Genomic DNA, 72,089 nt, shown 5'->3' on the forward strand with positions numbered 1-72,089 from the left:
TATTGCCCCTTTTCACTCTATTTTTATTGTCTCTTCTCACTCTATTTCTCTTTTCTATTGCCCCTTTTCACTCTATTTTTATTATCTCTTCTCACTTTATTTCTCTTTTCTATTGCCCCTTTTCACTCTATTTTTATTCTCTTCTCACTCTATTTCTTTTGCCCCTTTTCACTCTATTTCTTTTGCCCCTTTTCACTCTATTTCTTTTGCCCTTTTCACTCTATTTTTATTCTCTTCTCACTCTATTTCTCTTGCCCCTTTTCACTCTATTTCTCTTGCCCCTTTTCACTCTATTTCTCTTGCCCCTTTTCACTCTATTTCTCTTGCCCCTTCTCACTCTATTTCTCTTGCCCCTTCTCACTCTATTTCTCTTGCCCCTTTTCACTCTGTTTCTCTTGCCCCTTCTCACTCTATTTCTCTTGCCCCTTTTCACTCTATTTCTTTTGCCCCTTTTCACTCTATTTCTATTGTCTCTTCTCACTCTATTTCTCTTTTCTATTGCCCCTTTTCACTCTATTTTTATTGTCTCTTCTCACTCTATTTCTCTTTTCTATTGCCCCTTTTCACTCTATTTTTATTGTCTCTTCTCACTCTATTTCTCTTGCCCCTTTTAACTCTATTTCTCTTGCCCATTTTTTAACTCTATTTCTCTTGCCCCCTTCTCACTCTATTTCTATTGCCCCTTTTCACTCTATTTCTCTTGCCTCTTCTCACACTATTTCTTTTGCCCCTTTTCACTCTATTTCTCTTGCCCCTTTTTCACTCTATTTTTATTGTCTCTTCTCAGTCTATTTCTATTGCCCCTTTTCACTCTATTTCTCTTGCCTCTTCTCACACTATTTCTTTTGCCCCTTTTCACTCTATTTCTTTTGCCCTTTTTTACTCTATTTTTATTCTCTTCTCACTCTATTTCTTTTGCCCCTTTTCACTCTATTTCTTTTGCCCTTTTCACTCTATTTTTATTCTCTTCTCACTCTATTTCTCTTGCCCCTTTTCATTCTATTTCTTTTGCCCTTTTCACTCTATTTTTATTCTCTTCTCACTCTATTTCTCTTGCCCCTTTTCACTCTATTTCTCTTGCCCCTTCTCACTCTATTTCTCTTGCCCCTTCTCACTCTATTTCTCTTGCCCCTTTTCACTCTATTTCTCTTGCCCCTTTTCACTCTATTTCTCTTGCCCCTTTTCACTCTATTTCTCTTGCCCCTTCTCACTCTATTTCTCTTGCCCCTTCTCACTCTATTTCTCTTGCCCCTTTTCACTCTATTTCTCTTGCCCCTTCTCACTCTATTTCTCTTGCCCCTTTTCACTCTATTTCTCTTGCCCCTTTTCACTCTATTTCTATTGCCTCTTCTCACTCTATTTCTATTGCCCCTTTTCACTCGATTTCTATTGCCCTTTTTCACTCTATTTTTATTGTCTCTTCTCACTCTATTTCTCTTTTCTATTGCCCTTTTTCACTCTATTTTTATTGTCTCTTCTCACTCTATTTCTCTTGCCCCTTTTAACTCTTTCTTTTGCCCTTTTTCACTCTATTTTTATTCTCTTCTCACTCTATTTCTATTGCCCCTTTTCACTCTATTTCTATTGCCCCTTTTCACTCTATTTTTATTGTCTCTTCTCACTCTCTCTTTTCTATTGCCTTTTTCCATTTTTCACTCTATTTCTATTGCCCCTTTTCACTCTATTTTTATTGTCTCTTCTCACTCTCTCTTTTCTATTGCCCTTTTTCACTCTATTTTTATTGTCTCTTCTCACTCTATTTCTCTTGCCCCTTTTAACTCTATTTCTCTTGCCCATTTTTAAACTCTATTTCTCTTACCCCCTTCTCACTCTATTTCTATTGCCCCTTTTCACTCTATTTCTCTTGCCTCTTCTCACACTATTTCTTTTGCCCCTTTTCACTCTATTTCTCTTGCCCTTTTTTCACTCTATTTTTATTGTCTCTTCTCACTCTATTTCTATTGCCCCTTTTCACTCGATTTCTATTGCCCTTTTTCACTCGATTTCTCTTGCCTCTTCTCACACTATTTCTTTTGCCCCTTTTCACTCTATTTCTCTTGCCCCTTTTTCACTCTATTTTATTGTCTCTTCTCACTCTATTTCTTTTGCCCTTTTTCACTCTATTTTTTATTCTCTTCTCACTCTATTTCTCTTGCCCCCTTCTCACTCTATTTCTATTGCCCCTTTTCACTTGATTTCTCTTGCCTCTTCTCACACTATTTCTTTTCCCCCTTTTCACTCTATTTCTTTTGCCCTTTTTCACTCTATTTTTATTCTCTTCTCACTCTATTTCTTTTGCCCCTTTTCACTATTTCTTTTGCCCTTTTTCACTCTATTTTTATTCTCTTCTCACTCTATTTCTCTTGCCCCTTTTCACTCTATTTCTCTTGCCCCTTCTCACTCTATTTCTCTTGCCCCTTCTCACACTATTTCTTTTGCCCCTTTTCACTCTATTTCTCTTGCCCCTTTTTCACTCTATTTTATTGTCTCTTCTCACTCTATTTCTTTTGCCCTTTTTCACTCTATTTTATTGTCTCTTCTCACTCTATTTCTTTTGCCCCTTTTCACTCTTTCTTTTGCCCTTTTTCACTCTATTTTTATTCTCTTCTCACTCTATTTCTATTGCCCCTTTTCACTCTATTTCTATTGCCCCCTTTCACTCTATTTCTCTTGCCCCTTTTCACTCTATTTTTATTGTCTCTTCTCACTCTATTTCTCTTTCTATTGTCTCTTCTCACTCTATTTCTCTTGCCCCTTTTAACTCTATTTCTCTTGCCCATTTTTTAACTCTATTTCTCTTGCCCATTTTTTAACTCTATTTCTCTTGCCCCCTTCTCACTCTATTTCTATTGCCCCTTCTCACTCTATTTCTCTTGCCCCTTTTCACTCTATTTCTCTGGTCACTTCTCACTCTTATTTCTTTTGCCCCTTTTTTCACTCTATTTCTCTGGTCACTTCTCACTCTAATTTCTCTTGCCCCCTTTTTTTTTTTTTAACTATTTCTATTGCCCTTTTCCAATCTATTTCTATTGCCCCTTCTCACTATATTTCTTTTGCCCCTTCTGTTTTTCTGTTGCCCTTATCCGTCTCAATCTATGCCTTGCTCTTGACATTCTCTCAGTCTTACCCACTGTATCACCCCTACTCTTTGTCTCTCTCACTATGTGTAGTGAGTTTATGTATCTCTCACAGATCTAAATAAGATGTTTCTCTTTATTTGAAATAATTTCATTAAACCTGCCATAAAGACATTTGCTAAATTTACAAAAAGCTTTTGTCTGTACAAGAGAAATTGTACTAACACTAAATTAAAAGAAAATGTGTGCATGTATGGCATACATCAGAAAGTAACCCATGCATTGCCAACAATCTGTATTCATTTACAGAACTTTGATATTGCAAAGCAACCTATTGTCATAGACAGTCTCAAGATGCACTCTAAATTTGCTGTCTCTCGGCTTGGCTTAGCATTGACCTAGGCGCAGACATGACAAGGATAGGATAGCTATGTTATAACCTGGTGGGGAGATGTAATACCACAGTTTATTTGGAAAATTACAGGAATAAATATCGACTGCACACTGCATTGTTTTTAACAATACTTAAAAGGACATGAAACCCATTTTTTTTTATTTCATGATTCAGATAGAGAATACAATTTTAAAAAAACTTTCTAATTTACTTCTATTATTTCATTTGCTTCCTTCTCTTGTTATCTTTTCCTGAAAAGTTTATCTAGGTAAACTCAGGAGCAACAAAGATCCTAGGTTCTAGCTGCTGATTGGTGGCTGCATATATATATATATATAACGACTGTCATTGGCTCACCCAAGTGTTCAGTTAGAAACCAGTAGTAAGTTGCTGCTCATTCAACAAATGATACCAAAAGAATGAAACAAATTAGATAATAGAAGTAAATTAGAAAGTTGTTTAAAATTGTATTCTTTATCTGAATCATGAAATAAATATTTGGGGTTTCATGTCCCTTTAACTAAAAACTTTATGCAGTGTGTGTTTTTATGTCCCTTAAAGGGACATGGAACCCAATATTATTTTTTATATAATTCAGATAGAGAATACCATTTTAAACTCTTGGTATTCTTTGTTGAAGAAGCAACAATGCACTACTGGGAGCTAGCTAATTACATTGGGTGAGCCAATAACAGGGGACATATATGTGAAGCTACCAATTAGCAGCATATTTGCCTATCTAGGTATCCTTTTCCACAACATATACCAATTAAACAAAACAAATTAGATCATAGAAGTAAATTGGAAAGTTGTTTAAAATCACAAGCTTTTTAGAGTGCATGTTGTGTGTTTAAATAATTATTAAAAGGGATAGTCTAGTGTAAATTAAACTTTTATGATTCAGATAGAGCATGTCATTTTAAGCAACTTACTAATTTACTCTTATCAATTTTTCTTTGTTCTCTTGGTATCTTATTTTGAAAAAACAAGAATGTAAACTTAGGAGCCAGCCCATTTTTGTTTCAGCACCTGGGTAGCATTTGCTGATTAGTGTCTAAATGTAGCCATCAATCAGCAAGTGCTACCTAGGGTTCTCAACCAAAAAATGGTCCGGCTCCTCAGCTTACATTCTGGCTTTTTCAAATAAAGATACCAAGAGAACGAAGACAAATTTATAATAGGAGTAAATTAGAAAGTTGCTCTATCTGAATCATGAAAGTTTAATTTTGACTAGACCATCCCTTTAAAAGACAATTATTTATGCAGACTTTTACTGGTTCCTTCTATTAAACCTTTAAAAGTAAATGCTTGTGAGGATATAGCTGTATTTCTCAACCTGTTAAAGTGAAGATAGAACTTTGCATGTGTCTTCCCAGTCTCTCCCAAGCTCAGGTGATACAGGTTCTGATTTTTTTTTTTTTTAATGTAGGTGTGAAGGGTTTGTAGTCTGCAGAAAGTAAATATTACATTAATGCAACCACAAAATATGCACGTTTCCTTTATAAAGGCAGCTTTGTGATAAAGGTTTGGAAGTAAAGGATTACAATTATCGTACACAGCAGTGTTAAAGTATTCGCCTGCTGCTTAACGTGATACTTTTAAACATACTGTATATTGCATTTTACTTGATTATGAATAAAATAAAAATGTTTTTCTATGCATTCATGTGTGTTTTATTTTTCCATATTTATTTTTGAAACTGTGATAACCTTGGTAAGTAAAAAAGGAGCACACTTTAAACACAAAATCCTCACTCTGACATACAAAGCCCTCAAATGCACTGCTCCCCCCTACATTTCAGACCTTGTCTCCAGATACTCTCCCTCCTGTCCCCTTCGCTCCATTCATGACCTCCTACTCTCCTCCTCTCTTGTCACCTCCTCACATTCCCGTTTACAGGACTTCTCCAGACTGGCTCCCATCTTGTGGTACTCCCTACCTCGCTCCACAAGACTCTCCCCTAGTTTTAACAGCTTCAAGCACTCCCTAAAGACTCTACTTTTCAAGGATGCATACAACCTACACTAACCTTTCATAACTCCATTGCTTTCCCCTTGAACCCCTTAGAATGTAAGCCTATGAGCCCAGCTGTTTGCAGATCGCCTTCATAAGAGCCGACTAAAACAGTGCAACTCTCGGCAGGGCCCTCTACCCACTTGATCCCTGCAAAAGCTATCCTGTATATTGACTATGTTTACAGCGCTGCGGAATCTGTTGGTGCTCTACAAATACCTGATAATAACTTTTGGTAATCTGGGTTTAGAGCAGATGTTTTCAAAGTCTTGGGGGGTGATTCAATTTACAACGCCCCCATAATAGATGTTACTTTATTTTTTTCTCTTTAAAGAACATAGTAATATTTAATTTAATTTGGGGGATTTACATCTGTACCAGGGTTCACACACTGCTGTCAAGAACTGATTTTGCTCAATCAAAGTATTTCACTCACGATTCTATTTGCACTGTGTTAAACGCAACGCAATTTCGGCCTTGATGCCTTTCTTCCACCTACATCCTGCCCTTTCCTTTATTCCACCACTGCATGGCAAGTGTCATTGTCGTTCTATGTTTTGCCAAAGTCAGCTGCTGCTTGTAGTTTCCATAGAATAGTGCAAAGTGTCACTGCTCCTGCGCCTCCCCTTATATGCTCTAGCGCCCTCTGGGGAGTCCCGCCTCACGCTTTGAAAACCACTGGTTTAAAACCAATACAGTTTTTCATTTTAGATCAATGAGAAACCTTTTATATCCATAGTACAATAAAGAAAAGATGGAGCATAAAATAATCTATAAAAATTCTTATACAGTAAAAGTCTTTATATTGCCAGAGGGGATAATAAACAGTTATACTCTGACCCTTGACCCTGTCAGTAATGAATATTAATCTCTTCTACAACCCATATACATAGATTATCTCAAGCCCTCTGCTCTGTATGATTGGTTCTTTGGGGGGTTGTATAGGAAAGGTGGGAAGGAAAAGGGTTAAAGAAAAAAAATGTGTGAGTGGAAGAAATTTCAATATGAAATACTAGAGACTCAACATGCAGAAGCCATCTTACCTATTAAACTATATACATAGTTATTTACATTTATATATGTAGAGGAAAAGTTACATGTTAAAGGGACATTGTGTTGTAAAATGTTCTCCCCTTTAAAGGAACATTATAGTACAAAATGTACATGCTCTAATTTGCTAGAGCAAGTAATCTTAGCACTAGTGACCTGCTAGTCGATTTGTTTAACCCCTGCAAATAGTTTAAACACAAAGTAAAATCACTTGAATGGAGCTGCAGAAAAAAAAGCTGATATTGAGTGGACATGGCTAATGAGATAATAAGCAGTGGCAATCATGCACAATTTAATTTCAAAATACAAAGTAAAAATCATACTACAATGTATCAAATTATATGCCTACTTTCTAATGTAACAAGTAGTATCTACCAGCAACAATGTAGCAAATGTGCCGATGTAGACAGAGGTTTTCTGCTATACCTCAAATCACAAGCGCATATACTAAGTGTCCACAGCACCTTAAAATCACTCCTTTACTGGAACAGATCAAAATACATGCAATGTTTCGGGCCTTTCATGTATGCGGGGGTTAAACAAACAGGGTCCATAACATTACATACATCTGATTACAGCATGTCGTTTTTTTTATAGTGTGGCCCTTTAATTGTTTAGGTTCTATCCATATACAGGATCTGACTACTTGGGAGCAAAAATACCACTAGAATTATGGGATCTAGATTTGTCACTGTGTGTACTGTAAATCATTGTTTCTCAACCGTAGTTCTCAAATACCCCCAACAGGCCAGGTTTTCATTATAGCGGAATTAGCGCACAGGTGAAATAATCAGCTGATGGATGAGAGCAGGTTAGTAACCATGGTTACTGATCAGCTGATTATTTCACCTGTGAACTGATTCAGCTATAATAAAAACCTGGCCTTTTTTGGGTATTTGAGGACCACGGTTGAGAAACAAACACTGTTCTAAATCATATCTCTATACAGGACCTGACCACTAGGAGCAACACTGTGAAAGGTCTGGTTCCTGTTCCTACACAGGGTTTGATTACTAGGGGCCCATTTTAAAAGGCAAGGTACCTTCCCTACCTCATGCACTCTTTTTTTTTCCCCCCAAACCAATATTGCCTTAAAGATTAACCAGTCAACTGGTTTAAACGGACATGGTCAGCTTCTAACAAATATAACAGATGCTTACATTAAAGGGATATGAAACCCATAAATGTTTATTTCATGATTCAGATTGAGCAATCGATTTTAAACAACTTTCTAATTTGCTTTTATCATCAATGTTTTCTTTGTTCTTTTGGTATCTTTTGTTGAAAAACAGGGACATAAGCTCAGGAGCCTGCCCATATCCGGAGCACTATATGGCAGCAGTTTTGTAAAAATGTTATCTATTTGCAAGTGCCCAGAGACTTTCCTAGGAATCTCTTCTACAAACAATAACACGGGAATTAACCCTTTGATGCGCTACATCGGAAGCAAAGTTGGCTTTAGGACAGCCAACGGTTATGAAGTTCTATTTCGTCATAACAGCACTAAAGCCCAGTGTAATTATGACGGAATAGAACGGCATAAAAAGGTTAAACAAATTTGATAATAGAAGTAAATTAGAACCTTTTTTTTTTAAAATTGTATACTCTGATTTACAAAAGCACATTTTTGAGTTTATATATCTTTAAGGAAAACAAAACACACATGGTAAATATGTGCTAACATTTGCACTGACAGAGCTACCACAATGAGAGAAAACGTCAAGGGAATTCTCTCCAAAGAGGAAGAACACAGCTCATATTAGAACATCTCAAAACATTGCAAGTGAAGTTTGGGAGCTATATCCTCAGTGAATTAGGTACCTCTGTGTCAATCTTCAAGTTTCTCCCTGACTGATAAGTTACAGTTTTATTTATTGCCTTTTGTATTTTGCACTGTTGCTTAAATGTTAATGTTTGTTATGTTAACATTGTTTAATAAAACATATGTAAGAAATAATTTTCTTATTAAAAGTAACATTCAAAAACTGGAAATAACATTCGATTACCAGAATTTTTGTTGTTTAAAAAGATAGATGATTCCTTTATTACCCATTCCCCAGTTTTGCATAACCAACACAGTTATAATAATACACTTTTTACTGCTGTGATTACCTTGTATCTAAGCCTCTGCAAACTGCCCCCTTATTTCAGTTCTTTTGCCAGACTTGCATTTTAACCAATCAGTGCTCACTCCTAGGTAACTTAACGTGCGTGAGCTCAATGTTATCTATATGAAACACATGAACTAACGCTCTCTAGTGGTGAAAATCTGTCAAAATGCAGTCAGATTAGAGGCAGTCTGCAAGGTATAAGAAATTAGCATATAAACCTTCTAGGTTTAGCTTTTAACTAAGAATACTAAGAGAAAACAGCAAAATTGGTGATAAAAGTTAATTGGAAAGTTGTTTAAAATTACATTCCCTATTTGAACCATGAACGTTTTTTTGGGACTTGACTGTTCCTTTAATGAATTTTCATTCTTATCAACATTCGATTATCCAAAACCAATGTCCCCGAGGACTATAAATTCTACCAAACGAATTACACTTACAGCACATTCGCCCATCCCTAGTGCTAGCTATTCTACAGCACACTTATTTGGCAATTCTGTTCTACTGTTGTAGCGCAGCTTCAATGCATATATGGTGTAATGGTAGCGAATTGTTAGGAAAATATACAACTATGTTAAAATACAAATGTAACAAACAACATTTTTTAATCTGGATTAAGGCTGTAAACTGTAGATTTATTCACAAAAAAAAAATCCTTGAAAAAAAGTGCTTTTTATTTTAACAGCTTAATACTTCATTATCCATTTTATTTGTGTACAAATGACATCAGTTTATCAAATTAAAAACTGACGGTGAAACAGCTCAAGTGGTAAAGGAATTTATTTCTTATCATCTGACCATGTCACCTCGTAGCCAGTGAACACTTTCTTTAGTTTTTCAGCTGTAACTGAATGGTCTGCCTTGCCATATCCCTAAGAGAGAAAAAAAAATTGTTCAAATTTACAGAAAATACTAGTGATTTGGATAATTGGTGCCTCCCCTACTGAATGTGACATCAATAAATAAGAAATCTTACATGACAACAGAGCCAAATACAAGCATTTCCCTGCAGAATTTATATTTCCTGAATTCAAGTCACTATTTGTAATAGAACCAATTATGATTTGAATAAAACCACTATTTTACGAATCCTGCTTACTGTGATTTCCATACCTTGTGTAAGTACCCAAGGAGCTCTCACCGTAGTAGTTCTTATTTATAGGGTCGGTCAAAAACCCACCCTTTTTAGCTGGAGTAGGATTTTCTTGCCCGATACTATTCTTATGCAAAAAAATCAACAATCAGATTCTTATCTACCGTCAAATTCTATGTTTCTATGTAACCTACGTTACATCATGGCAGCTCCCATTGTGTTATAGACACTAAAACTTTACATTAAATAGCTAATGAAACATTAAAAAAATCCATCTACATGTTATTCTCAGACTAATCTTTTCTTTGAATGCATAACTCTATCTAGCATTTAGTGTTTAATGTCCCTTTAAAGCATTGTATATACTAATCCATAAGCGGATACTCTTAATTACAGTATAAGTATTTTTTCCTTAAGTAGCATATCAAAGAGAAACAGGCTCTAGTTGAAAGATTTACATATGAATCATGTAAAACTATTAGCAGGTTCCCAAACAAATTAGATGACCTGGCGGACTTCTCCAGAAGCAACGACATCTTTTCAAGAAAGGTTTTTGAATCTGTTTTTAATGCAAACGTACCATCATAAAAATATTTTGGTGCTCTTGTAGGGAAAGGAAACACTAATTGACGAGAGATCTTTCGTCCAACACAGAAACTCAGAGATGCGATTCTTTGAGTACATTAATTAATAATTCAATCCTTTGTTGAAGATTATACTTAAGAAGGCTCAGAAGCAACAATGCACTACTGGAAGCTTGCAGGTGACTACACACATTTGTGATGACTCACCAGATGTGTTCAGCTATGTCCCAGTAATGCATTGCTGCTCTAGAGCTGACTAACTGTGCGTGTGTGTGTGTAACCCTTTTGCAGGGGATGAACAAATAATTACATGCAAGCAATAGTGCAACAATAAAATATGCTCTTACATGCAAGATCATTTTCTTTTTGTATATTTATATCCCTTTAAAAAAATTATTTAGAAGGTCAAGCAAAGAAGTTCTCTGATAAATTTCAGGACCTCAAAATATTACCAGAGAGATCCCAGCTGAAAGCCATACATTTTTAGAGTTGTAGTGTTGATTCAGGACACTAAGCAGACCTCCCAACTGTCCCTATATGAGAGGGACAGTCCCCGATTCTGAGCTTCTTCCTTCTGAGACAGTCATATGTCCCTCTTTATAAAATGTTCCTTAGCCCCACCCAGAAACACTCACAAACTGCCCTGACACACCCACAGACCACCCAGAAACACCCACAATCCCGCCCACTAACCACTCATGGTCCCTTCCACCACGGCTCCACCTACAAAATAGTGACGGGCTCCAATCAACCTCTTGTATCCCTCATTCTCAGCCACAAATGTTGGTAAGGTACGACTCAGACAATCAAGAGACACTTAAAGTCCCATTTAGCCTACTAAAGTGGGATAGGACTACCTTGGGCTCCTTAGGAGGTAGTTCTGCCTTGGGAGAGTTCTAGATCAAAAAAAGTATTTATAGGAGGGCATGTTTGGGCTGCGATTCAATATAATAAAACATGGTGTATAATTGGAGATCTAGTTAATATTTGCTTTTACGCTCCTAGATGGTTTAAGAGATTTGTAGCATTTTGAAAACCTAGGTTACAGATTTTTCTTTTGGGCCTCTCTAGGGAGTGTGCAAACAAAATATAATTTTTACACAAAAGTAAAAGGCGTTTCAATTTACATATTAAAAAAAGTGTTTTGTTTTTATTTCTTTTTTCAATATAGCAATAGCAGGTACATTTTTGCCAAGCTATTGAGTCTTTTTCCTTATTAGCCAATGAGAAGATAGCATTCTGATAACACATTATACATGGTGGAATTTTTTAAATCTATTTTAACATTAACAGTGTTCTCCACCGAAAATTGTGCCAGCCCGGTGGCATTATTTAGTAGCTGGATGGGGACACAAATGAATTGAATAATTTTACATAAATGTATTTAATAATTTGTGCAGTACAAATTTAGCATTTTTAATACTAGCTAATTTTAGATTAATATTGGCTAAAAATTTTAGCCAGGTGGTCAGTTAAATCAGCCAGTTGCTGCACCCGCTAAAAAGGTCCTAGGAAAACACTGCATTAAAGGGACATGAAACCCAAAATTTTTCTTTAATGATTTAGGTAGAACATACAATTTTAAACTACTTTACTTCTATTATCTAATTTCCTTCATTGTCTTTGTATCATTTGTTGAAGGAGCAGCAATGCACTACTGGTTTCTAACTGTACATATGTGTGAGCCAATGACAATCTGTATATATATGCAGCCACCAATCCACAGCTAGAACCTAGGTTCTTTGCTGCTCCTGAGCTTTCCTAGATACATCTTTTAGCAAAGCAAATTAAATAATAGAAGTAAATTGGAAAGTTGTTAAAAATTGTATTGTCTAAATCATGAATGTCTAATTATGAATTTGCTGTCCCTTTAAATTAGGTTTATATTTTAAAGCAAAACTTCTTACAGTTGATTCACCAAATACTCTGATCTTCTGGTCTTTGCAGTTGTGGTCGATCTTTCCTCCACCAAGGCACTTGCATTCAAAGCCCAGTGCTTGCATTGCTGGGTTTACCTTTTCAAATATGTGGTCTAGATGGGGGGGAAAAAATATATAAGAATATTATAATAATAATAATAAATATATATAAAAAAAAAAAAACATACCCACATTTAATTTTTCAGGAGCAAAAAACAACAAAAAAAAACACACCAGTTGTGCCTACAAGTCCCCCCCCCCCCACACACACACACTTTTCTCCAACATTGGTGTGTCCGGTCCACGGCGTCATCCTTACTTGTGGGAATATCTCTTCCCCAACAGGAAATGGCAAAGAGTCCCAGCAAAGCTGGCCATATAGTCCCTCCTAGGCTCCGCCCACCCCAGTCATTCTCTTTGCCGTTGCACAGGCAACATCTCCACGGAGATGGTTAAGAGTTTTTTGGTGTTTAAATGTAGTTTTTTATTCTTCTATCAAGTGTTTGTTATTTTAAAATAGTGCTGGTATGTACTATTTACTCTGAAACAGAAAAGGATGAAGATTTCTGTTTGTGAGAGGAAGATGATTTTAGCAGACAGTAACTAAAATCGATTGCTGTTTCCACATAGGACTGTTGAGATGAAGTAACTTCAGTTGGGGGAAACAGTTAGCAGACTTTTCTGCTTAAGGTATGACTAGCCATATTTCTAACAAGACCATGTAATGCTGGAAGGCTGTCATTTCCCCTCATGTGGACCGGTAAGCCATTTTCTTAGTCTAGCAAACAGAATAAAGGGCTTAATATGGGCTATAAAACTGGTAGACACTTTTATGGGCTAAATCGATTGCTTTATTTGGGCATTTTATACATGTTTATGCTGATAATTGACATTTATAAACTCCGGGAACGTTTTTTAACGGCAGGCACTATGTTAGACACCTTTTCCAGTCAGGGAGGGCCTTCCCAGTTGTAGGCTGAGCCTCATTTTCGCGCCATTACTGCGCAGTTGTTTTTTGAGAGCAAGACATGCAGATGCATGTGTGAGGATCTGAAAGTAGCTGGAAAAGTTTCTAGAAGGCGTCACTTGGTATCGTATTCCCCTCTGGGCTTGGTTAGGTCACAGCAAAGGCTATAGCTGGGACTGTATAGGGGTTAAATTTGTAGACGGCTCCGGTTCCGTTATTTTAAGGGTTAAAGCTCTGAAAATTGGTGTGCAATACTCTTAATGCTTTAAGACACTGTGGTGAAATTTTGGTAATTTTTGAACAATTCCTTCATACTTTTTCACATATTCAGTAATAAAGTGTTTTCTGTTTAAAATTTAAAGAGACAGTAACGGTTTTGTTTTAAAACGTTTTTTGTGCTTTATTGACAAGTTTAAGCCTGTTTAACATGTCTGTGCCTTCGGATAAGCTATGTTCTATATGTATGAAAGCCAATGTGTCTCCCCATTTAAATTTGTGTGATAATTGTGCCATAGCGTCCAAACAAAGTAAGGACAGTACTGCCACAGATAATGAAATTGCCCAAGATGATTCCTCAGATGAAGGGAGTAAACATGATACTACATCATCTCCTACTGTGTCTACACCAGTTTTGCCCACGCAGGAGGCCCCTAGTACATCTAGCGCGCCAATGCTTATTACCATGCACGGACATAGTGAATAAGGAGTGGGAAAAGCCCAGCATACCTTTTGTCCCCCCCCCTATATTTAAGAAATTATTTCCTATGGTCGACCCCAGAAAGGACTTATGGCAGACAGTCCCTAAGGTCGAGGGGGCAGTTTCTACTCTAAACAAGCGCACTACTATTCCTATCGAGGATAGCTGTGCTTTCAAAGATCCTATGGATAAAAAATTGGAGGGTTTGCTTAAAAAGATTTTTGTACAGCAAGGTTACCTTCTACAACCCATTTCGTGCATTGTTCCTGTCACTACAGCAGCGTGGTTCTGGTTCGAGGAACTAGAAAAGTCGCTCAGTAGAGAGACTCCATATGAGGAGGTTATGGACAGAGTTCACGCACTTAAGTTGGCTAACTCTTTTATTTTAGATGCCACTTTGCAATTAGCTAGATTAGCGGCGAAAAATTCAGGGTTTGCAATCGTGGCGCGCAGAGCGCTTTGGCTAAAGTCTTGGTCAGCGGATGTGTCATCAAAGACAAAATTGCTTAACATCCCTTTCAAAGGTAAAACTCTATTTGGACCAGAATTGAAAGAGATTATCTCAGACATCACTGGGGGAAAGGGCCACGCCCTTCCACAAGATAGGCCTTTCAAGGCCAAGAATAAGTCTAATTTTCGTTCCTTTCGCAATTTCAGGAACGGACCGGCCTCTAATTCTGCATCCTCTAAGCAAGAGGGTAATGCCTCACAACCCAAACCAGCCTGGAAACCGATGCAAGGCTGGAACAAGGGTAAGCAGGCCAAGAAGCCTGCTGCTGCTAACAAAACAGCATGAAGGAGTAGCCCCCGATCCGGGACCGGATCTAGTAGGGGGCAGACTCTCTCTCTTTGCTCAGGCTTGGGCAAGAGATGTTCAGGATACCTGGGCACTAGAAATAGTTTCTCAGGGTTATCTTCTGGAATTCAGGGAACTACCCCCAAGGGGAAGGTTCCACATGTATCACTTATCCTTAAACCAAATAAAGAGACAGGCTTCTTACATTGTGTAGAACACCTGTTAAAAAATGGGAGTGATACACCCAGTTCCAATAAAGGAACAAGGAATGGGATTTTATTCAAATCTGTTCGTAGTTCCCAAAAAAGAGGGAACTTTCAGACCAATTTTGGATTTGAAGATCCTAAACAAATTTCTCAGGGTACCATCGTTCAAGATGGAAACCATTCGAACGATTGTACCCACTATCCAGGAAGGTCAATTTATGACTACCGTGGATCTAAAGGATTCGTACCTACATATTCCTATCCACAAAGAACATCATCAGTTCCTAAGGTTCGCCTTTCTGGACAAACATTACCAGTTTGTGGCCCTCCCATTCGGGTTAGCCACTGCTCCAAGGATTTTCACAAAGGTACTAGGGTCCCTTCTAGCGGTTCTAAGACCGAGGGGCATTGCAGTAGTACCTTACTTGGACGACATTCTAATACAAGCGTCGTCCCTGTCAAAAGCAAAGGCTCATACAGACATTGTTCTGGCCTTTCTCAGATCACACGGATGGAAGGTGAACATAGAAAAAAGTTCTCTGTCTCCGTCATCAAGAGTTCCCTTCTTGGGAACAATAATAGATTCCTTAGAAATGAGGATTTTTCTGACAGAGGTCAGAAAGTCAAAACTTCTAAGCACTTGTCAAGTTCTTCATTCTGTTCCACGTCCTTCCATAGCGCAGTGCATGGAAGTAGTAGGGTTGATGGTTGCAGCAATGGACATAGTTCCTTTTGCACAAATTCTTCTAAGACCATTACAACTGTGCATGCTCAAACAGTGGAATGGGGACTATACAGACTTGTCTCCAATGATTCAAGTAGATCAGAAGACCAGAGATTCACTCCGTTGGTGGCTGACCCTGGACCATCTATCCCAGGGAATGAGCTTCCGCAGACCAGAGTGGGTCATTGTCACGACCGACGCCAGTCTAGTGGGCTGGGGCGCGGTCTGGGAATCCCTGAAAGCTCAGGGACTATGGTCTCGGGAAGAGTCTCTTCTCCCGATAAACATTCTGGAACTAAGAGCGATCTTCAATGCTCTCAGGGCTTGGCCTCAGCTAGCAAAGGCCAGATTCATAAGATTCCAATCAGACAACATGACGACCGTTGCATATATCAATCATCAGGGGGGAACAAGGAGTTCCCTGGCGATGAAAGAAGTGACCAAAATAATTCAATGGGCGGAGGATCACTCCTGCCACCTATCTGCGATCCACATCCCAGGTGTGGAAAACTGGGAAGCGGATTATCTGAGTCGTCAGACATTCCATCCAAGGGAGTGGGAACTCCACCCGGAGATCTTTGCCTAACTAACTCAATTATGGGGCATTCCAGACATGGATCTGATGGCGTCTCGACAGAACTTCAAGGTTCCTTGCTACGGGTCCAGATCCAGGGATCCCAAGGCGACTCTAGTAGATGCACTAGTAGCACCTTGGACCTTCAACCTAGCTTATGTCTTTCCACCGTTTCCTCTCATTCCCAGGCTGGTAGCCAGGATCAAACAGGAGAGGGCCTCTGTGATCTTGATAGCTCCTGCGTGGCCACGCAGGACTTGGTATGCAGACCTGGTGAATATGTCATCGGTTCCACCATGGAAGCTACCTTTGAGACAGGACCTTCTTGTTCAGGGTCCATTCGAACATCCAAATCTGGTCTCCCTCCAGCTGACGGCTTGGAGATTGAACGCTTGATTCTCAGATTCTGTGATAGATACTCTGGTTCAGGCCAGAAAACCGGTAACTAGAAAGATTTACCATAAAATATGGAAAAGATATATCTGTTGGTGTGAATCCAAAGGATTCCCATGGAATAAGATAAAAATTCCTAAGATTCTCTCCTTTCTACAATAAGGTTTGGAGAAAGGATTATCTGCAAGTTCTCTAAAGGGACAGATCTCTGCTTTATCTGTCTTACTACACAAAAGACATACCTTCTTTATGTCCGAATCCAGTTTCAAAGAAGGAACGTTTGTTACACAATTTGGACGTAGTCCGTGCTCTAAAATTCTATTTAGAGGCTACAAAAGATTTCAGACAAACATCTTCTTTGTTTGTTGTCTATTCTGGTAAAAGGAGAGGTCAAAAAGCGACTTCTACCTCTCTTTCCTTTTGGCTTAAAAGCATCATCCGATTGGCTTATGAGACTGCCGGACGGCAGCCTCCTGAAAGAATCACAGCTCACTCCACTAGGGCTGTGGCTTCCACATGGGCCTTCAAGAACGAGGCTTCTGTTGACCAGATATCTAAGGCAGCGACTTGGTCTTCACTGCACACTTTTGCCAAATTTTACAAATTTGATACTTTTGCTTCTTCAGAGGCTATTTTTGGGAGAAAGGTTTTGCAAGCCGTGGTGCCTTCCGTTTAGGTAACCTGATTTGCTCCCTCCCTTCATCCGTGTCCTAAAGCTTTGGTATTGGTTCCCACAAGTAAGGATGACGCCGTGGACCGGACACACCAATGTTGGAGAAAACAGAATTTATGCTTACCTGATAAATTACTTTCTCCAACGGTGTGTCCGGTCCACGGCCCGCCCTGGTTTTTTAATCAGGTCTGATGAATTATTTTCTCTAACTACAGTCACCACGGTACCATATGGTTTCTCCTATATATATTCCTCCTGTCCGTCGGTCGAATGACTGGGGTGGGCGGAGCCTAGGAGGGACTATATGGCCAGCTTTGCTGGGACTCTTTGCCATTTCCTGTTGGGGAAGAGATATTCGCACAAGTAAGGATGACGCCGTGGACCGGACACACCGTTGGAGAAAGTAATTTATCAGGTAAGCATAAATTCTGTTTTTTGTGCTCTGTATTTATTCACCCACTAACAACTTTAGAGTACAAACAAATAGCATGATAATTATATATTTTTTTTAAAAAGTCTGCAGCTGCCAGAATAGTTGCTTGCAATTGGTGATGCATCCCGTGCTCTCAAGCTTCCTGCATGTGGTTCTGTCACAGAGATAGTATATCACACGCAGGTGACAGACTGGGCCAAAAACAAGAAAGAGGGCAATCAAAAGGGGTACATTTCTGTTGTGTACGTTACTGGCAATCAAGGGTAAAATGCCATTGTGTTTTAGACAAAGGGATACATTTTTTGTATGTGTGCTTTGTGCGTGTTACTGTAAACTGTGTGTGTGTATAATCTTAAGAAAACCCAACGTCATTAAAACTTGTTGACGCCTAAATGTTTGAATCATTTGTTGAGCCCTTACATATAAACATATACTAGCAATTACCCATATGATTTCCATAACAAACCAGTAAGTAAGTCCTTGGTTGACATTAAAGGGACAGTCTAGGCCAAAATAAACTTTCATGATTCAGATAGGGCATGTAATTTTAAACAATTTTCCAATTTACTTTTATCACCAATTTTGCTTTGTTCTCTTGGTATTCTTAGTTGAAAGCTTAACCTAGGAGGTTCATATGCTAATTTCTTAGACCTTGAAGGCCACCTCTTTTCAGATGCATTTTAACAGTTTTTCACCACTAGAGGGTGTTAGTTCATGTGTTTCATATAGATAACACTGTGCTCGTGAAGTTATCTGGGAGCAGGCACTGATTGGCTAAACTGCAAGTCTGTCAAAAGAACTGAAATAAAGGGGCAGTTTGCAGAGGCTTAGATACAATATAATCACAGAAGTTAAAAAGTATATTATTACGGGTGCGTGTCCGGACCAGCAACTAAGATGGCCACTTTTGCTTAGAGCTCTCCTTTAAAGAATTCTAATCCATTAAAAAACTTGAGCTCTCTCAAGCCATCCAATGCAGATTTTGGCATCCACATGAAGAGAATGTTTTCCTGTACCAAATGATACCTTTATTATATTTGTAAGAGCCCTAAATTGAGGTAGAAGTTGGTGTTCCAGCACTCTTACTCGGGTCACTGAGTTTACATAGAGCACAACATAACAACCCCGGACACTACAGACTGCAAAATAATGGAGGATTTCTCTGGGGAAGTACGAGCTCTGTTTATAGCTCTGGAAAGGAAAATGCTTAACCAATTTAAAGATCTTGCTCATATACTCCAGGTTAACACTGCCCATGGGGATACATGTGAGACAACAATGGAGGAAGCAGAGATGGCGGACGTGTGGCACCTACATGCAGAGAATACACCATTTCGCTTAACCTCTCGAAACAGTGCAGCAACTTGTACGCCTCAACGGATCTTAAATTTTGCCGATAGCTGTTGGATGACAGCAGGAGGTTGTTCACAAGCTCTTGGGGAGAATTGTAGAGGAGGCGATAGCAGTTGGCAAGTACCAGATCTTTATTTAGACGACGATCCCCAAGTTACCTCTGTAACCCACAGCTCCCAGTCTAGCTTGCGCAATGGTCTAAGCATAGATCAAGTTGGTGCGTCTATATGTGAGTTTGGCCTTTGTTCTGCTTCAAATATAAAGACACTACAGCTTAAGATAACTTACCGATCCGGACAACGAGCAATAGCACAGGAACTATCCCAAGTTCTGGAACCCAGGATACACATCCCTCCCGACAACCTCACTACTATTGCAGGGTTTTGGGGTTGCTTTACTACTCCTCCAGTGACTTTCTCAGAAATTGGCCCCAGATTGTATTTGCATTCCACATGTGCTAAACAGGGAGTCGGGTAGTCACCATTGACATCACCAGAGTGCCTTTTGAGGTTGTAAGTAGCTAACAGAAGCATATTTAAACATATGCGGTCAGTGTACTCCTCACAACCAGAAACCAAAGCCTCCTCTCTTTAATAAATCAGCAAGTAACACTGGACTTAGATTCTTTGCATGCAATAAGATATGTACGATCAATGGCGGTTTCCTGATAGCTTTTCTTGATGTTTTCATTGTGGTCATATAATCAGGAAACCGGCTTTAATTATTGTGACTTTCTCCTGTAAACCCTTAATATATATTTAATCTTTAGTACTGTGACCAGGTTGTTGTAGTTTTATGTGTATCTAATTTTGTCAAATGCTGTCCCCTACTGTTGCACACCTCACTTCTCTCTTACAAGTTTACCTAAGATATCTATATAGTGTGATAGCGTGGGCAACATCTCGATATTCAGATACACCACAAATTAGCTATGGGTAACACTCAGAGCGTCTAGGCTGATACAGAGGAGGTTCCAGTATTCTATATGCATACGATTATCGTATTATCAGGACTAAACAGCTTTATAAAATCCCACATGGAGTGGTTAGGTTAAGCTCTACCATAGGAGGGCTAAGTGGGGAAATCCACAACTCTATCTTTATTGTTTACAGTCTTAGTCAAACCCCAATTATCACTCGCACATTATTTATACCCTAGTTAATGCTCTTAAGCAGGGAGGATCATGATGGGTTCCTAGGCATATTGGGATGTTGGTTAATGTTTTAGAAGGGTGCACACATACCTATATGTGTGTATACAAATTGCTCTAATCATAAAACATGAATTTATGTCATATATAAACTAATGAGCAGCGAGGGCCCGCATCACTTTATAGCTTGGTTGCCCCCGGGGTGGCGCACATGGCTATATACATATTCTTTTGATCTTTAGATCCCATGACACATCAATATTTCCGGGCACTAATGTGCCTGGGTATCATATTGTCTCATCTCTCCATAGACTATCAAATACTGTACTAATTGACACCTTTTCCAAATAGACCTAAAGAAATAGTATAACTCATTTAGCACCCTTTCTCATATCGTTGCCTCTAATTTAGATATAAAGATGCCCCTAGTGGGTTCCTTAGCTCAGTCCTCTTTAAAATTAGATTTAACAGCTAGAAATTAGTCAGTTGATATAAATGAGGACATTTAAAAATCTACACCTGAGAATTCACATCTGCTACTTTATCTCATTACCCTCACTAGGCAATTGGATAAGTAGTAGTAAGCAGCACTGGAGACTTGTATGCACTTAAAAGAAATTCACTTTATTCAGGCAATTGGATCCTTTACAAAGCGGTTGATATGTGACAAATTTGTGCCATAGAGTTGCACCCCATGAACCGTTGCTTACGCGTTTCAGCCCTTATGGCCGCAATCGTAGCTGAAACGCGTAAGCAACGGTTCATGGGGTGCAACTCTATGGCACAAATTTGTCACATATCAACCGCTTTGTAAAGGATCCAATTGCCTGAATAAAGTGAATTTCTTTTAAGTGCATACAAGTCTCCGGTGCTGCTTACTACTACTTATCCAGTTGATTCAGAAATCGAGCAAGCACGGAAGATTCTACGGCACGACAGAACCTAGTGGACGCACTCACCACACACCCACCAGCGGAGGCAGGTGCATCTCAGAGGGAGAGGTGTGGCCAGTTGTCGGGTACTCGCAGGTGACGTCAGACGCTGAATGCTGAGCGGTGAAGTGAGGAGCGGGCCCAGGAGGGGAGAAAGTACCGGACAGGAGGCTCGTCTAAAGAAGTCCAGGTTATTTTACCGGTGAAGAGATATTCCTCCGATCAAGGGTACCCCTGTGGACGGGCCGCTCCCAAATACCGCATCACCTTGACAAAAGAAAAGTACCGACAAGAAGCCGGGTGAGTTAGCAGGTGCTTTCCTGTTCAGAATTTCATCATAGAACAGTGCACAAATGATATATATATTTCCTTAATACCATTTGCATCCTACGATGTGGACTTTGGTAATTTAGTGCTTACACAAAAGTGACCTCACTAGGCAATGTCTACCTTGTTTATATTGTTTCACCTCTTACTGTATATAGCTATAGGGCTCTTTGAGATATTACAGTGTTCCAGTTTGTATTTTGACATTCCTCATTTGCCCTCCTAACTATCTTACACTGCAGAGTTCTTTATGGTACCAACTATAGAAACTTACCTCTAGGTCAATTTTACACACCCATAAAGCTTACCTAACATAATTTTAGGATTTGTCCCAACATATGTAATACAATGGATCTAGATGTACTGTTACCCTGTTTATTCTTTGTTTACTGTCTAGTCCCTTATATGCACTTTAAGTTATTTAACATGAACTGAATATTGAACCTAGGTTCCCCATATATTCTCTCACTAATAGGTACAATCCCTTCTAATTTCATAACATTACTTCCTGCTCAATCTGATCTTATAGGAACGATACTGCAGTCCTAACAACAAGAGTCTAATACTTCCCCCCTCTGCATAACATTGAACCCCAGTTGATTGACACATATATCCTGTTGAATGGTTACCAGTACCCAGTTCGTAAACATCATATACCGCCTACTATATACTCTACTCTATTATCTCAGTAACTAATCTCCAGCCAATTCCTCCCTGGTTTACATTATGACCTTTTCATATGCCGAGCCCCCCTCATTTAGTTCATAAGTCTGGTAAAACCTAAGAGTTGCCTTAGATACTTTAGGAGGAATTTATGCCTCAGCTGTCCTTCAGCCCATCCAATTAAATTTATAATTAGCTCAATAGAGATCCTACTAAACCACGTCATAGGGACAACACTATACCCCCCAAACACCCGGACTCGCCCCCTCTTTCCCCCCCTTTTTTTTTTTTTAACCAGAGCGGCTCTTGTCCTCTGAATCCCCCCCCCCCCCCAAAAAAAATAAAACCTGGATATTAACCCCCATCTTACCACAATACACTCTGAATAGATAAATTGCTCTATGGTTTACACAGTAAGTTGGGGACCATACCTACTTGTATTAAGTTAACCCCTTAATGACCACAATGTACCCTGTATGTCACTGGTTGTTAAGGGTTTTTTCAGGACATAATAGCACAAGTCTAGCAAGAACACGCTATTAATGCCCTCCCTCCAGAAGGCTTTGTGGAATAGTGCAGTCTCAATGCTGGTGGCAAGACCGCACTATAAAACAATCAAGTCCCAAAAAAAGGCCAGCGACATACAGGGTACGTCGCTGGTCCTTAAGGGGTTAAAGGTTATAAAAAGAGGTTATTGTAATATATGTTCCAGTAAACTATTTCTACCATACGCAAGTCTCAACCATATACATTAAATATCTTCTAATTCACACCCCAGATATACTTCTATACTCTTTGCCAGAAAAACAGAATTTATGCTTACCTGATAAATTACTTTCTCCAACGGTGTGTCCGGTCCACGGCGTCATCCTTACTTGTGGGATATTCTCTTCCCCAACAGGAAATGGCAAAGAGTCCCAGCAAAGCTGGTCACATGGTCCCTCCTAGGCTCCGCCCACCCCAGTCATTCGACCGACGGACAGGAGGAATATATATAGGAGAAACCATATGGTACCGTGGTGACTGTAGTTAGAGAAAATAATTCATCAGACCTGATTAAAAACCAGGGCGGGCCGTGGACCGGACACACCGTTGGAGAAAGTAATTTATCAGGTAAGCATAAATTCTGTTTTCTCCAACATTGGTGTGTCCGGTCCACGGCGTCATCCTTACTTGTGGGAACCAATACCAAAGCTTTAGGACACGGATGAAGGGAGGGAGCAAATCAGGTTACCTAAACGGAAGGCACCACGGCTTGCAAAACCTTTCTCCCAAAAATAGCCTCTGAAGAAGCAAAAGTATCAAATTTGTAAAATTTGGCAAAAGTGTGCAGTGAAGACCAAGTCGCTGCCTTACATATCTGGTCAACAGAAGCCTCGTTCTTGAAGGCCCATGTGGAAGCCACAGCCCTAGTGGAGTGAGCTGTGATTCTTTCAGGAGGCTGCCGTCCGGCAGTCTCATAAGCCAATCGGATAATGCTTTTAAGCCAAAAGGAAAGAGAGGTAGAAGTCGCTTTTTGACCTCTCCTTTTACCAGAATAAACAACAAACAAGGAAGATGTTTGTCTGAAATCTTTATTAGCCTCTAAATAGAACTTTAGAGCACGGACAACGTCCAAATTGTGTAACAAACGTTCCTTCTTTGAAACTGGATTCGGACATAAAGAAGGTACAACTATCTCCTGGTTAATATTTTTGTTAGAAACAACTTTAGGAAGAAAACCAGGCTTAGTACGTAAAACCACCTTATCTGCATGGAACACCAGATAAGGAGGAGAACACTGCAGAGCAGATAACTCTGAAACTCTTCTAGCAGAAGAAATTGCAACCAAAACAAAACTTTCCAAGATAGTAACTTAATATCTATGGAATGTAAAGGTTCAAACGGAACCCCTTGAAGAACTGAAAGAACTAGATTTAGACTCCAGGGAGGAGTCAAAGGTCTGTAAACAGGCTTGATCCTAACCAGAGCCTGAACAAATATTTGAACATCTGGCACAGCTGCCAGTCTTTTGTGTAGTAAGACAGATAAAGCAGAGATCTGTCCCTTTAGAGAACTTGCAGATAATCCTTTCTCCAAACCTTCCTGTAGAAAGGAGAGAATCTTAGGAATTTTTATCTTATTCCATGGGAATCCTTTGGATTCACACCAACAGATATATTTTTTCCATATTTTATGGTAAATCCTTCTAGTTACAGGTTTTCTGGCCTGAACCAGAGTATCTATCACAGAATCTGAAAACCCACGCTTTGATAGAATCAAGCGTTCAATCTCCAAGCCGTCAGTTGGAGGGAAACCAGATTTGGATGTTCGAATGGACCCTGAACAAGAAGGTCCTGTCTCAAAGGTAGCTTCCATGGTGGAGCCGATGACATATTCACCAGGTCTGCATACCAAGTCCTGCGTGGCCACGCAGGAGCTATCAAGATCACCGAGGCCCTCTCCTGATTGATCCTGGCTACCAGCCTGGGAATGAGAGGAAACGGTGGGAATACGTAAGCTAGGTTGAAAGTCCAAGGTGCTACTAGTGCATCTACTAGAGTCGCCTTGGGATCCCTGGATCTGGACCCGTAGCAAGGAACCTTGAAGTTCTGACGAGACGCCATCAGATCCATGTCTGGAATGCCCCATAATTGAGTTATTTGGGCAAAGATTTCCGGATGGAGTTCCCACTCCCCCGGATGAAATGTCTGACGACTCAGAAAATCCGCTTCCCAATTTTCCACTCCTGGGATGTGGATCGCAGACAAGTGGCAGGAGTGATCCTCCGCCCATTTAATTATTTTGGTCACTTCTTTAATCGCCAGGGAACTCATTGTTCCCCCCTGATGATTGATATATGCAACAGTCGTCATGTTGTCTGATTGGAACCTTATGAATTTGGCCTTTGCTAGTTGAGGCCAAGCTCTGAGAGCATTGAATATCGCTCTCAGTTCCAGAATGTTTATCGGGAGAAGAGACTCTTCCCGAGACCATAGACCCTGAGCTTTCAGGGATTCCCAGACCGCACCCCAGCCCACTAGACTGGCGTCGGTCGTGACAATGACCCACTCTGGCCTGCGGAAGCTCATTCCCTGGGACAGATGGTCCAGGGTCAGCCACCAACGGAGTGAATCTCTGGTCTTTTGATCTACTTGAATCATTGTAGACAAGTCTGTATAATCCCCATTCCACTGTTTGAGCATGCACAGTTGTAATGGTCTTAGATGAATTCGTGCAAAAGGAACTATGTCCATTGTTGCAACCATCAATCCTACTACTTCCATGCACTGCGCTATGGAAGGACGAGGAACAGAATGAAGCACTTGACAAGAGCTTAGAAGTTTTGATTTTCTGACCTCTGTCAGAAAAATCCTCATTTCTAAGCAATCTATTATTGTTCCCAAGAAGGGAACTCTTGTTGACGGGGACAGAGAACTCTTTTCTTTGTTCACCTTCCATCCGTGAGATGTGAGAAAGGCTAGAACGATGTCCGTATGAGCCTTTGCTTTTGACAGGGACGACGCTTGTATTAGAATGTCGTCCAAGTAAGGTACTACTGCAATGCCCCTTGGTCTTAGAACCGCTAGAAGGGACCCTAGCACCTTTGTGAAAATCCTTGGAGCAGTGGCTAATCCGAATGGGAGAGCCACAAACTGGTAATGTTTGTCCAGAAAAGCGAACCTTAGGAACTGATGATGTTCTTTGTGGATAGGAATATGTAGGTACGCATCCTTTTAGGTCCACGGTAGTCATAAATTGACTTTCCTGGATGGTAGGTAGAATCGTTCGAATAGTTTCCATTTTGAACGATGGTACCCTGAGAAATTTGTTTAGGATCTTCAAATCCAAAATTGGTCTGAACGTTCCCTCTTTTTTGGGAACTACGAACAGATTGGAATAAAATCCCATTCCTTGTTCCTTTATTGGAACTGGGTGTATCACTCCCATCTTTAACAGGTCTTCTACACAATGTAAGAATGCCTGTCTCTTTATTTGGTTTGAGGATAAGTGAGACTTGTGGAACCTTCCCCTTGGGGGTAGTTCCTTGAATTCCAGGAGATAACCTTGAGAAACTATTTCTAGCGCCCAAGGATCCTGAACATCTCTTGCCCAAGCCTGAGCAAAGAGAGAGAGTCTGCCCCCCACCAGATCCGGTCCCGGATCGGGGGCTACTCCTTCATGCTGTTTTGTTAGCAGTGGCAGGCTTCGTGGCCTGCTTACCCTTGTTCCAGCCTTGCATTGGTTTCCAGGCTGGTTTGGGTTGTGAGGCATTACCCTCTTGCTTAGAGGATGCAGAATTAGAGACTGGTCCATTTCTGCGAAAGGGACGAAAATTAGGCTTATTTTTAGCCTTAAAAGACCTATCCTGTGGAAGGGCGTGGCCCTTTCCCCCAGTGATGTCTGAAATAATCTCTTTCAAATCAGGTCCAAATAAAGTTTTACCTTTGAAAGGGATGTTAAGCAATTTTGTCTTGGATGACACATCCGCTGACCAAGACTTTAGCCAAAGCGCTCTGCGCGCCACGATAGCAAACCCTGAATTTTTCGCCGCTAATCTTGCTAATTGCAAAGCGGCATCTAAAATAAAAGAGTTAGCCAATTTAAGTGCGTGAACTCTGTCCATAACCTCCTCATATGGAGTTTCTCTACTGAGCGACTTTTCTAGTTCCTCGAACCAGAACCACGCTGCTGTAGTGACAGGAACAATGCATGAAATTGGTTGTAGAAGGTAGCCTTGCTGTACAAAAATCTTTTTAAGCAAACCTTCCAATTTTTTATCCATAGGATCTTTGAAAGCACAACTATCTTCAATAGGAATAGTAGTGCGTTTGTTTAGAGTAGAAACTGCCCCCTCGACCTTGGGGACTGTCTGCCATAAGTCCTTTCTGGGGTCGACCATAGGAAATAATTTCTTAAATATAGGGGGAGGAACAAAAGGTATGCCGGGTTTTTCCCACTCCTTATTTACTATGTCCGCCACCCGCTTGGGTATAGGAAAAGCGTCGGGGGGCACCGGAACCTCTAGGAACCTGTCCATCTTGCATAATTTCTCTGGAATGACCAAATTGTCACAATCATCCAGAGTAGATAACACCTCCTTAAGCAGTGCACGGAGATGTTCTAATTTAAATTTAAATGTCACAACATCAGGTTCAGCTTGATGAGAAATTTTTCCTGAATCTGAAATTTCTCCATCAGACAAAACCTCCCTCATGGCCCCTTCAGATTGGTGTGAGGGTATGACAGAACAATTATCATCAGCGCCCTCCTGCTCTTCAGTGTTTAAAACAGAGCAATCGCGCTTTCTCTGATAAGTAGGCATTTTGGATAAAAGATTTGCTATGGAGTTATCCATTACAGCCGTTAATTGTTGCATGGTAATAACTATTGGCGCACTAGATGTACTAGGGGCCTCCTGCATGGGCAAAACTGGTGTAGACACAGTAGGAGATGATGTAGTATCATGTTTACTCCCTTCATTTGAGGAATCATCTTGGGCAATATCATTATCTGTGGCAGTACTGTCCTTACTTTGTTTGGACGCTATGGCACAATTATCACATAAATTTAAATGGGGAGACACATTGGCTTTCATACATATAGTACATAGCTTATCTGAAGGTACAGACATGTTAAACAGGCTTAAACTTGTCAACAAAGCACAAAAAACGTTTTAAAATAAAACCGTTACTGTCACTTTAAATTTCAAACAGAAAACACTATTACTGAATATGTGAAAAAGTATGAAGGAATTGTTCAAAAATTACCAAAATTTCACCACATTGTCTTAAAGCCTTAAAAGTATTGCACACCAAATTTCAGAGCTTTAACCCTTAAAATAACGGAGCCGTTTTTCAATTTAACCCCTATACAGTCCCAGCTATAGTCTTTGCTAAGACCCAACCAAGCCCTGAGGGGAATACGATACCAAATGACGCCTTCTAAAAGCTTTTTCAGAGATTCTTAGATCCTCACACATGCATCTGCATGCCCTGCTCTCAAAAAACAACTGCACATTAATGGCGCGAAAATGAGGCTCAGTCTATGACTAGAAAGGCCCCCTGACTGAAAAAGGTGTCCAATACAGTGCCTGCCGTTTTATAAGCGTTCCCCAAGATTATAAATGTCAAATGTTATCCTAAATCTGAATAATATGCACAAATAAAGCAATCTATTTAGCCCATAAAAATGTCTACCAGTTTTTTAGCCCATAATAAGCCCTTTATTCTGTTTGAGACTAAGAAAATGGCTTTCCCCATGAGGGAAAATGACAGCCTTCCAGCATTACACAGTCTTGTTAGAAATATGGCTAGTCATACCTTAAGCAGAAAAGTCTGCTAACTGTTTCCCCCAACTGAAGTTACTTCATCTCAACAGTCCTATGTGGAAACAGCAATCGATTTTAGTTACTGTCTGCTAAAATCATCTTCCTCTTACAAACAGAAATCTTCATCCTTTTCTGTTTCAGAGTAAATAGTACATACCAGCACTATTTTAAAATAACAAACACTTGATAGAAGAATAAAAACTACATTTAAACACCAAAAAACTCTTAACCATCTCCGTGGAGATGTTGCCTGTGCAACGGCAAAGAGAATGACGGGGTGGGCAGAGCCTAGGAGGGACCATGTGACCAGCTTTGCTGGGACTCTTTGCCATTTCCTGTTGGGGAAGAGAATATCCCACAAGTAAGGATGACGCCGTGGACCGGACACACCAATGTTGGAGAAATATATTTTCGTTGCTAGAATTGCTGATGACTTAGTCTATTTACTATGTTAGAAAGGTAAAGATGTTTTTTTTTCTTTCTTTTTCCAAATTTGATTTGTTTCTGGACATATGTACTGTGGCTATGTTATTTTGCATTACCTCAATAAAAAACTTATTTGTAAAAAAAAAAAAAAAAAAAAAAGTATATCACTACAACTGTGTTGGTTATGCAAAACTGGGGAATGGGTAATAAAGGGTTTATCTATCTTTTAAAACAATAACAATTCTGGTGTAGACTGTCCCTTTAACATAACTGGAAATCACCCCCTTGGGTAACAATAACATACAAAAGTCCTAAAATGAATCCCGTGGGTGGCGGTTACAAATAAAAATAACAGGAATGAACACATTGGCTGTCAGAGACATTGAGACATAAAAACAGAATTTATGTTTACCTGATAAATTACTTTCTCCAACGGTGTGTCCGGTCCACGGCGTCATCCTTACTTGTGGGATATTCTCTTCCCCAACAGGAAATGGCAAAGAGCCCAGCAAAGCTGGTCACATGATCCCTCCTAGGCTCCGCCTACCCCAGTCATTCGACCGACGTTAAGGAGGAATATTTGCATAGGAGAAACCATATGATACCGTGGTGACTGTAGTTAAAGAAAATAAATTATCAGACCTGATTAAAAAACCAGGGCGGGCCGTGGACCGGACACACCGTTGGAGAAAGTAATTTATCAGGTAAACATAAATTCTGTTTTCTCCAACATAGGTGTGTCTGGTCCACGGCGTCATCCTTACTTGTGGGAACCAATACCAAAGCTTTAGGACACGGATGAAGGGAGGGAGCAAATCAGGTCACCTAAATGGAAGGCACCACGGCTTGCAAAACCTTTCTCCCAAAAATAGCCTCAGAAGAAGCAAAAGTATCAAACTTGTAAAATTTGGTAAAAGTGTGCAGTGAAGACCAAGTCGCTGCCCTACATATCTGATCAACAGAAGCCTCGTTCTTGAAGGCCCATGTGGAAGCCACAGCCCTAGTGGAAGGAGCTGTGATCCTTTCAGGAGGCTGCCGTCCGGCAGTCTCGTAAGCCAATCTGATGATGCTTTTAATCCAAAAGGAGAGAGAGGTAGAAGTTGCTTTTTGACCTCTCCTTTTACCAGAATAAACAACAAACAAGGAAGATGTTTGTCTAAAATCCTTTGTAGCATCTAAATAGAATTTTAGAGCGCGAACAACATCCAAATTGTGCAACAAACGTTCCTTCTTCGAAACTGGTTTCGGACACAGAGAAGGCACGACTATCTCCTGGTTAATGTTTTTGTTAGAAACAACTTTTGGTACGTAAAACCACCTTATCTGCATGGAACACCAGATAAGGAGGAGAACACTGCAGAGCAGATAATTCTGAAACTCTTCTAGCAGAAGAAATTGCAACCAAAAACAAAACTTTCCAAGATAATAACTTAATATCAACGGAATGTAAGGGTTCAAACGGAACCCCCTGAAGAACTGAAAGAACTAAGTTGAGACTCCAAGGAGGAGTCAAAGGTTTGTAAACAGGCTTGATTCTAACCAGAGCCTGAACAAAGGCTTGAACATCTGGCAGCTTTTTGTGAAGTAACACAGACAAGGCAGAAATCTGTCCCATCAAGGAACTTGCAGATAATCCTTTTTCTAATCCTTCTTGAAGGAAGGATAGAATCTTAGGAATCTTAACCTTGTCCCAAGGGAATCCTTTAGATTCACACCAACAGATATATTTTTTCCAAATTTTGTGGTAAATTTTTCTAGTTACAGGCTTTCTGGCCTGAACAAGAGTATCAATAACAGAATCTGAGAACCCTCGCTTTGATAAGATCAAGCGTTCAATCTCCAAGCAGTCAGCTGGAGTGGGACCAGATTCGGATGTTCGAACGGACCTTGAACAAGAAGGTCTCGTCTCAAAGGTAGCTTCCATGGTGGAGCCGATGACATATTCACCAGATCTGCATACCAAGTCCTGCGTGGCCACGCAGGAGCTATCAAGATCACCGACGCCCTCTCCTGATTGATCCTGGCTACCAGCCTGGGGATGAGAGGAAACGGCGGGAATACATAAGCTAGTTTGAAGGTCCAAGGTGCTACTAGTGCATCTACTAGAGTCGCCTTGGGATCCCTGGATCTGGACCTGTAGCAAGGAACCTTGAAGTTCTGACGAGAGGCCATCAGATCCATGTCTGGAATGCCCCACAGTTGAGTGATTTGGGCAAAGAGTTCCGGATGGAGTTCCCACTCCCCCGGATGCAATGTCTGACAACTCAGAAAATCCGCTTCCCAATTTTCCACTCCTGGGATGTGGATTGCAGACAGGTGGCAGGAGCGAGTCTCCGCCCATTGAATGATTTTGGTCACTTCTTCCATCGCCAGGGAACTCCTTGTTCCCCCCTGATGGTTGATGTACGCAACAGTCGTCATGTTGTCTGATTGAAACCGTATGAACTTGGCCCTCGCTAGCTGAGGCCAAGCCTTGAGAGCATTGAATATCGCTCTCAGTTCCAGAATACTTATCGGTAGAAGAGATTCTTCCCGAGACCAAAGACCCTGAGCTTTCAGGGATCCCCAGACCGCGCCCCAGCCCATTAGACTGGCGTCGGTCGTGACAATGACCACTCTGGTCTGCGGGAGGTCACCCCTTGTGACAGGTTGTCCAGGGACAGCCACCAACGGAGTGAGTCTCTGGTCCTCTGATTTACTTGTATCTTCGGAGACAAGTCTGTATAGTCCCCATTCCACTGACTGAACACACACAGTTGTAATGGTCTTAGATGAATGCGCGCAAAAGGAACTATGTCCATTGCCGCTACCATCAAACCTATCACTTCCATGCACTGCGCTATGGAAGGAAGAGGAACGGAATGAAGTATCCGACAAGAGTTTAGAAGTTTCGTTTTTCTGGTCTCTGTCAGAAAAATCCTCATTTCTAAGGAGTCTATTATTGTTCCCAAGAAGGGAACTCTTGTCGACGGAGATAGAGAACTCTTTTCCACGTTCACTTTCCATCCGTGAGATCTGAGAAAGGCCAGGACAAAGTCCGTGTGAGCCTTTGCTTGAGGAAGGGACGACGCCTGAATCAGAATGTCGTCCAAGTAAGGTACTACAGCAATGCCCCTTGGTCTTAGCACCGCCAGAAGGGACCCTAGTACCTTTGTGAAAATCCTTGGAGCGGTGGCTAATCCGAAAGGAAGCGCCACGAACTGGTAATGCTTGTCCAGGAATGCGAACCTTAGGAACCGATGATGTTCCTTGTGGACAGGAATATGTAAATACGCATCCTTTAAATCCACCGTGGTCAAGAATTGACCTTCCTGGATGGAAGGATTGTTCGAATGGTTTCCATTTTGGACGATGGAACCTTGAGAAACTTGTTTAGGATCTTGAGATCTAAGATTGGTCTGAACGTTCCCTCTTTTTTGGGAACTACGAACAGATTGGAGTAGAACCCCATCCCTCGTTCTTTTAATGGAACAGGATGAATCACTTCCAGAAGATAACCTTGGGAGACTATTTCTAGCGCCCAAGGATCCAGAACATCTCTTGCCCAAGCCTGAGTGAAGAGAGAGAGTTTGCCCCCCACCAAATCCGGTCCCGGATCGGGGGCCCGCATCTCATGCTGTCTTGGGAGCAGTGGCAGGTTTCTTGGCCTGCTTTCCTTTGTTCCAGCCTTGCATTGGTCTCCAGGCTGGAGTGGCTTGAGAAGTATTACCCTCCTGCTTAGAGGACGTAGCACTTGGGGCTGGTCCGTTTCTGCGAAAGGGACGAAAATTAGGTTTATTTTTGGCCTTGAAAGACCTATCCTGAGGAAGGGCGTGGCCCTTGCCCCCAGTGATATCAGAGATAATCTCTTTCAAGTCAGGACCAAACAGTGTTTTCCCCTTGAAAGGAATGTCAAGCAATTTGTTCTTGGAAGACGCATCCGCTGACCAAGATTTTAACCAAAGCGCTCTGCGCGCCACAATAGCAAACCCAGAATTTTTCGCCGCTAACCTAGCCAATTGCAAGGTGGCGTCTAGGGTGAAAGAATTAGCCAATTTAAGAGCACGAATTCTGTCCATAATCTCCTCATAAGAAGAAGAATTACTAATAATCGCCTTTTCTAGCTCATCGAACCAGAAACACGCGGCTGTAGTGACAGGGACAATGCATGCAATTGGTTGTAGAAGGTAACCTTGCTGAACAAACATCTTTTTTAGCAAACCTTCTAATTTTTTATCCATAGGATCTTGGAAAGCACAACTATCTTCTATGGGTATAGTGGTGCGCTTGTTTAGAGTAGAAACCGCCCCCTCGACCTTGGGGACTGTCTGCCATAAGTCCTTTCTGGGGTCGACTATAGGAAACAATTTTTTAAATATGGGGGGAGGTACGAAAGGTATACCGGGCCTGTCCCATTCCTTATTAACAATGTACGCCACCCGCTTGGGTATAGGAAAAGCTTCGGGGGGCCCCGGGGCCTCTAGGAACTTGTCCATTTTACATAGTGTTTCTGGAATGACCAGATAATCACAATCATCCAAATTGGATAACACCTCCTTAAGCAGAGCGCGGAGATGTTCCAACTTAAATTTAAAAGTAATCACATCAGGTTCAGCTTGTTGAGAAATTTTTCCTGAATCTGAAATTTCTCCCTCAGACAAAACCACCCTGGCCCCCTCAGACTGGTGTAGGGGCCCTTCAGAAACAATATCATCAGCGTCCTCATGCTCTTCAGTATTTTCTAAAACAGAGCAGTCGCGCTTTCGCTGATAAGTGGGCATAATGGCTAAAATGTTTTTGATAGAATTATCCATTACAGCCGTTAATTGTTGCATAGTAAGGAGTATTGGCGCGCTAGATGTACTAGGGGCCTCCTGTATGGGCAAGACTGGTGTAGACGAAGGAGGGGATGATGCAGTACCATGCTTACTCCCCTCACTTGAGGAATCATCTTGGGCATCATTTTTACTAAATTTTTTATGACATAAATCACATCTATTTAAATGAGAAGGAACCTTGGCTTCCCCACAGTCAGAACACAATCTATCTGGTAGTTCAGACATGTTAAACAGGCATAAACTTGATAACAAAGCACAAAAAACGTTTTAAAATAAAATCGTTACTGTCACTTTAAATTTTAAACTGAACACACTTTATTACTGCAATTGCGAAAAAGTATGAAGGAATTGTTCAAAATTCACCAAAATTTCACCACAGTGTCTTAAAGCCTTAAAAGTATTGCACACCAAATTTGGAAGCTTTAACCCTTAAAATAACGGAACCGGAGCCGTTTTTATATTTAACCCCTTTACAGTCCCTGGAATCTGCTTTGCTGAGACCCAACCAAGCCCAAAGGGGAATACGATACCAAATGATGCCTTCAGAAAGACTTTTCTATGTATCAGAGCTCCACACACATGCAGCTGCATGTCATGCTTTTCTCAAAAACAAGTGCGCCATACCGGCGCGAAAATGAGGCTCTGACTAAGATTAGGGAAAGCCCCTATAGAATAAGGTGTCAAAAACAGTGCCTGCCGATATTATTTTACAAAAAATACCCAGATTAAATGATTCCTCAAGGCTAAATATGTGTAAATATGATCGATTTAGCCCAGAAAATGTCTACAGTCTTAATAATCCCTTGTGAAGCCCTTATTTACTGTCTGAATAAAAATGGCTTACCGGATCCCATAGGGAAAATGACAGCTTCCAGCATTACATCGTCTTGTTAGAATGTGTCATACCTCAAGCAGCAAAAGACTGCTCACTGTTCCCCCAACTGAAGTTAATTCCTCTCAACAGTCCTGTGTGGAACAGCCATGGATTTTAGTAACGGTTGCTAAAATCATTTTCCTCATACAAACAGAATTCTTCATCTCTTTTCTGTTTCAGAGTAAATAGTACATACCAGCACTATTTTAAAATAACAAACTCTTGATTGAATAATAAAAACTACAGTTAAACACTAAAAAACTCTAAGCCATCTCCGTGGAGATGTTGCCTGTACAACGGCAAAGAGAATGACTGGGGTAGGCGGAGCCTAGGAGGGATCATGTGACCAGCTTTGCTGGGCTCTTTGCCATTTCCTGTTGGGGAAGAGAATATCCCACAAGTAAGGATGACGCCGTGGACCGGACACACCTATGTTGGAGAAATTAACTTCTTGGACAAGAGGAAGAGAAAAGCTCCCCCCAAGCAGAGCCCGGGGCTTTGATACCACATTAGAGGAGCCAGCTGGTGATTCAGTTTTGTGGGTGCCAAGGTTCAGTGTTTAGTCACCATACCCACTAGACACCCTGTATTTGTAAGCTTTGTATTATACCAGGCACAATATTATCTAACACAGGATTAATCAAAATTAATGTAAATGACTAAATAAATGTTATTAAAATTGATTTTTTTGAATCATAGAATTTTCAAAAACACAGAGGCCAACAATTTCTCTTTAAAAAAATATTTCACTTTTTTTCTATTGGTGAAAATTCATAAAAGCAAAAACTAAGTTGAGATAAAAATAAATGAAACCCACCTGCACACTGGACGCCAATGCTGTGTACATGCATAAAAAACACACACACTTTTTCTTTATTTTCTTCTTTAGCCAAATATCCCAGAAAATATTGGTCAGTTGGTGTTTTAAAGGCACCAGATGACTAGATGCCACCACAATCTGTGTTTGTTATATTTCATGACAATCCGTGCAAAGTTACTTTGTCTTTCTATTAACCCCTTAATGACAACTGACGTACCAGGTACGTCATGCATTAACAAGCAGTTAATGACAATGGACGTACCTGGTACGTCAGTTGTCGAACAGAGTGCTGGAAGCGATCACAAATGCTTCCAGCAGCTCTGAGGGTATTGCAGTGATGCCTCGATATGGAGGCATCCTGCAATACCACTTTACAAGCCTCCGATGCAGAGAGAGCCACTCTGTGGCCCTCTCTGCACCGGTAGCGATAGTGCCAGTGTCCGCCGGGTGCACGATGCGCGAGTGTGCATGTGAGCGTGCATGTGCGTGTGCACATGCACCCATTAGCCACACTGACACCAATGAATGAGGGCAGAAAGGGGAAAAAAAGGGATTTTTAAAAAAAAAAATATATATATAAAAGGATCTGGGAGGGGGTGGGGGTATTGTGGGGGGCTGCTACACTACAGAAATAGTTTTTTAAGTAAAAAATAAAATAAAAATACTTTTTGGGGGCCAAACTGGGTACTGGCAGACAGCTGCCAGTACCCAAGATGGCGGTAATTAGGTAGGGGAGAGGGTTAGAGAGCTGGAGGGGGGATCAGGGAGGTTGGGGCTAAGGCAGGGGTCCATCACAGCTAAAATACTTTATTATTTTTATTTAAAAAAAAAAAAAAACCTCTTTTATTTAGTACTGGCAGACTTTCTGCCAGTACTTAAGATGGCGGGAACAATTGTGGGGTGGGGGAGGGAGGAGAGCTGTTTGGGAGGGATCAGGGGGTGGGATGTGTCAGGTGGGAGGCTGATCTCTAAAATTAACCCTGCAAGCTCTCTACAAGCTACCTAATTTAACCCCTTCACTGCTGGGCATAATTAACGTGTGGTGCGCAGCAGCATTTAGCGGCCTTCTAATTACCAAAAAGCAACGCCAAAGCCATATAAGTCTGCTATTTCTGAACAAAGGGGATCCCAGAGAAGCTTTTACAACAATTTCTGCCATAATAGCACAAGCTGTTTGTAAATAATTTCAGTGAGAAACCTAAAATTGTGAAAAATGTAAAGTTTTTTTTTTTTTATTTGCTCGCATTTGGCGGTGAAATGGTGGCATAAAATATACCAAAATGGGCCTAGATCAATACTTGGGGTTGTCTACTACACTACACTAAAATTAACCCTACAAGCTCCCTAATTAACCCCTTCACTCCTGGGCATAAAACACGTGTGGTGCGCAGCGGCATTTAGCGGTCTTCTAATTACCAAAAAGCAACCCCAAAGCCATATAAGTCTGCTATTTCTGAAAAAAGGGGATCCCAGAGAAGCATTTACAACCATTTGTGCCATAATTGCAGAAGCTGTTTGTAAATAATTTCAGTGGGAAACCTAAAGTTTGTGACAAATTTTGTGAAAAAGTTACCTTTTTTTTTTTTTGATCGCATTTGGCGGTGAAATGGTGGCATGAAATATACCAAAATGGGCCTAGATCAATACTTTGGGTTGTCTTCTAAAAAAAATATATACATGTCAAGGGATATTCAGGTATTCCTGACAGATATCAGGGTTCCAATGTAACTAGCGCTAATTTTGAAAAAAAGTGGTTTGGAAATAGCGAAGTGCTACTTTTATTTATTGCCCCATAAATTGCAAAAAAAGCAAAGAACATGTAAACATTGGGTATTTCTAAACTCAGGACAAAATTTAGAAACTATTTAGCATGGGTGTTTTTTGGTGATTGTAGATGTGTAACAGATTTTGGGGGTCAAAGTTAGAAAAAGTGTGTTTTTTTTCCATTTTTTCCTCATATTTTATTATTTTTTTTTTAGTAAATTATAAGACATGATGAAAATAATGGTATTTTTAGAAAGTCCATTTAATGACGAGAAAAACGGTATATAATATGTGTGGGTACAGTAAATGAGTAAGAGAGAAATTACAGCTAAACACAAACACTGCAGAAATGTAAAAATAGCCATTGACATTAAGGGTAAGAAAATTGAAAAATGGTCCGGTCATTAAGGGGTTAAACTAAAGAATAGTATAAATTTGTTTTGTAGCGATTGCTAGGTAAAAGAGAAAAAAAAACAAAAAACTAAAAATTAAATCAGGCTGGTTTTAGATTCATGATCCTTTAAGATAAAATGTGGCAAACCGCTGATTGGCTCACCGTCCATTTCTGCTCTGGAGCAGCAGTTCTCTGCAGCTCCCCAGTAGTGCTTTAACTATGTGTTTAACTCATTTGGGGTGGTTACGCTCATAGAGTTGCAGGTACGCTAATGCGAACATGACATGTTCTAAAAAATTAGAGCATGTCATTTTTCCATTATAAATGTCCAAAATCAACCAAAAGATCAACATGGCTCAATTCAGATACTGAGCCCTGTAAATTTAGCTCTCACTGACTTATTGAATTTTTTGTTTTGCAACCTTAAAATCCATAGGGGTTTAAACCAGGATTCAGATCTTTTGTGAGTGATAATGGTTTCTGGTGGGGCGGCCAAGATATAGGCCTTGTTGCAAATAATTGTGGAAAGCCTGAGATGAAGAGCATTTCCAGCCTGAATCCTGGCATATTCCCGGTACAACCAGCAATACTAGTTTCCACCAAATCTAAAGTGGAGTGAATCCACAACCCACTATGATATGAATTCATACTTGTATGTTACATCAATGAAGTTATAGAAAACATTTCTTACAGTTGACATGGCAAACTATTTTCCCTCAGATCTATAGAAGCATTTAGGCACTGTAAACATGTTATAATTATATGATTTTCCTGCCGTCTTGCAATGAATCAAAAAAGTGGGTGAGGTTGAAAATGTTTTGGCCACGTTAACATCTTGTTCATTTTCTTAATAGCAAAACTCCACTGACCACTTGCGTTATTTGGACTTGCTTCTGGAGTAGACACATAACCAAAACAAACGATTTGCAAATATTGTTACGTTGTGTAATATATATACATACATTATATATATATATATATATATATATATATATATATATATATATATATATATATACACACACGTACATACATGCACACACACAACACACGGAAGGGGACTGCACTCTCAGACTGGACCGTGTACACATCCCATGACCCTGCAACATGCTCAGCCCTGGGTGCAAGAGCCATAGGGAAAATTACAAAACAAATTAATACAACACACAGAGAAAGTCCAGCACTCACCTACAAGCTCTAAGCTAAGATTTACCGCAAAAGTGGAAGAGTTAGTTACCTCATTTGGCCAAATGGGAGAAGCCCAGGTACCTTTTCAAGGTCCCTTCCAAAAACCTGGGACCCTAAAACAGCCACACAATGCAAGCTCTCAATCCAACAAACTAGGAACAAGTGAAGGGTGCAAAGACAGGTTTATGTAATCATCCAAGACATATACAAAACACGGAAAGGGAATGCACTCTCAGACCGGACCGGGTACACATCTCTAACCCTGCAACATGCTCAGCCCTGGGTGCTAATAACACTCTCAAGAAGCTGTGCTTTCTCCAGAGTCACAGGCAGTTAACCCCAGACAAGTCTGGGTGCAAGGCCCATAGGGAAAATTACAAAACAAATTAATTTCTGTTCTCTGTCCCAGGTGTAGAAAAACTGGATAGCAGATTACCTTAGTCGTCAGTACCTACAACCAGGAGATTGGTCTCTCCACCATGATGTGTTCTATCGGACTGTTCTTCTTGGGGCCTACCAGAAATAGATCTGATGGCCTCTCACTTGAACAAGAAACTTCCTAGGTATATGCCCTCGCAGTGTCCTGGGCTTAAAAAGTCTGCTTATATATCCCCCCTCTGGTCCTGCTTCTTAGAGTGATTTTCAAAATAAAAATGGAACGGTCATTTATAATCCTGATAGTCCCAGCGTGGCATCACAGGATATGGTTTGAATGTCTAGTTGCCCGCTGTGGCCTCTTCCTCTAAGGCCAGACCTTCTGTCTCAAGGTCCCCTCTTCCATCTAAAGTCTCTAAACGTAATGGCATGGAAATTGAATGCTTAGTTCTCAGTCATAGAGGATTCTCTGATTCATTAACACGGATTCAGGCCTGCAAGCCTGTTTCTCGTAAGATCTATCACTAAGTTTGGAAAACTTATATTTCCTGGTGTTCTACACGATTATTATTCTTGGCATTCTTTTAGAATTCCTAGGATTCTTCTGTTTCTTCAGGATGGTTTAAATAAGGGTCTATAGGTCAGTACCTTGAAAAAACAAATCTCTGCCCTTTCTGTAATGTTTTACAGGAAAATTGCTAATCTACCTGATATTCATTGTTTTGTTCAGGATCTAACCTGGATTAAACCTGTTATTAGGTCTATTTCTCCTCATTGGATGTGTGTGTGTGTGTGTGTGTGTGTATGTGTATATATATATATATATATATATATATATCTATATATATATATCTATATCATTAAACTAGTTTCTTGGAAGGTGTTATTTATTTTGGCTATCTCTTCTGCTAGAGGAGTTTCAGAGTTGTCGGCTCTCTCTTGTGAGTCTCCTTTATCTGATTTTTCATCAAGATAAAGTTGTTCTGCAAACTTCTTTTCAATTTTTTACCTAAAGTTATTTACTCACAGAACATTAATAGAGAAATTATTGTTCCCTCTTTGTGACCTAATCCTAAAAATGCTACTGAAAAAACTTTGCATTCTTTGATTGTTGTTAGAGTATTGAAATATTACGTTGATGCTTCTAAGGTTTTCAGACAGACTTCTAGTCTATTTCTTCAGCCTCTTGGTTGAAACTTTTGATTCACAAAGCTTATTTGGAGGCGGGTCAGTCTCTGCCTCAGAGAATTACAGCTTATTCTACTAAATCAGTTGCCACATATTGGGCTTTTTTTCAAGAATGAGGCTTCAGTTGAAAAATTTGCAAAGCAGCCACCTGGTCCTTCTCTGTATACCTTTACTAAATTTCATTTTGATGCTTTTGCTTAGTCAGAAGCAGTTTTGGTTAAAAAAAAGTTCTTCAGGCAGTTGTCTCAGTTTAATAAATTGTGCCTAAAATTTTGAGGGTTTTTTTTTTGTCATAAAATAATTTTTTGGGGGGTTTTTGGATTTATTTTCTCAGCAAACAAAAGCTGTTTTTATTTTTATCCCTCCCTTTTTTGTTACTCGTGGACTTTCACATCTTGGGTATTACATCCTATATGTAACAGCTCAAGGACTCTCTCCACCTATAAGAGAGAAAACATAATTTATGTAAGAACTTACCAGATAAATTAATTTCTTTCATGGTGGCGGGAGTCCATGAGGTCCCACCCATTGGGGGGTTATATTTTTTGTTTATTGTACATCTTTTTTTCTGTTCCTCATTATTGGCTTTTACTCCTTAAACACCTCACTACTTGACTATTCGTAAAACTGAGGTATGTGGGAGGGCTATTTATAGGCTTTTGAGGTTTGGGAAACTTTGCCTCCTCCTGATGGGAATATATATCCCATACGTAACAGCTAGTTGACTCTCGCCACCATTAAATAAATTTATCAATTAAAGTGATGGTAAATCCTAGTATTTGCGAAACGCTAGGATTTACCATTGGAACAATTAAAAGACTTTCATTCATGAAGTATAAAATACTTAATGATGAAAGCTCCTTTATTTGTTCCAAGCGATCGTCGTTCTGAGCATGCTAAGGTACCCCATCAGCAGATAGCTAATTTCCCATCCCTATTTGGCTGAGAGGTGACGTTTCCACCTCTTAGCCAATAGATGTGCGGGAAAATCTGGGTTTTTCTGCACAGCTATTGGCTAAGAGGTGGAAACGTCACCTCTCAGCCAAATAGGGAAAACAGCGACCTGCCGGTGGGCTGCCTTAGCAGCTCAGAACGGCGATCGATTGGAACAAATAAAGGAGCTTTTATCATGAAGTATTTTATACTTCATGAATGAAAGTCACTTTATTTGCTCCAATGGTAAATCCTAGCATTTCACTTCTTATATAAATTAGGTTTTCATACGTTTTTTTTTTTTAATTTATTTTTTGGTCTTTAATCAGGATGGTCTAAATAGCCTGCAGTTTAAAGTTTACATTGTTTTCATCACGTTTTTAATAGGAATAGAATATGTTGGTATAATACCAATATTACATTAAAGGGACACTGTACCCAAAATTTTTCTTTCGTGATTCAGATTGAGCATGACATTTTAAGCAACTTTCTAATTCACTCCTATTATCAAATTTTCTTCATTCTCTTGGTATCTTTATTTGAAATGCAAGAATGTAAGTTTAGATGCCGGCCCATTTTTGGTGAACAACTTGGGTTTTCCTTGCTGATTGGTGGATAAATCCATCCACCAATAAAAAAGTGCTGTCCAGAGTACTGAAACAAACAAAAAAGCTTAGATGCCTTCTTTTTCAAATAATGATAGCAAGAGAACGAAGAAAAATTGATAATAGGAGTAAATTAGAAAGTTGCTTAAAATTGCATGCTCTTTCTGAATTGCAAAAGAAAAAAATTGGGTACAGTGTCCCTTTAACCCCTTAATGACAACTGACGTACCAGGTACGTCATGCAAAAACTAACTGTTAATGACAATAGACGTACCTGGTACGTCAGTTGTCTAACAGAGTGCTGGAAGTGATCACAATCGCTTCCAGCAGCTCTGAGGGGGGATCAGGGAGGTTGGGGCTAAGGCAGGGGTCCATCACAGCTAAAATACTTTATTATTTTTATTTAAAAAAAAAAAAAAACCTCTTTTATTTAGTACTGGCAGACTTTCTGCCAGTACTTAAGATGGCGGGAACAATTGTGGGGTGGGGGAGGGAAGAGAGCTGTTTGGGAGGGATCAGGGGGTGGGATGTGTCAGGTGGGAGACTGATCTCTAAAATTAACCCTGCAAGCTCCCTACAAGCTACCTAATTTAACCCCTTCACTGCTGGGCATAATTCACGTGTGGTGCGCAGCAGCATTTAGCGGCCTTCTAATTACCAAAAAGCAACCCCAAAGCCATTTAAGTCTGCTATTTCTGAACAAAGGGGATCCCAGAGAAGCTTTTACAACAATTTCTGCCATAATAGCACAAGCTGTTTTTAAATAATTTCAGTGGGAAACCAAAAGTTTGTGATAAAATTTAAAAAAAAAAAAAAAGTTCACTTTTTCACAATCGCATTTGGCGGTGAAATGGTGGCATGAAATATACCAAAATGGGCCTAGATCAATACTTTGGGATGTCTTCTAAAACAAAATATATACATGTCAAGGGATATTCAGGTATTCCTGACAGATATCAGGGTTCCAAAGTAACTAGCGCTAATTTTGAAAAAAAGTAATTTGGAAATAGCAAAGTGCTACTTTGTATTTATTGCCCCATAAATTGCAAAAAAAAGCAAAGAACGTGTAAACATTGGGTATTTCTAAACTCAGGACAAAATTTATAAACTATTTAGCATGGGTGTTTTTTGGTGATTGTAGATGTGTAACAGATTTTGGGGGTCAAAGTTACAAAAAGTGTGGTTTTTTCCATTTTTTCCTCATATTTTATCTTTTTTTTTTTAGTAAATTATAAGATATGATGAAAATAATGGTATCTTTAGAAAGTCCATTTAATGACGAGAAAAACGGTATATAATATGTGTGGGTACAGTAAACGAGTAAGAGGAAAATTACAGCTAAACACAAACACTGCAGAAATGTAAAAATAGCCATTGTCATTAAGGGTAAGAAAATTGAAAAATGGTCCGGTCATTAAGGGGTTAAGGTACCACGTCAAGGTCTCTGTTTTAGGGACCCAGATTTTGGGAGAGACCTTGACTTCCTCTGTGTGCTGTATTTATTTATTTTGTCATTTTATCTATGGGACTTGCACCCAGAACTGACAGTTCAGCTGCCTGAGTGCTATTGAGCACCAAGGGCTGTGCATGTTGCAGGGTCATTAGATGTTTACCCAGTCCAGTCTGAGAGTGCAGTTCCCTTCCATGTTTTGTATATGTCTAGGATGATTACATAATTACACACCCTTGACTTGTTCCCAGTTTGTTTGACTGTTTTAGGGACAGACCTTGATGTGGTACCTGGGCTTGCCCCATTTGGCCACATCTGTAAGTGCTGGACTTCCTCTGTGTGCTATATATATATATATATATATATATATATATATATATATATATATATATATATATATATATATATATATATATATATATAATCGAGGCACTAAATATGATATGATGGAGAAACACATGTACAGAGGGCTGCAAGTACCCCCAACAGGGCAGGTTTAAATGATAGCTAAACCAGTGCACAGGTGGCATAATCAGGTGATGGGTGAGAGCAAGTTAGTAACCACTGAGTTACTGATCAGCTGATTACTTCACCTGTGCACTGATTCAGCTATAATGAAAACCTGGCCTGTTGGGGGTACTTGAGGACCATTGTTGAGAAACACTGCACTAAAGCCCCAGCTCATCGGAAATGTATTGATTACCTGGAGAATAAAGCACACATACTCTGCTCACTGACACCCACAATTCTGTGGCACAGTGCCAGTTACTAAGCAATTAGACTGATACACAATCTATTTTCTACTCACTACTGTATTGTAAAAATAGAAATAATTTACCATACAAATTTTACAGAAAGGACAAGTTATCAATACTGCCAACATAGCTGCTGCTGCAATATAGTGATTAAGAAACGCACGTGCACATCCCACTTAGGTATGCTCTTCAACAAAGGACACCAAAGGATACCAAAAGAATGAAGTACATAATAATAAAAGTAAAATATAAAGGGTTTTTTTTATTTATTTTTTGTGCAATTTCTATCTGAATGATGGAAATGTAATTATGACTTTCATGTTCCTTTCAAAAACTAATTTGATTTGCTGACATGGGGCCAGTAATAGTTGATGCTAATTCTCAAAATATAAATAACTAGAAAAGTCTAATTAAATAGCATGCTCTACCTCAATCATGAAAGTTTAATTTTAAATGTCTCCCTTTGACTATGTGTTTAACCAGTTACTTTACAGTGGCATTATTTCTAAAAACATTTAACTGCAATAATTACATATTTTTTTAAATGACTCATTATCTCCTTTTTATTAATATAAACTTGTATAAAAGCAGCACATATTAAAAACACAATGCAACAGCTTCCAATTGATTTGTGAATTACAAGTTAACAGCAGTCTTTAAATAAATGGAGACACAGAGAAAAATAAAAATAGATACTGCATCCTCTGACTGACAGACATAGCATATATGGAGTTTGTACCTAATTAAATGAAATAACCATGAAAAAGGGAGGCTTAGCAATATTCAATGTCAAAAACTTTAATTTAAATAATGTGGACACTGCACACTTAACTTCAAACTCTGGGTTTTAAATTATGGATTTAAATTTGAATTGACCCATTGACTTCCTGTCAGTATTGGGTTATGCTCACTTACTGTCCCCCTGTTAATGAGCTGTATCTGAACACAATTTGTGAATCACAAGAGATGTAGAATACTACTTTACACTTCTGCTTGGTGTCATCTGTTCTTAGGTTACCTCAGCTTCCAGTTGTGTCACATGACCCTGCTCACTGCATCCTCCTTCTGATTAATCTATACAGTATATCCTTCACTTGCTAGGAGGCATCAAGAGGGGTGCCTCCTATTGGTCCCAATTTTTGCTGCTAATATATTGACAGAACACAGGTGGGGCTGCAGCACAGCTTTTCCTTTGACCCATGTACTGCAATGAAGAGAGGCGTTCCTGTACCTGCCTCTCCATAGCATTACATGAGAGAGAAGAGAGAGAAGAGAGAGAAGAGAGAGGAGAGAGAGAAGAGAGAGGAGAGAGAGAAGAGAGAGAAGAGAGAGAAGAGAGAGAAGAGAGAGAAGAGAGGAGATATATATATATACACACACACCTCAAAATTTTAAGTTATACGCTTCTAGCCAGGGCAAAATGTCACTCGCCACTTCTGATCCTGCCCACACCACACCCACTACTCCAACTTTATTTGCAAATGTTTAGCCATTGAGAAACACTTTATTGTGCAGTAATTTTAATATTTAATATTTGTAATCATAAAAAATTAAACAATGCTACATACCATAATACATTAAAAAAACATAAGTGCATAGCAGTTAGAAACATCAACTAGTGCTGACAGTCATGGAAGATCAGAGCAGACCTGGAGTTTTTTTTTAAATAATAATATTTCCCTTCTCTCTCTTTTTCTCCACCCACTCCCCTCTTCAAGCTCTCTTTTTTTAACCTTTTCCTTCTCTATCAGGCAATATCTTCTCTTTATACTCTCTTTCCTCTCTCTTATATCTTCTCTATTTCTTTATTTATCTCCACTCTTTCACTTTTCCTTTCCAATCCCTCTCTCTGCCCCTGTGTACCCTCTCAGAAGTAACAGTCTAAGCACTAATGGGGTCCCCACAGCTCTAAAGGAATAACACATCCTTGCCCTTTCATGGATATATAATATCCCTTCAGATAATATCTTTAGCACATAGCCCAAAAAGTGTGTCAGTGCTGCAGTAGGAATGTACATTTTGCAAATACAATGTGCTAACTTTCCAATTTAAAACACCCCAAAGTGAGTGAATGTTAATTCAACTAAACTCACTAACTTTCGGTAAATTTCCACTTGCCAATGGCTAGTGGAAATTTTGAGCTATGTATGTATGTATGTATGTATGTATGTATGTATGTATGTATGTATGTATGTATATATATATATATATATATATATATATATATATATATATATATATATATATATATATATATATATATATATATATATATATATATTTAGGAGCCGGACCATTTTTGGTTCAGAACCTGGGTTGCACTTATTGGTGGCTAAATGTAGCCACCAATAAGCAAGCGCTATCCAGGGTGCTAAACCTAAAATTCAAATTTCTGCTTTTTTTTTTTTTTTTTTACTATGATGGCCCTTTAATGTACTGCATTGGTGGCAAATTATTTTATATTTTCCCACATTTTACATTGCATAATGTAATATCCATTAACCCCTTAACAACCGAGGACGTTCCAGGTACGTCCTACAAAAAACTACCCTTAACGACCAAGGATGTGCCTGGCACGTCCTCTGGGGTTTAAAGTGCTGGAAGCAATCGTGATCGCTTCCAGGGTATTTTAGGGATGCCTCAATATTGAGGCATCACTGCAATACCCTTTTTAAACCACCAATGCAGAGAGGGCCACTCTGTGGCCCTCCCTGCATCGGTCATTGATGGTGCCGATCGTCGGTGGGTGGGAGCAGCAGCAGGGAGGTGGGTGGGCGGCCCATCAATGGTTGGATCCGGCTCCTGTACACATTGATGTATGCGTGTTGACTCTCGACTGTGGCAGGGTGGACATGAGGGGCGTGTACACACCACATTTACATAGAAAACAACATGAATGGATATGAAGGAGGGAGAGGGAGGGCTGGTAGGGTATTGAGGGGGGGCAGCTACACTACAGAAAATACTTTATTTTGAATAAAACAAACATTTTTGGGGGCAAACTGGGTACTGGCAGACAACTTTGGGTTGTCTACTTACTGCACTACAGATAAAATTAACCCTACAAGCTCCCAAAGGGATCCCAGAGAAGCATTTACAACCATTTGTGCCATAATTGCACAAGCTGTTTGTAAATAATTTCAGTGAGAAACCTAAAGTTTGTGAAAACGTTTGTGAAAAAATGAACGATTTTTTTTATTTGATTGCATTTGGCGGTGAAATGGTGGCATGAAATATACCAAAATGGGCCTAGATCAATACTTTGGGTTGTCTACTTAAAAAAAAAAAAAATTATATATATATATATATATATATATATATACACACACACACACACGTCAAGGGATATTCAGGGATTTCTGACAGATATCAGTGTTACAATGTAACGGTCGCTAATTTTGAGGGAAAAAAAATGGTTTGGAAATAGGAAAGTGCTACTTGTACTTATGGCCCTATAACTTACAAAAAAAGCAAAGAACATGTAAACATTGGGTATTTCTAAACTCAGGACAACATTTAGAAACTATTAAGCATGGGTGTTTTTTTGGTGGTTGTAGATGTGTAACAGATTTTGGGGGTCAAAGTTAGAAAAAGTGTGTTTTTTTCCCCATTTTTTCATCATATTTTATATATTTTTTTATAGTAAATTATAAGAGATGATAAAAATAATGGTATCTTTAGAAAGTCCATTTAATGGTGAGAAAAACGGTATATAATATGTGTGGGTACAGTAAATGAGTAAGAGGAAAATTACAGCTAAACACAAACACAGCAGAAAAGTAGCCCTGGTCCCAAACGGTCAGAAAATTGAAAAGTGCTGTGGTCACTAAGGGGTTAATGTGTATTCAACACAAATAAAATAAACACATTTCTAAGAAAAAGTTTTTTTTTTATTAAAGATATTTATTGTTATTTTTTTTGTAGCACTTTTTAGTATTTATTATAGATTGGAAGATAATTCTTTATAATAAATGTCAATTTGAAAACACATTTGTTCTGAGGATTCCAGTGCGTGTGCACAAAAGCGGATTCTATTACGTACAATGTTTATTTACAAAGTAGCAAAGGCAGCAATACTTACGTTAGTAAAATAAAACTACCATTAAACACACGTCAGAATAAAATGCACCAACAATCTATTATTTTCCCAAACATTGATTTTGTTATAAAAAAAAATCGTTTTCACTAAAGCGTGCTGCAAATCAACTTTACTGTCCCTTTAACAGATGCCAAATACCCATTATGGTAAAACATGTAATAACTCGCATAACTTGCTGCCACGCACTATACAGTATTTACTTCTGGCTGAAATAAGAAAACTAATTTCAGAGAAGGACTAATTCCCCTTTATAAATAAGAACCCATCACTAGCAGTCTGACAAGTGTCATGTGCTGTCGCCTGAGTAGAGCCAGACATGGTCACTTACTGTGGTACTCGGCGCTCTTTGTACCCCTGACAATATCACGGTAATGCCCAGAAGAACCACCTGCCCCGGGGCTCACCCGCATCAGGATATACTTAAAGACCCCTTCCGGATCTATCTCCACCTCAGGTATCGCATCCAGCCCTGCCATTGCCGTTGTGTACTTGGTCAGTGGTAGCAGCTAGATCCCATTCTTTACTAGAACCTGCCCTTTTAAGGTAGCATCTAGATCCTGACATATAAGGTACCTTCTAAATCCAGCCCTCATAATGTAGCAGCTGGGTCCAATCCTTCTAAGGTAGAAGCTTCTAAGGTAGCAGCTAGATCTCTTTAATTTAAAGGACCCTTTGACTTCGCTAATGTTACTTTACATTACAGCAGCATAGATAAAGGAATGACTGTGACTAGTTTCCTTCTTGAGTAGATTTTTTCTCCCAGGGAGCAAACATTTTAGAGGTTCTGGCTTTACTAAATAGAGGGGCAGCATTTTGTGGCTTTATTTAACCAATAAAATATTTGTACAAAAAAAGGTAAACTTGACAAGTGACGTCACTGTTTTTGTGTGTTAGTTTGTGTAGATCACTCTGTGTGTATATCATTGTTTCTGTGTGTAACTGCTGTGTGTGTATTTCACTGTGTGTAACTGTGCTGTGTTTGTATATCTGTGTGTGTAACTGTGCTGTGTGTATATCACTGTGTGTAACTGTGTTGTGTTTATATATCGTGTGTGTAACTGTGCTGTGTTTGTATATCATTGTGTGTGTAACTGTGCTGTGTGTGTATATCAGTGTGTGTGTGTAGCTGTGCTGTGTGCGTATATCATTGTGTCTGTGTGTATATATCATTGTATGTGTAACTGTGCTGTGTGTATATCGTGTGTGTAACTGTGCTGTGTGTATATATTATTGTGTGTGTATGTATATATCACTGTGCGTGTGTGTTACTGTAGGGTGACCATATTGTCACTAAAAGGGACATATGAAAAATACATATGTCAGGACTGTTTAAATAAAGGTTTTGAATAATGTTACTGTGTGTGTATATCATTGTGTGTGTACTGTATATTACTGTGTGTTACTGTACTGTGTGTGTGTATCATTGTGTGTATGTATATATCACTGTGTGTTACTGTGTGTGTGTGTGTATCGTATGTTACTGTGTGTGTATAACATTTTGTGTGTGTATATATATCACTGTGCGTGTTACTGTGCTGTGTATGTGTGTAGATCACTGTCCGTGGACTTTCAGGGGCTCATAACTCAGGGGCTGACACCACAGCACATCATGCTGGGGAGTAACATTCCACACACCAGTATTATATTTATTTGAGATATAACATCCTTTCATTCATGTACACGATGAGGAGCATGGTATTTGGCATACTAACAAAAACATCTACATCTACAATTATACTTGACATTACTGCTACTTAACACAATGCAATTCATGATATGAGGTGGAATAGTGCAATACTAACATGTCTCAGAGTAACACAGGCCACAAGCCACATGTAGAGTTTTCATTGAATGGACACATAACTATTGTATGAAACACATCCCTGTATACTGCTCATATTCAAATCCATCAGATAACAACTCACAATGTGCACATGCATGTTATAGAGTTTGACATGAGAATCAGTATAGGCCCTGCATGTATCAATGTACATTGTATGCCCACATGGACATATATCTGACTGTACTAATCCCTCTCATCCTTTGACTCCTCCACAGAACCTCCGGTCATGAGGATACAAACATCCATGCCACTACCACCACCACCAGTCTTCAGGACACCGCAAGAACAGTATGCTCCCAGGCATGAGCATGGTTGGATGGCTTCAGTTGAGGACCCGGGAGTGATGCCACCACCATTGCCATATGACCCCTGGCAAGATTCCTGGCCAGAGGAATATCCTTCCTTTGGCTTTGATGGGGAGCCAAGACAGTCACAAAGGGTCCATGTATTTACTCCCCCCCCCCCCCACAACACATTCTCATGGCAGTTATGGATTTTACCTACAGCCTATGTCATAAGAAGTGCCAATTGGACAGGCTGAGTGGTCACACACTGGTCATCAGTGGGACTGTCAATCAAGAATGAGAGCTCCACCATCCTCATCACTTGGACGAGGTCCACCATCCTCATCACTTGGATGACCTCTACCATCTGCAGAAGGAAATATAGCAGAAACTACAGCTGCCCCACAAGAACCAGCAGATGCAGGTGACCCTGCCCCACAAGAACCAGCAGATGCAGGTGACCCTTCCCCACAAGAACCAGCAGATGCAGGTGACCCTGCCCCACAAGCAACTAGAAGCCCTGCTGCTCAAGAGCCTGTGGATGCATTGTATTCTCCCCTGGGTGAGGAATACATTGCACTCCAGAGGAGGCTCATAACAAGCACCAAGAGCATACAAAGAGGCCAAGAGAGGTTCTTCAGGAACCAAGAAAGGTTAATCAGGAACCAAGAAAGGTTTATCAGGAGCCAAGAGACGATACAACAATGTAGCATAGAACTGCAGAGGGACATGGCAGCATCGTTAAGTTCAGAACCAGTCACTGATATGCAGATGCAAATGGACAATAGATGGAGAGAACAAAATCAACTCTTGGGTGTGTTGGTTGAGCACTTTACACACCAGCAGGACACTGCCTCCAGCCTATCATTTGTGGCCAGCACACCAGCAGAAACACCAGAATCTTCTAAAACCAGGAAAACAAGGAAATCCACTACAGTCACCTCAGCTCCCTCATCCAAGAAGCCAAAAAATAAATAAATATTATTATAGTTCACCATAAACCTTGTCCTCTGTTATTTACCATGTGAGGTGTGTTTCAGTACACTAATATTGTGAAGCCTAAATTGGCTTCTGATCGCCATTAGGTACCCTGGCACCACAGGAATGTGGATCCTGTTTTCCTATAGGTATCAGGCACCCTGGGAAAATTGGTCCCTGCTTACCAATAGGCACCAGGCAACCCAGGAAAGAAGTCCCTGCTTACTAATAGGTACCCCAGGAAAGGGCTCCCTGCTCATCAATAGACTCCCAGGCACCCAAAAAAGTGGTACCTGCTTGCCAATAAGTGTACAGGCACCAAAGCACCATGGGAAACTCCTCAAAGTACCTAGGCAACCAGGTATCAAAGGAAATTAGCCCCTCCTAACCAATAGGTGGTCAGACACCATTGGAAAGTGGCCCCTGCTCACCTAATATGAGCACAGGCACCCTGACAAAGTGGCCCCTGCACACTAATAGGCTAACTAACAGGCTCCCAGGCATTTCAGGAGAGTGGCCCTTGCTCACCAAAACACACCCAAGCACCCTGGGAAAGTGGCTTTCCAAAAGGCTCACAGATCAGGAAAGTGGATCATGCTCCTCAAAAGGTACACAGGCACCCTAAAAAAGTGGTCCTTGCTTGCAAATAGGCTCCCAGGAACCCCAGGAAATTAGCCCCTGCTCACCAAAAAACATCAAAGCACCTTGGGAAAGTGGCCCCTGCTAACAAATTGGTGCCCAGGCATCCGAGGAATTTGGCCCCTGCTCAACAAAAGATACCCAGCCAAACCAGGAAAGGGACTTCTGCTAGCCAATAGTTGTCCAGACACACGAGGAATGTAGCCTCTGCTTGCCTAGTAGGTGCACAGGCACCCTGAGAAAGATAAGTGGCATTTGCTCGCTTATAGTCACACAGCTCACACAAGAAACTGTCCCTGCTAGCCAATAGACTTCCAGGCAACCTGGAAAAGTGGCCACTCCTTTCCAATAGGTTTCCAGACACCCCTGCTGTAAAAAACACACCCAGGCACTCTGGAAAAGTAGCACCTGCTTGCCAATAGCTGCCTATGTCCCCTCATCACTAAGTGGTGCACAGGCACCCTGGGAATGTGGCCCCCTTCTAGTCACTTTCCTAGAATGCTTAGGCACTCATTGGATAACAGGGATCACTTTCCTTGATGGTTCCTAGGTGGCTATTGGCGAGATGGGCCCACTTTCCTGGGATACCTGGGCACCTATTTACAAGCTGGGCCCATATTCCCAGAGTGTCTGGACACATATTGGCGAGCACGTGCCTCTTTCTTTAAAGGTTCCTAGGTTGCCATTGACAAGCAGTGGCCACTTTCCTGGGGTGCCTCGGTGTCTATTGATGTGCAGGGGCCACATTCCTGGGGTGACTGGTAACCTATTGGCAAGCCACTTACCCAAGGGTGCCTGGGTACATATTGCTGTTCATGGGCCATTCTCCTTGAGGGTTCCTAGATTGCTATTATTTTAAACTAAAAAAAAAAACAGCACTCTGAATATACATAGGGGCACAGAACTCTGGACCTGCCACATCCAACAGCAAATTGTACAAAGTCATTCCATTACTTTTAATATGTACCTTTATTTATGGAAATGTGTCACAATCTCATAGCTGTTGTCAAACAGCTGTGCCTTAGGAGCAATTCCCCTAGATGTTGCTACCGGGAGCATCAGCCAGATGCCCTTTTGCACTATCCACCTATACAGTGCCACCTTACTTGTGAGTGACCCATTTTGGATTTTATTATCTGTTTCATAAATCACACAGTCTACACCATGAGGCGCCCTTTTGTTTTTACCCTGTAGTTTATCACCAAACTTGCTATCACATTGGTTCCTATTTTACATAGGTAATATTCTTGGGCTTCATTTACGAAGCTGCAGATGCAGCTTTAGTGCCTGAGTGATCTAGAAACTCTAGTTAATTAACCTCTTGAGTGCTAATGACAGCTCTGAGCCGTCACAGAGTTTCCCACTCTGGAGCTAATGACGGCTCAGAGCCGTCACTAGCACTCTCCCAACTTGAGGGAGATCTGGGGGCTCCCACCCGCTCCTACCCTGGCGATCGGTGCTGCATAATGACAGGCATCGCCGGGGCTTCACGTTTTGCGTGGTGACGTCACGCGCAATAACGTGATGACGTCCCCGCGCAACTTTATCATTAACAATGTTAAATATAGGAGCAGGGGGCATGCTGCTTAGAAGCCTGTATCTCACTGTTGGAAAGGTAATCGCCTAACCTTTCCAACAGTGTAAAATAAATAAATAAAAAAAGTTTAAAAAAAAATATTTTAAAAATATAAAATAAAAAAGACCTTTAAAAAAACCTTAGCACCCAGATGGGAAAGTGCTTAGCACTCAAAGGGTTAAACATGAAACCCAAACATTTTCTTTTGTGATTCAGATAGAGCATATATTTATAAACAACTGTACTATTTAGTTCTACTATCAATTTTGCTTTATTCTCTTGGTATCCTTTCTTGAGGTAGCAGCAATGCACTATTAGGATCTAACCTGGATTGCCACCTCAGCCATGTTTTCCTAGGCACTAATGAGTTGCACATGCTAGACAACTCTATTCATATTGCTCCCTGCACACCCTGCAGCATGTGTAACTCATAAGTGTCAGGGTCAGTGAAAACGTAAGTGTAAGTGTCAGGGAAAACGTGGCTGTGGTGCAACCCTAGAACTAACTGAACACATCAGTAAGCCAATCACAAGAGGTACATACATAGAAAGTTGTTAAAAATTGTAATTCTATCTGAATCATGAAAACTTTTTTGGGGGTCTCATGTTTCATCATCCTGGTCAGGTGCAACCGGGATGATTGACAAGTGGCTTGACTTCCCAAGCAATTATTTGTACTGTTTTTAATAAATAGGGTCCATACTGTATAACAAAAGGGGGACTTCTCTAATCTCTAATCTCATGTCTACTCTTTCCTCTAACCCAAAACGTCTGTTCTCCACATTCAATACTCTGCCCACTCCCACCTCCTAATACAACCTCTCTCTCAGCTCAAGATTTTGCCAGCCACTTCAATAACAAAATTGACTCTATCAGAAGTGAAATCTGCTCTCAACATACTACCAATCTCCCACCCCCTCAAAAGCTCACAATCATCCAAAACCCAAATATCCAAAAATGCATCTCTTTTGCCCCTGTTAATGAGGATGAAGTTTCTGCCCTTATACTGTCCTCCCACCTCACTACCTGTCCCCTCAACCCCATCCCCTCACAGCTACTCCCCTCCCTCTCTTCCCTCTCTTCTACCCTCCCCCCCATACTCACATTTTCAACCTCTCCCTCAGCACTGGTATATTTCCCTCATCTCTAAAACATGCACTGGTCACACCTATCCTCAAAAAGTTAGTATACGCACGTCTATCCCATTTCCTTACACTAAACTCTCTTCTTGACCCACTGCAATCTGGATTTCGTCCCCATCACTCTACAGAGACAGCAATTGTCAAGGTTACCAACGACCTACTTACAGCAAAATCCAAAGGCCATTTCTCTCTGCTTATCCTCCTTGACCTGTCTGCAGCCTTTGACACTGTTGACCACCCTCTTCTGCTCCAAACCCTCCAATCCTTTGGCATCTGCGACACAGATCTCTTGTGGTTCTCTTCCTATATGACTAACCGTACTTTTAGTGTAGCCTTCTCCGGAGCATCCTCTGCACCATTACCACTTTCTGTTGGGGTACCTCAAGGCTCTATCCCCTTCTCTTTTCAATCTACACGTCATCATTAGGTTCCTTAATAAAGTCCCATGGGTTTCAATATTGATGACACCCAAATCCGATGCCTTGGGGTCACACAAGATACAACTAACATTTTAGTCCACTCTCTCATCCTTTCCTGCCTCGACTACTGCAACTCCGTCCTCTCTGGTCTACCTAGCTGCCGCATAGCTCCTTTACAATCCATTATGAATGCCTCTGCCAGGCTCATCTTCCTTACTCGTCGCTTTTCATCTGCTGCACCTCTCTGCCAATCCCTTCACTGGCTTCCTCTTGCCTCTAGGATTAAACAAAAAATCCTCATTCTGACATACAAAGCTCTCAACTGCACTGCTCCCCCCTACATTTCAGAACTTGTCTCCAGATACTCTCCCTCCCGTCCCCTTTGATCAGCTCAGGATCTCCTCCTCTCCTCTCTTGTCACTTCCTCACATTCCCGTTTACAGGACTTCTCTAGACTGGCCGCCATCTTGTGGAACTCCCTGCCTCGCTCCACAAGACTCTCCACTAGTTTTAACAGCTTCAAGCGCTCCCTAAAAACTCTACTATTCAGGGATGCTTACAACCAACACTAACCTTTGCTAACTCCATTGCTTTCCCCTTGAACCCATTACAATGTAAGCCTATGAGCCCAGCTGTTTGCAGATTGCCTTCATAAGAGCCGACTGCAACAGTGAAACTCTTGGCAGGGCCCTCTACCCACTTGATCCCTACAAAAGCTATCCTGTATACCGACTATGTTTACAGCGCTGCAGAATCTGTTGGTGCTCTACAAATACCTGATAATAATAATAATAATACTGCAAATAAATCTAATCACAAACCCCAGACCAACACTACTCTTATGCCTAACTCCAAGCCCTATGGGACCTTAACTGCACTTAAAGGGTTGCTAAATCCAAATGTTTTTTTCATGATTCACATAGAGCATGCAATTTTAAGCAACTCTCTAATTTACTCATATTATCGTTCTCTTGTTATATTTATTTGAAAAACCAGGAATCTAAGCAGCCCATTTTTGGTTCAGCACCCTGGAAAAGGCTTACTGATTGGTGACCACATTTATCCACAAATCAGCAAGTGCAACCCAGGTGCTGAACCTAAAATGGACCGACTCCTAAGCTTCACATTCTTGCTTTTTAAATAAAGATTGCAAGAGAACGAAGAATTATGCAATGTTCCTGAATAAATAATGTGTTTAGTTAATAGTAAAATTGGTGATATGTCCCTTTAAGAAGAATAGTGGCGAATATGTAAACGTAAAAATGTGGAAAAAATGTTGTGAAAATCCCAACTTCAGTGTTGTGTATCAAGAACAGCTTCCAAATGCTGTGTGTGGATATTATGTGGTCTTCTTTAACGAATAAAAGGTGCAAGTAAAATTCCTGGATAGTCCTTCTGTGGAAGGAAAAATATAAAATACAGGGAGTGCAGAATTATTAGGCAAATTAGTATTTTGACCACATCATCCTCTTTATGCATGTTGTCTTACTCCAAGCTGTATAGGCTCGAAAACCTACTACCAATTAAGCATATTAGGTGATGTGCATCTCTGTAATGAGAAGGGGTGTGGTCTAATGACATCAACACCCTATATCAGGTGTGCATAATTATTAGGCAACTTCCTTTCCTTTGGCAAAATGGGTCAAAAGAAGGACTTGACAGGCTCAGAAAAGTCAAAAATAGTGAGATATCTTGCAGAGGGATGCAGCACTCTTAAAATTGCAAAGCTTCTGAAGCGTGATCATCGAACAATCAAGCGTTTCATTCAAAATAGTCAACAGGGTCGCAAGAAGCGTGTGGAAAAACCAAGGCGCAAAATAACTGCCCATGAACTGAGAAAAGTCAAGCGTGCAGCTGCCAAGATGCCACTTGCCACCAGTTTGGCCATATTTCAGAGCTGCAACATCACTGGAGTGCCCAAAAGCACAAGGTGTGCAATACTCAGAGACATGGCCAAGGTAAGAAAGGCTGAAAGACGACCACCACTGAACAAGACACACAAGCTGAAACGTCAAGACTGGGCCAAGAAATATCTCAAGACTGATTTTTCTAAGGTTTTATGGACTGATGAAATGAGAGTGAGTCTTGATGGGCCAGATGGATGGGCCCTTGGCTGGATTGGTAAAGGGCAGAGAGCTCCAGTCCGACTCAGACGCCAGCAAGGTGGAGGTGGAGTACTGGTTTGGGCTGGTATCATCAAAGATGAGCTTGTGGGGCCTTTTCGGGTTGAGGATGGAGTCAAGCTCAACTCCCAGTCCTACTGCCAGTTTCTGGAAGACACCTTCTTCAAACAGTGGTACAGGAAGAAGTCTGCATCCTTCAAGAAAAACATGATTTTCATGCAGGACAATGCTCCATCACACGCGTCCAAGTACTCCACAGCGTGGCTGGCAAGAAAGGGTATAAAAGAAGAAAATCTAATGACATGGCCTCCTTGTTCACCTGATCTGAACCCCATTGAGAACCTGTGGTCCATCATCAAATGTGAGATTTACAAGGAGGGAAAACAGTACACCTCTCTGAACAGTGTCTGGGAGGCTGTGGTTGCTGCTGCACGAAATGTTGATGGTGAACAGATCAAAACACTGACAGAATCCATGGATGGCAGGCTTTTGAGTGTCCTTGCAAAGAAAGGTGGCTATATTGGTCACTGATTTGTTTTTGTTTTGTTTTTGAATGTCAGAAATGTATATTTGTGAATGTTGAGATGTTATATTGGTTTCACTGGTAAAAATAAATAATTGAAATGGGTATATATTTGTTTTTTGTTAAGTTGCCTAATAATTATGCACAGTAATAGTCACTTGCACACACAGATATCCCCCTAAAATAGCTAAAACTAAAAACAAACTAAAAACTACTTCCAAAAATATTCAGCTTTGATATTAATGAGTTTTTTGGGTTCATTGAGAACATGGTTGTTGTTCAATAATAAAATTAATCCTCAAAAATACAACTTGCCTAATAATTCTGCACTCCCTGTAGTGTAGATCATTTTAAAATAGATATATAATTGAAAATATGCTTAACAGTCAACGCGTTTTGGTCTCACAAAGACCGTTCTTGCATAACCACTAGCATTCTCCATGGGAGAGAGCACAATGTTATCAATTTGGCACACATAAACTAGCACTGTTTAGCTGTTGTGCAAGATTTAAAAAAAACAAATAAAAAGCACTGAGATAAGGGGCAACCTGGTCCTCACAGGATATGTGCGTGATAACGTTTATTAGAAGCATTTATTCTAATGAAAGTATAAGGCAAAATGCTTCTATTTCAAACTGAAATGCACCTATGCACATTTTGTTTTTAACTTTTCTATCCCTTTAGTTGTAGTGGAAGGACCACAACTTCTCAAGTCTTGAAATCATTGGTCCTATGGAAATGCCTACATTTGAGGACTAATTTGACTCCGACTTTGAACTCTTTCCTAAGGTCTTTTCTGCTCTTGGAGGTCCCCAGAATGTACTTTTTTTCTCTTTTGATTAATAGTAGGATGCAACATTGCCTGGGACATTGTTACCTCTCACCAAGACAAAAGACTTTGATAATATATACAATGTGTAACATGTTGTTGTTTCGCATATTATGTTTACTGCAAAAGAAAAATTTATAAAAATATTTCAACTAATTGTGGTGGAAGGTCCTGATAGTTAAGGGGATAATTGTGGCGGGAGTCCTATTGGTTAAAAAGATATTAAAAATATGAGATTGTATTATACAATGTGTAATTATGTGTAGTTATACTTACATTATACTTTCATTATTTATTTTGTCCTCTTTTCTTATAATTTAACTCTGCAAATTGTTGTTTTTTCTAAATTCTTCTGAATCTCTATGAAGTAAAGGGCACTGCCATGTTTGAAACTAAGTTTCTTTCATGTAATTAGCAAGAGTCCATGAGCTAGTGACGTATGGGATATACATTCCTACCAGGAGGGGCAAAGTTTCCCAAACCTCAAAATGCCTACAAATACACCCCTCATCACACCCACAAATCAGTTTTACAAACTTTGCCTCCCATGGAGGTGGTGAAGTAAGTTTGTGCTAGATTCTACGTTGATATGCGCTTCACAGCAGGTTGGAGCCCGGTTTTCCTCTCAGTGTGCAGTGAATGTCAGAGGGATGTGAAGAGAGTATTGCCTATTTGAATTCAATTATCTCCTTCTACGGGGTCTATTTCATAGGTTCTCTGTTATCGGTCGTAGAGATTCATCTCTTACCTCCCTTTTCAGATCGACGATATACTCTTATATATACCATTACCTCTACTGATTCTCGTTTCAGTACTGGTTTGGCTTTCTACTACATGTAGATAAGTGTCCTGGGGTAAGTAAGTCTTATTTTCTGTGACACTCTAAGCTATGGTTGGGCACTTTTATATAAAGTTCTAAATATATGTGTTTAAACATTTATTTGCCTTGATTCAGGATGTTCAACGTTCCTTATTTCAGACAGTCAGTTTCATATTTGGGATAATGCATATGAATAAATCAATTTTTTCTTACCTTAAAATTTGACTTTTTTCCTGTGGGCTGTTAGGCTTGCGGGGGCTGAAAATGCTTCATTTTATTGCGTCATTCTTGGCGCGGACTTTCTTGGCGCAAAAATTTTCTTGTCATTTCCCGCGTCATACGTGTCGCCGGAAGTTGCGTAATTTTTTTGACGTTTTTGCGCCAAAAAATGTCGGCGTTACCGGATGTGGCGCCATCTTTTAAAAAATTCGAGCGTCATTGTTGTCTCCACAATATTTAAGTCTCATTGTTTATTGCTTCTGGTTGCTAGAAGCTTGTTCATTGGCATTTTTTTCCCATTCCTGAAACTGTCATTTAAGGAATTTGATCAATTTTGCTTTATATGTTGTTTTTTCTATTACATATTGCAAGATGTCTCAGATTGACCCTGAATCAGAAGCCACTTCTGGAAAAACGCTTAACTGAGTTTCAGTTCTACCAAAGCAAAGTTCATTTATTTTAAATGTTATAAATGTTTATCTTTAGCTATGGTTTGTAATAAGTTATTATGATATACTTTTACATGCAGAATCCATTAGTATTGATGCTTTATATATTTCCATTCTTACATCTTATGTACAATAAATATTTAGAAGATTTATAAGAAATTTTTTTCTGATTCTATTTTAAAGGCTTTGTCTGACTTCGTGCCTTCTAATAAAATTTTTAGGTCTTTTTCACTTCTTTTTTAATTATTGAAGTTTCAAATGACCAACAACATACTGATTTATCCTTCTCTGATGATGTTTTTTCTCTTTCAGAAATTTTCTTCATCAGATATTGACACTAACAAATCTACTTTTTTATTATTTTTCTATTATTAAAGTACATTTGTTCTTTGTTGAAAAGGTGTTGATTATTTTGGATATTAAAGTAACTAGTTCTTTAAGACTAGCTGACACTATTTCTGCCTATTTTATTCTTCTGTGTTTTCAGAGGTTTTCTTTCCAATTCCCCATACTAGGGAATGGAATATGCTGAGAATTTTCTTTTATTCCTTCTTCAAAGGTTTTAAACTATATTCTTTGCCAGCAGTTAAATTCAATTTGGAGGGTTCTCCAATTTATTGAGGCTATCTCTACTTCTACTAATTTTGCTATTGTTTCTATAGCAAAATAGTATATATTTTCCTTTAGATAGTTGTATCTTATTTATGGAAAATTATTTAGTTTCAGGTACTTTTCTTGGTCCTGTGATTTATTTGGATATTGCAATTGCTTCATTTTTTCTGTTTACTTTAAGACCAAGTATCAGATTATGATTTATTTTAGCATTGTTAAAGGGACAACATTTACTAGACTAGGTGCTGTTGCATTTGTCTTGTTGTTTTGCATTTATTGATTATGCAAGTCCACTGTTTTGACTGGTCCTTTTAACTGGACTATCATGCTAATAATTTCATTTGTGTCTTCATTTTGTTGAATATTTTCACAAATGAGGGTTAATCTATGTCTTTAGCTATTTTAGCTAGAAGAATTTTGTGATTTAAAAAAAAATAAAAAAAATAAATCCATATTTCTTTTGTTCTAAGATAATCAATTATTTGTTTTATAATTGGATTCAATTCTTAACTGTTACTCTGGGCTTCAAGATTGAGTTCTAAGACTAAAACTTTAAGCTTATACTAGTTTGGTTGTTCTTATTAAGGAACGAATTCCTGAGTTCTTTCCCAAGTAACATGTTTATAATTGGAGTTCGAAATCAGCTCCCTAATATTGCGAGGTACGTGCCGTATTCCAGCTTGGCTGGTAAGGGGCAGGTTAAGACTTCTTTGAAATTTATTTGGTTCTATTTTGTCCAAATTTCTTTGATTTTATTCCAGTAAGGCTAACACTTTCTTTAAGTGTGTTTCTGTCCTATATATTTTGGGTACTGTTGAAGCATGGCTAGGCACCCATGGGGTTCAAGCGCTGCTCAGACCTGGAATCTTCTGGGGTATTTCTTCCAGTTCCTTTTTTAGGAACCGGGTTTTGGAGTTTTATTCAAACTATTTTGCCTTTTTATGGTCATTGATAGCATTATTTGTTTTCATTAGATACAATAAATGCATATTTTCATTTTTCTGTTTTCATTCAGATTATTTTCTGAGGATGCGGAATCTCATATGATTCACTTGCTCTTCAGGACATAGTTAGAGGATCTTTTTTTCAAAAGCTCTTGATTCCTCACACAAGGGTCACCTTTTTTAGGTTTCCTGATAGTTTGTGTCACTGTCTTTGTCTCTATCAGACAAGGGATAATTTTATTGGGTTCCGTCTGTCGGTACCTTTAGTCTCCTTCAGTTGCTATATATGCATAGAAGTTTTAGGTCTTATGGCCACAGCATTGGATTCAATTCCCTTTGCTCATTTTTCAATAGAAAGAACCTTTCCAGTCTTTTATGAGTGTTGTTTCTTCAAGAACATGGTTGGAGGATCAATTTACCAAAAAGTTAGTTGATTCCTCAGACAAGGGTAACCTTTTTAGGTTTCCAGATAGATTCAGTGTCCATGACTCTGTCTCTGACGGACAAGAGACGTCTGAAATTGGTTTCAGCTTGTCGAAACCTTCAGTCTCAATCTTTCCCTTCGGTAGCCTTATGCATGGAAATTCTAGGTCTTATGACTGCTGCATTGGACGCGATCCCCTTTGCTTGCTTTCACATGCGACCTCTTCAGCTCTGTATGCTGAACCAGTGGTGCAGGGATTATACAAAGATATCTCAATTAATATCTTTAAAACCGATTGTTCGACACTCTCTGACGTGGTGGACAGACCACCATCGTTTAGTTCAGGGGGCTTCTTTTGTTCTTCCAACCTAGACTGTGATCTCAACAGATGCAAGTCTGACAGGTTGGGGAGCTGTATGGGGGTTTCTGACAGCACAAGAGGTTTGGGAATCTCAGGAGGCGAGATTACCAATCAACATTTTGGAACTCCGTGCAATTTTCAGAGCTCTTCTGTCGTGGCCTCTTCTAAAGAGAGAGTCGTTCATTTGTTTCCAGACGGACAATGTCACAACCGTGGCATATGTCAATCATCAAGGAGGGACTCACAGTCCCCTGGCTATGAAAGAAGTCTCTTGAATACTTGTATGGGCGGAATCCAGCTCCTGTCTAATTTCTGCGGTTCATATCCCAGGTATAGACAATTGGGAAGCGGATTATCTCAGTTGCCAAACGCTACATCCGGGCGAATGGTCTCTTCACCCAGAGGTATTTCTTCAGATTGTTCAAATATGGGAACTTCCAGAAATAGATCTGATGGCTTCTCATCTAAACTAGAAGCTTCCCAGGTATCTGTCCAGATCCAGTGATCCTCAGGCGGAAGCAGTGGATGCATTGTCACTTCCTTGGAAGTATCATCCTGCTTATATCTTTCCGCCTCTAGTTCTTCTTCCAAGAGTGATTTCCAAGATTCTAAAGGAGCGTTCGTTTATTCTGCTGGTGGCTCCAGCATGGCCTCACAGGTTTTGGTATGCGGATCTTGTCTGGATGGCTACTTGCCAACCGTGGACTCTTCCGTTAAGACCAGACCTTCAATCGTAAGGTCCTTTTTTCCATCAGGATCTCAAATCCTTAAATTTGAAGGTATGGAGATTGAACACTTGATTCCCAGTCATAGAGGTTTCTCTGACTCCGTAATTAATACTATATTACAGGCTCATCAATCTGTATCTAGGATGATATATTATCGAGTCTGGAAGACTTCCATTTCTAGGTGTTTTTCTCATCATTTTTCTTGGCATTCTTTTAGAATTCCTAGTATTTTACAGTTTCTTCAGGATGGTTTGGATAAAGGTTTGTCTGCAAGTTCCTTGAAAGGACAAATCTCTGCTCTTTCTGTTATTTTTCACAGAAAGATTGCTAGTCTTCCTGATATTTATTGTTTTGTACAAGCTTTGGTTCGTATAAAACCTGTTATTAAGTCAATTTCTCCTCCTTGGAGTTTGAATTTGGTTCTAGGGGCTCTTCAAGCTCCTCCGTTTGAACCTATGCATTCGCTGGATATTTAATTACTTTCTTGGAAAGTTTTGTTTCTTTTGGCCATCTCTTCTGCTAGAAGAGTTTCTAAATTATCTGCTCTTTCTTGTGAGTCTCCTTTTCTGATTTTTCATCAGGATAAGGCGGTTTTGCGAACTTCATTTAAATTTTTACCTAAGGTTGTGAATTCTAACAACATTAGTAGAGAATTGTAGTTCCTTCATTGTGTCCTAATCCTAAGATCTCTAAGGAAAGATCGTTGCATTCTTTGGATGTAGTTAGAGCTTTGAAATATTATGTTGAAGCTACTAAGATTTCCGGAAGACTTCTAGTCTATTTGTTATCTTTTCTGGTTCAAGGAAAGGTCAGAAGGCTTCTGCCATTTCTTTGGCATCGTGGTTAAAGTCTTTGATTCATCATGTTTATGTTGAGTCAGGTAGAACTCCGCCTCAAAGGATTACAGCTCATTCAACTAGGTCAGTCTCTACTTCCTGGGCATTTAGGAATGAAGCTTCGGTTGATCAGATGTGCAAAGCAGCAACTTGGTCTTCTTTGTATACTTTTACTAAATTCTACCATTTTGATGTGTTTTCTTCCTCAGAAGCAGTCTTTGGTAGAAAAGTACTTCAGGCAGCTGTTTCAGTTTGATTCTTCTGCTTATATTTTCAGTTTTTTTCATTATAAGATTTAAACTTTGTTTTGGGTGTGGATTATTTTTTAGTGGAATTGGCTGTCTTTATTTTATCCCTCCCTCTCTAGTGACTCTTGCGTGGAAGATCCACATCTTGGGTATTCATTATCCCATACGTCACTAGCTCATGGACTCTTGCTAATTACATGAAATAAAACATAATTTATGTAAGAACTTACCTGATAAATTCATTTCTTTCATATTAGCAAGAGTCCATGAGGCCCACCCTTTTTTTGTGGTGGTTATGATTTTTTTGTATAAAGCACAATTATTCCAATTCCTTATTTTTTATGCTTTCGCACTTTTTTCTTATCACCCCACTTCTTGGCTATTCGTTAAACTGATTTGTGGGTGTGGTGAGGGGTGTATTTGTAGGCATTTTGAGGTTTGGGAAACTTTGCCCCTCCTAGTAGGAATGTATATCCCATACGTCACTAGCTCATGGACTCTTGCTAATATGAAAGAAATTAATTTATCAGGTAAGTTCTTACATAAATTATGTTTTTCTGTTTCTCTTCATCTTCTCCTGAGACCAGTTACAGTCAGATATAAAACAGGCAATACAACAGACTGTGTAAAGAGGGTAGAGGATTGTTAATTATCTAACAAGGTTTCCACATTTCCTTGGTAGATTGGAGAGAAGTGTTCATCTGGGGATAGACCGTGCTCAGTAGACCATTCTATTGGTTGGTAACCATCCAGGTTGCAGCATCTTTTTGCCCATAATTTTCCTTTCAGAGAAGCAAACTATCCTGCAGTATATCAATCTCCATCCATAAGGACAGTTTAGCCCCAAAATACCAGGCAATTCTCTTTTTTCCAGCTAACCGCAGACGTACGTTTCAGCGTATATGGACATCATCATCAGAGGTGCAGCTATATCCCTCTAGGTACAGCAGGCAAGGGGTCCACTTCTAGTTGCCCCCATCACCCTTAAGGGGTCATTTGTATATGGTATATTTGAGAAAAGTGCTCAGCTGGGGGTGGACTAGGGTTGCTACCTCAGCCATGTTTTCCTGGACACTTATGAGTTAATCATGCTGCAGGGTGTGCAGGGAAGAATATGTATAGTGCATATGAATAGTGCTGTCAAGAAACACAATACGTGTTCCTTCCTGCACACCCTGCAGCATGATTAACTCATAAGTGTCCAGGAAAACATGGCTGAGGTGACAAGCCTAGGGTGGGCAGTGCTTGAACAGCATTGTTTGTAAACTCTGTTTTATTGCTTAATTTATATCTGCCCTTAATTGTGCTCAGCAGTAGGGAGACATCAATAGAAAAATAAAGGTCAAACATGGTGTCACCCATTATTTTATAAAAAATAATATTTATAGAAACTAAACACTTACAGCTTCAATATTTAAAGGGACATAAAACCCCAACATTTTCTTTTATGATTCAGGTAGAGAATACAAGTTTAAACAGCATTCCAATTTACTTCTATTATTTAATTTGCTTCATTCTTTCGTATCCTTTGTTGAAGAAATAAATAGCAATGCACATGGATGAACGAATCACACAAGGCATCAATGCACAGTCACCAATCAGCAGCTACTGAGCCTATTTAGATATGTTTTTCAACAAAGGACATCAGTGAATGAAGCAAATTATATAATAGAAATCAATTGGAAAGTTGTTTAAAATTGCATGCGCTTTTTAAATTAAAGGGACACTGAACCCAAATTTTTTCTTTTGTAATTCAGAAAGAGCATGCAATTTTAAGCAACTTTCTAGTTTACTCCTATTATCAATTTTTCTTTGTTCTCTTGCTATCATTATTTGAAAAAGAAGGCATCAAAGCTTTTTTTTGTTTTCAGTACTCTGGACAGCACTTTTTTATTGGTGGATGAATTTATCCACCAATCAGCAAGGACAACCCAGGTTGTTCACCAAAAATGGGCCAGCATCTAAACTTACATTCTTGCATTTCAAATAAAGATACCAAGAGAATGAAGAAAATTTGATAATAGGAGTAAATTAGAAAGTTGCTTAAAATTTCATGCTCAATCTGAATCACAAAATATTTTTTTTGGGTACAGTGTCCCTTTAACCCCTTAACGACCAACGACGTATGGGGTACGTCCTGCAAAAAAATGCAGTTAATGACCAAGGACGTACCCCATACGTCGTTGGTCTTTGAAAGCAGTGGAAGCGATCCTGATAGCTTCCAGCTGCTTTCATGTTATTGCAGTGATGCCTCAATATTGAGGCATCCTGCAATAACTGTTTTTAGCCATCCGATGCAGAGAGAGCCACTCTGTGGCCCTCTCTGCATCGGCAATCGATGGCCGTTATTGTTGGTGGGTGGGAGCTCATCCAGGGAGGCGGGTGGGCAGTCATTGGTGGAGGAGGGGGGAGGGATCTTGTGCGGGTGCGTGCACGTGCACGAGAGCCGTGCACGCACGTGCATGGGCGCGCGCGTGCACGTGAGATCTGTTTCAGCATCAATATGCTGTAGATCTGGAGGGTGGGAGAGAGGACTGGGGAGGGTGGGATTTTAAAATCAAGGCATCTGGGAGAGGGTGGGGGGTTGGATGTTGAGGGGGGGGGCAGCTACACTACAGAAATAAAGAAAATATTTAATAAAATAAAAAAATTAAAATACATTATTATTTTTCAAACTGGGTACTGGCAGACAGCTGCCAGTACCCAATATGGTGCACAATAAAGGCAGAGGGGGGGGGTGTTAAAGAGCTGTTTGGGGGGGATCAGGGAGGTTGGGGGCTAAGGGGGGTCCTACACAGCAGAAGAATTATTTTTTATTTTTTTTAAAAAAACCTAAACCCCCCAAAAAAACTTTTATTTAATACTGGCAGACTTTCTGCCAGTACTTAAGATGGAGGGGACAATTGTGGGGACAATTGTGGGGTGGGGGAGGGAAGGGAGCTGTTAGGGAGGGATCAGGGGGTGGGATGTGTCAGGTGGGAGGCTGATCTCTACACTAAAGCTAAAATTAACCCTGCAAGCTCCCTACAAGCTACCTAATTAACTCCTTCACTGCAAGACATAATATACGTGTGATGCGCCTTTAGCGACCTTCTAACTACCAAAGCCATATATGTCTGCTATTTCTGAACAAAGGGGATCCCAGAGAAACATTTACAACAATTTGTGCCATAATTGCACAAGCTGTTTGTAAATAATTTCAGTGAGAAACCTAAAATTGTGAAATATTTAAAAAAAAAATTAATTTGATCGCATTTGGCGGTGAAATGGTGGCATGAAATATACCAAAAGGGGCCTAGATCAATACTTGGGGTTGTTTACTACACTACACTAAAGCTAAAATTAACCCTACAAGCTCCCTACATGCTCCCTAATTAACCCATTCACTGCTGCGCATAATACACGTGTGGTGCGCAGTGGCATTTAGCGGCCTTCTAATTACCAAAAAGCAACGTAAAAGCCATATATGTCTGCTATTTCTGAACAAAGGGGATCCCAGAGAAGCATTTAAAACCATTTGTGCAATAATTGCACAAGCTGTTTGTAAATAATTTCAGTGAGAAACCTCAGTGAACATTTTTTTTTATTTGATCGCATTTGGCGGTGAAATTGTGGCATGAAATATACCAAAATGGGCCTAGATCAATACTTTGGGATGTCTTCTAAAAATATATACATACATGTTAAAGGATATTCAGGGATTCCTGACAGATATCAGTGTCCCAATGTAACTAGCGCTAATTTTGAAAAAAAGTGGTTTGGAAATAGCAAAGTGATACTTTTATTTAGTGCCCTATAACTTGCAAAAAAAAGCAAAGAACATGTAAACATTGGGTATTTCTAAACTCAGGACAAAATTTAGAAACTATTTAGCATGGGTGTTTTTTGGTGGTTGTAGATGTGCAACAGATTTTGGTGGTCAAAGTTTGAAAAAATTGTTTTTTTTCCATTTTTTCCTCATATTTTATAATTTTTTTAATAGTAAATTATAAGATATGATGAAAATAATGGTATCTTTAGAAAGTGCATTTAATGGCGAGAAAAACGGTATATAATATGTGTGGGTACAGTAAATGAGTAAGAGGAAAATTACAGCTAAACACAAACACCGTAGAAATGTAAAAATAGCCTTGGTCCCAAACAGTCAACAAATGGAAAAGTGCTCTGGTCACTAAGGGGTTAAGAAAGAAAAAAAATGTGGGCTTCATGTCCCTTTAAACAACTAATATGTTTGTAATACATACATCTACTTATTATTCTAATGCTAATCTTTGCTTTGAATATATCATGTCTAGCATGCGTTTCCTGTTTAACCCTTTCCCTGCTGCACCATTTTCACACCTCTGGGCAAGAAATGTCTTTAGTTGTCTGGCAATCATTGTATCTAGACGTAGATTTTAACTTTTTTTCTGTAAGGTACCCACACAATTTATACCTCACTTTTTTAGCACACCAAGTAGGTTTTTAAAGATAACTTTAGTTTGCAGAAATATTATAATATAGGAGAGAAGAAAGGAGAGACAGGGGAGAGAGGAGAGACAGAAGAAAACAGGAGGAGAGAATACATATATTTGTGGTGTCACGCATTCAAACACTACATCCTACGCACAGCATATACTCTGATGTCTTAAAGGGGAAGACATGCAGAGATCACATTTATTACAGTGTTGCAAATTTTACTTGTAACTCATCACTTCTAGGAATAAAGGGGTTAAACAAATATATGACCTGCTGAAAGGTAGACAGGGAGTACTTGCCCAGAACTGGCAGGCACGTATAGAAGAAAAGGGAATTCAAATTGAAATAAACATAGTACAAACCTTAGTCTAGGGCACTGGTTTTCAAACTTGTCCGCAGGCCTCACTAACAGGCCAGGTTTTCAGGATTACCTTGGATGAGAGAAAATAACCAGGTTTACTTATCAGCTGATTATTTCACCTATGCTCTAGTTCAGATATCTGCAAAATGTGGCCTGTTAGGGAGGCCAGGGGACAGGTTTGAAAACCAGTGGTTTAGGGTAACCAGATCTGAGGGGAATAAAAGGGACGCTCCATTGACAACACATGCAAAACAAAGGATGAATAACTATGGCACAGTCTACTTCAGAATTGTTATTGTTTAAAAAGATAGAAATCCCTTTATTACCCATTCCCCAGTTTTGCTGAACCAACACAGTTATATTAATACACTTTTACCTTTGTGATTACCTTGTATCTAAGCCTCTGCAAACTGCCCCTTTCAGTTCTTTTGACAGACATGCATTTTAGCCAATCAGTGCTGAAACATAAATAACTCCCCAGGAGTGAGCACATTTTCTATATGGCACGCATGAACTAGCACTGTGAACTAGCACTGTCTAGCTGTGAAAACTGTCAAAATGCACTGAGATAAGAAGTGGCCTTCAAGGGCTTAGGAATTAGCATATGAGCCTACCTAGGTTTAGCTTTCAACAAAGAATACCAAGCGAAGAAAGCAAATTTGATGATAAAAGTAAATCGGAAAGTTGTTAAAACTTGCATGTCCTATCTAAATCACAAATGTTTAATTTTGACTAGACTGTCCCTTTAAATTGACATGAGAGTCAAACCTAAAGCTTCATGGTTCAAATAGACCATGTTATTTTATGTTGTGTTTCAACTTTGTTATATTGGTATCGTTTGTTAAAAAGCATAACTAAGTAGGCTCAGAAGCAGCACTGCACTACTGGGAGCTAACTGGTAATTGGTGGCTACACACATATCTCTCTTGTCATTGGCTTGTCAGATGTGTTCAGCTAGCTCCCAGTAGTGCATTGCTGCTCTGGAGCTGATATTATCTATGTGTTTAACTCCTTATATACAAGCAACTGTGCAATAACACCATGATTTAACACATTGCAGCATTTTCTTTTTGCACTTTTTTCTTTTTTTTAAGTAAGAGGAAAACATTTTGTTATTGGTGCAATCAGTATTACTCATCTGCTGAATTTTTATCGGTCGTGGGTAAGTGGAAATTTCCACACTTTATATATTGTATAAAAACTTCCCTATATATAAATCATTATTACACAGCAGACTCAAACCCATAACTGCAGTAAGTGCCCTACACGGTTAACTCCTTGACTGCTGCTGCTACATTGGTCTAAATATGGGTACAAGGTTAACCTCTTGGATGCTGCAATGTTGTATACAACGCTACATGCAGCTTTAACCGTTTGACTACTACAGCATTTTGTGCTAAATGATTGTGGGCAACCAGCAAGGTAAACCGTGTGACACTAAATTAATACTATGATGAGACGTTTAACCCGATGGAAGCTGCACTGCTTGTGGTTGACCTTCAATAATTATCCCTCTGCATATGTGAGTATCCTATATATTTAACCAATAGGACACTGCAGTATAAGATACTATTGTTTATGTACTATATATTTAACCAATAGGACACTGCAGTATAAGATACTATTGTTTATGTACTATATATTTAACCAATAGGACACTGCAGTATAAGATACTATTGTGTATGTACTATATATTTAACCAATAGGACACTGCAGTATAAGATACTATTGTTTATGTACTATATATTTAACCAATAGGACACTGCAGTATAAGATACTATTGTTTATGTACTATATATTTAACCAATAGGACACTGCAGTATAAGATACTATTGTTTATGTACTTTATATTTAACCAATAGGACACTGCAGTATAAGATACTATTGTGTATGTACTATATATTTAACCAATAGGACACTGCAGTATAAGATACTATTGTTTATGTACTATATATTTAACCAATAGGACACTGCAGTATAAGATATTATTGTGTAAATATTATATATTTAACCAATAGGACACTGCAGTATAAGATACTATTGTTTATGTACTATATATTTAACCAATAGGACACTGCAGTATAAGATACTATTGTTTATTTACTATATATTTAACCAATAGGACACTGCAGTATAAGATATTATTGTGTAAATATTATATATTTAACCAATAGGACACTGCAGTATAAGATACTATTGTTTATGTACTATATATTTAACCAATAGGACACTGCAGTATAAGATACTATTGTTTATGTACTATATATTTAACCAATAGGACACTGCAGTATAAGATACTATTGTGTAAGTACTATATATTTAACCAATAGGACACTGCAGTATAAGATACTATTGTGTAAGTACTATATATTTAACCAATAGGACACTGCAATATAAGATACTATTGTTTATGTACTATATATTTAACCAATAGGACACTGCAGTATAAGATACTATTGTTTATGTACTATATATTTAAACTAAACATACTAAATCAATAGCACATCTGAGCCACTCACTTCCCATGTTATAATTGTCCCATTACCCCATCCTCTCATTATTTCGACCATGGCCAACCCTCTGCACTCCCAGGCTCTACGCAGGACACTGCTGCCGGATCCGCACACCATATCTGGGTTTTGATTGCGGTCCCTGCAGCAGAGGGAAAGCAACAATGGTCCTGGTAGCTGGAGTATGTGGGAGCCAGAGTGTGCAAATACACTGTAGGGCTGGCTACACAGTAGAACACAAGTGGCGCTATGAGTGCTTAGCATATGGTTGCCACCTCGGCCATGTTTTCCTGGACACTTATGAGTTACACATGCTGCAGGGTGAGCAGAGGGGATCATGTATTGCATCTCTGGACATCACATGAATACTGCTGATGAACAGCACAATACAGGTTCCTTCTGGCACACCCAACAGCATGTGTAACTCATAAGTGTCCAGGAAACTTTAGCCAAGGTGGCAACCCTAGGTTAGCACCCCAGGTCTGACAACTGTGGTCACCCCACATCACCCGCACCTCCTTGCACAGAAACCAAAGTCTATACCTGGACTTAGAGAATCCCAACTTGAACCAAATTCTGACTCTGGGTTCCAATACACTCCAGAGATCTCACACAGGAACAGAAGTGGCATTTACTT

At 39.7% G+C, this 72,089-nt stretch overlaps 1 protein-coding gene and 1 long non-coding RNA gene across 2 annotated transcripts; one reads left to right on the forward strand and one right to left on the reverse strand.

The window, feature by feature from the left end:
• Positions 1-9,301: 9,301 nt before the first annotated feature.
• Positions 9,302-48,650, reverse strand: LOC128646087 (14 kDa phosphohistidine phosphatase). The gene is made up of 3 exons (XM_053699529.1): positions 48,456-48,650; positions 12,230-12,354; positions 9,302-9,517 (listed from the first exon to the last, which is right to left on the reverse strand). Exons 1-3 carry the CDS (start codon positions 48,601-48,603, stop codon positions 9,425-9,427), a joined length of 366 nt encoding a protein of 121 aa, XP_053555504.1. The 5' UTR covers positions 48,604-48,650; the 3' UTR covers positions 9,302-9,424.
• LOC128646088 (uncharacterized) lies at positions 48,447-51,255 on the forward strand. The gene is made up of 2 exons (XR_008400186.1): positions 48,447-48,581; positions 50,186-51,255. It is a non-coding gene; the product is annotated as an uncharacterized LOC128646088 (long non-coding RNA).
• Positions 51,256-72,089: the final 20,834 nt, after the last annotated feature.

Source organism: Bombina bombina, chromosome 1 (assembly GCF_027579735.1).
Source record: "Bombina bombina isolate aBomBom1 chromosome 1, aBomBom1.pri, whole genome shotgun sequence".
In the NCBI taxonomy this organism is placed as follows: Eukaryota; Metazoa; Chordata; class Amphibia; order Anura; family Bombinatoridae; genus Bombina; species Bombina bombina.

What these genes read in the sequence shown, in the direction of transcription:
- LOC128646087 (XM_053699529.1), bottom strand. Translation starts at nt 48,603, where the DNA reads ATGGCAGGGCTGGATGCGATACCTGAGGTGGAGATAGATCCGGAAGGG. An exon ending in AAAGAGCGCCGAGTACCACA is followed by an intron (nt 12,355 to 48,455) that starts GTAAGTGACCAT and finishes CCCCCCATCTAG; the next exon opens with ACCACATATTTGAAAAGGTA. An exon ending in GAGTATTTGGTGAATCAACT is followed by an intron (nt 9,518 to 12,229) that starts GTAAGAAGTTTT and finishes TTTCTCTCTTAG; the next exon opens with GGATATGGCAAGGCAGACCA.